General features: G+C 34.2%; 1 protein-coding gene across 1 annotated transcript; it reads right to left on the bottom strand.

The window, feature by feature from the left end:
• Nucleotides 1–8,114: 8,114 nt before the first annotated feature.
• Nucleotides 8,115–51,307, bottom strand: LOC137403813 (ovostatin-like). Its single transcript, XM_068089868.1, has 33 exons — nt 51,210–51,307; nt 49,249–49,445; nt 45,616–45,822; nt 44,750–44,802; nt 44,526–44,598; nt 44,325–44,438; nt 42,063–42,147; nt 40,399–40,510; nt 38,803–38,920; nt 38,376–38,485; nt 37,335–37,508; nt 36,390–36,584; nt 35,264–35,393; nt 34,911–34,958; nt 34,110–34,288; nt 33,470–33,660; nt 32,272–32,477; nt 30,964–31,080; nt 30,225–30,423; nt 29,513–29,744; nt 27,527–27,685; nt 26,143–26,308; nt 25,590–25,655; nt 23,544–23,738; nt 21,887–22,113; nt 20,334–20,474; nt 19,751–19,922; nt 18,521–18,747; nt 13,774–14,013; nt 12,720–12,847; nt 11,043–11,211; nt 8,595–8,697; nt 8,115–8,318 (listed from the first exon to the last, which is right to left on the bottom strand). The coding sequence occupies exons 1-33, from the start codon at nt 51,278–51,280 to the stop codon at nt 8,272–8,274; spliced, it is 4,851 nt and encodes a 1,616-aa protein (XP_067945969.1). The 5' UTR covers nt 51,281–51,307; the 3' UTR covers nt 8,115–8,271.
• Between the last annotated feature and the right edge of the window lie 6,250 nt (nt 51,308–57,557).

Genomic DNA, 57,557 nt, shown 5'->3' with positions numbered 1-57,557 from the left:
GCAGTATCCTAAATCAGAGGCAATGACATATATGTAATATAAACAACTTACCTTCAAGCGTTGAGACTATTGCTCCCATCAGAAAACCCTTAGCTTTATATATTAGCTATTGGATTAGATTTCTCAAACTCCGCCCACTTTGAGACTTAAGGAGAAAAAGCAACTCCAAATCTATCAACTGGAAATTCTCTTTTTCTTGAAAGAAAAAAGGGGAAAAAAGGAATAAATTAAAATTGAGGCTGCTGTTTTTAACTGCTGTCACTTGCTGTCACTTACTGTCACTTACTGTTAAATACTGGTATTGTTATGTACTGTTACTTACCGGTACTTACTGAAATACTTACTGTTCTTCACTGTTACTTGCTGCTTCTAGAGCACTATCAAAGCTAATCATACAGCGTACAGCTAGGTGGCACTCATACTAAACTTCACTTTTGTTGAAATTGGAGGTTTGATTGGCCAATTTTTATTGTAACAATGCATTCACTTGCATCGCTAAGTCAACATGAAACTTTTTCCAAAATGGTGTTCAGTCATTTCAATTAAACGTTATTGATCAAATTAAAATTATTAGAATTAAATTTCAATCAAACTTAACGTTTTAATTAACGCTAATTAGCGCTTTAGATTTCATATTGAATAGCAAGAAAAGCCAACCCTCCTAGAATAAGGATCCACTACTATTGTACTCACACTTTGTTAGCTTAAATGATGTTGAGCATTTGTTTAAAATAATTTACAGCACAGAAACCAAACTAACAGTTACTGACAGTTCAAACCAGTTTTATTTTTAGCAGATCCATTAAACTACTTTTCGATGACACTAAAATGCTAAAGTTAAGTAAGGACATAGGTACAAAGATATTTAGTATAAAAACTTTATGTGACAACTCGTCATAATTGTATCAACTTGATGATTTATAAAACTAGCTGTAAGCTAGTTTTATAAATCATAAATCATAATCCCCTGGCTTTAGCTAGCCAGCAAGCCTGGGGAAGCCTTATATTTCTTCCATCTTCAATCAAGTAGTCGGCTGGTCGGTGTTTAAAAAGCTGGTTCTCAGAAACCAGAAAAAATTGTGAAATCAAATACTTTGGCAACCTGCCAATGCTCTAAGCACATGCGTGTGGAGTTTGTGAGAAACCAAAAAAAATGTGGAAAAGTAAAGCCGTTACGCACACTAACAGAAAGACAAACAATGACAAAGTGGGATTTATTAATATAGATGTTTTTGCTGAAGTAAAAAAAACCTTTAATTAGAATGCATTGATTTTTAAAACAGTACAGCTATAAATGGGACACATTGACACCATGATATGAAATCAACTTATCAATAGCAGCAATAAATCAGCACTTGGTATGGCAAAATAATTCATGCAGTTATTTTAAACTAGAACAGAGTAATACCCTAGGACACTTATATTTTGCTAGTATTTAGTTTCGTGAGTAGCATACAGAGTAAAATTTTGCTGCAACTTAATTTGCTCTGATGAGTGCGAAAATATAGTGATGTGAAAATAAATGCAGTGGAACAAACATAATTAGATTCATCAGGTTCAGTTCACCGATAAGGAAAAAAATTCACTTTTGACAAGTTTGTAATTGTGAACCGCAGGTAGAATGGTGTGGGCGAGCTCGATAATGCAATTTGATCACTTGCTGCCAATTGTTTCTTGGACTATCAATGAACTATTTAATTTTGCATTTTTGCTCGTTCGCTATGATAGTTTAGTTTCGCACATGAAACTTTCGCGACAGGATGACTCCGCGAAAATGCGAAAGTTAGAAAATGCGAAAGTTAGATGAGGCGAATACATAAGTGTCCTAGGGTAATCCGTAGACAGTTTGTTCAAGCCAAGCGTCTCATGGAACTTCTGACAATGAAATGAGACGGAGCATGAACTGTAGACAAAGATCATATTTTCTATTCTTCTATTCAACTTACCTAATTACATGTATATGTACCGTCCAGAGTTTATTGTAAATTATATCTACTACTAATGTTACATAACCTTTGATTTTACCATAAAGCAGGCATGCAATAGTTCATTTCTTATCAGTGTACTTAAAAAGGAAATGATACTTTAGATGCAATTAACAAATGTCAAGTTGAATGTGTTATAACTAGTCGATAATTGAGTAATACTAATAGTGTTTATATATAAGTGTTTAAAAATACTAAAAAGAGATTAAAAGCTTTGATTCTGCAACTTGCGATTTTCACAAAAAAGACTGATATTTGTCACATACTCAAAGTGTAACATTTTCCATTTTAGGTCAACAGTCAAAGTAGTTGCATTTTCCGTTTTAGGTCGATAGTCAAAATGGCAGAGTTCTCCACTCCAGGTCAATAGTCAAAGTAGCAGCATTCTCCATTCTGCATTCAGCATTCTGGGTCAATGTTCAAAGTAGCACCACTGTCTATTCTAGGTCAATAGTTAAAGTAACAGATTTCAATATTCTAGGTCACTTGTACAAGTAGGAACTATGTCACAAGTGCACACTATTTATATTATAACTAGATTTTTTTAAATACTCTGCATAGAAAATATTTTTCAGAGAAGTTTTTTATCTTTTGAAAACATGTACAGTATACGCATAGTTCAGGCAATAGAAATAATCGTACAGTAGGTAAACTAAATCAAATAATTGCTGTACACAGGCCTGCACAGCCTGCACACAGGCTAAGCAATTGTAGAAAATGTGCTATACTGCTAATCTAGCAGTTAATTGCTCTAGATTAACAGCAACTAGTTTTTCAAGTTATTTCTATATAACTATTAGGTAAATGCCGGACTTCATCTAGGGCATTGCTGCACGGGTAATAAAAAAGTTTTAGCATAAAAAATTTATTTTTAATAAATATATACAACGTTTACTATTCTAACTTTGAACTGAAGGTACTGTTTTATTTTTGTGTGAGACCGACCTTTTATATTTTAAAAATTTTAAAGCTAGAAACAAAAAAATTTGAACAAATTTTTTAAAACTGAAATGGAATTTGCCCTGGTTAGGGGCAGACAATTCACACTTCGGTAATTGGGGTCTTTTTCCCAGTGATTATTTAATCTTATTGTCTTACAAGCCTACATTAATGATTCAGTAGCAATAACCAAAGAATAACACAACAATTAAGATCAAGACAAGTTAAATTATTATTAAGCAGCATATAGATATAAAGGTTAGCTTAGCATGGTATCGTTATAACAAAATATCTTTAAGAAAAGTCGTTAATACAAATAAATTACCAAACCACAGTATATAGTAAAAGAGTAAATCAATGCACGTCCTGTCAAAAACAAACTCATTTCCTAGCTCTGCCAATTCAAAAGTGTATCTAAATCCTAAACACAACAAATTGGTCCTAGCTTTTGCGAGACTTTCTTAAGAAAGCTAGCCTTAGTGCAAAAGCAGACTACTGCGGGGACAGGGCAACTAACCAGTAGTTGTGGGTTCACGGCCAGCAAGCCACAAAATCGAATCTTACTGATTCGCTAAATCCAAAAATCCATAACACTTCTTATGCTCCACATTTGTTCAAGATTTAAAACAGTTTAAACACTGCAACTGGTAATGGAGTTGCCATTGAGTAAGTTTCTTCTACTAATGAATTCGGGTAACCTATAAAACCTAGTCGAAATCTTTCTTAAAATAAGAACTGTGTTTGTCCATCTGAAGCCAGCTTGTGCTTTTTACCTTGCTTATAATTATTCTGGTAAAATTATATATATATATATATATATAAATTATATATATATATATTTATATACTGTATATTTATATTTATTTTAAAGTTTACAGTTCTTAATACATTATATATATATAGTGCCATTAATACATAACATACATGAAACTAATCAAGAACGTTCGACAAAAAGATGTAAAAACATTTTGCAACATTTAAAAAGCATTATAAAAAGCAAAACAATCAAATATGAAACTACTTTAAAAACAAATGTAAATATAATTACAAACTAAATATTTACATGTTTTTATCATTTTAGATAAGTAACTAAATTGCAAGTTTTTCTTTTGTCTGGTTCAAAAGCAGTGTATCTTGATTGATCAAATTTTAATTCCTTCTGAATGAAAACATGGTTAATGATATTTTTTGCTTATTATAATGTCTTTTTAAATTTATTTCATTCTGATAGAAATTTTAAACTCACCATTGATAAAAGAATTTACAAAAAATACAAGCAGATGTTCTTAAAAATTAAACCTCAACGGTAAAGTATTTAAAATGAGCCATGCACAACCACAAAGTTGATTTACTCTTGTAAGCATTAAAAACTAACAGAGCAAGTTTTAAACCCTCGACAACCATATTACGAAATATGGTTGTTAAGGGTTTAATATATTACACATCTCAGATGGTAAGATATAAAGAGTGAATGATAGTTTATATATATATGCGCAATAATTCCAGACAATGACATGCTCTAAATATGACCACATCACGATGTTCAGGCCAATAATAAGTTGATAAGTCAATAGTTAGGGTATAGTCAATAAATTATGACTGCGCAAATTACAATATAAAAAACCTTTTTATAATATCATCATCATCTGAAAATGCATTTACAGCAAAAACTGATTGGTGAAGCAGCTAATCTATAAAAAATAAAACTCAAAAATCCTAGAGTGACTTTTGAATGCCTCCGTAAAAAAGTATTCTTTAACCCTTTAGGGTGCCCTAAACCTTTTGTGCCACTGACTCTGCGAGTTAAAGTCAACATATGCAGATGATAATATTCTGATGGATATCATTTTGCTTCAGAAAATGAATTTTTGACAAACAAACCTGATAGTTCTATAAGTTTATGAACTAGAAGAGACTTTGTGTGTCACAAAAAAAAATATCTGTTCACCTTTATGTTGGACTATTGAACACAATAGTTTGAAATATTCAAGGCATATATTGTATTAACAGCAAATATTTATGTAGAATTGAATGAACAGGACTGAAAAGGTTCTAGTTTATTCACGGAGAGAACTATTAGATTTATTTGTCAAAAAATCATCGTCTGAAGTTTTAATGATCATCCTATTATCCTGATAAATATCAGGATAATAAGTTGATCATCATATTATCCTGATAAATATCAGGATAATAAGTTGATCATCATATTATCCTGATATATCCTTACTTTAAACAACAGAGTGAAAGTGATGAACAAAACAATAGCCTTATTAGCCTGGACCTTAAAGTGTTAATCAATTCTTTCCAACAGGGCAACGCAAGAGTCACCCCAACCAAACTACACAGACGAAACACCAAGTAATCCAAAAGACAAATGGCTCAAAGTTGCCATCATTGTAACTGCCTCAACTAATGATTTTAACTACGTTAATTCCTTGTTTCGAGTAAAAATACCAGTGCCACTGCCAAGAAGTGGTGCAATGTCATGAAGCCCTGCATCCTAGCGTAACATGATTCATCAGAGAGAAACCACAATGACTTCTGTCAGTATCTGTAATAATAAATCTCCTTTGTCATTATGTCTGTCTGTCAGGCTGCGTAAATGCTTTGTCTTTCTACATTTTTTTGCCATTTCAATAACCATATGCATATGGCATGTAATGACACACATGTATTACATGCCTTCTGCTGGGTCACTGAAATATTTAGTTTTCAAAGCCCCATCTGGTTTCCGAGAATCAACCTCTCAAACACTTACCTACAAGCTGACTGATTGTGAATGAAAGGAATCTCAGACATTGCTGGACTTACTGTTAGTCAGTACTAGATCATCATATTTACATATCTCTAGATCCTACGGTCTGTAAAAAGAGGATTTGTTTATAAATGCATTATTGTTTGATATAATGGTTGAAGCAGCCATGGTTGTACTTTATAGCTGAGACAATGAACATTAGCGTTATCATTTCATAGCCAAATAATCTTCCTTCAACCAGCACAAGCTAGTTTTATTGGCTCCTAATTATTTTTTTGTTTAAGATTAGCTAGTACTTACTTTTATGTTGAAAAGTGGAACCATGTGGAAATTACACCTGGGTAACCTTTCGTGATGCCTTGCACGATTGAGTGCTGATCGAACTGTTAGATAAAACACTATTGAGGAAAGTGATTTTTTCAAATTAAGTTTATAAACTCTTATTTTTAAACACTAGAAACATGATATATTCTAAAGTCTCTTAATTCAGCCTTTTTCGCTACGAATACAAATATTTTATCATCGCTAAAATAAAGCAACATTTGTTGCACATATTATATACTAGCTGCGCTACCCGGCGTTGCTGGGTAATAAAAAAGTACAAACTACTACTTCAAACTACATATCATGAGAGAAGTGTTTTGTGTAGTTGAAATAAATTAGGAGAAAAATGAAAACAACTGTAAAGGATTTAAAACTTTGTCAAACAACTGTAACTTTCAAGCTAGTAGCCTGGCATATTGCCAATGGAAAATTGCAGTAAGCTGCTAGGCTTCTAATGACTGTACTCCATGACATTGCGTCAGCATTGTTGTCCAGCTGCAGTTATTCTAATAATAGCTATAGCCAGAATGCGGACAGACATACGACATACACACGGACATACTTTGATAAATATATATAGATATATATATTAATATTATATTATCAAAGTAATAATATATTTAATATATATTATTAAAAGTAATAATGTATATATAATATATATTATTATTAATGATAATATATATATATATAGATCGGTAATACTCTGTTTGATTAGGTTTTTCTTGACAGCACCCACATCTGTCTCTAAAAATGTAACAACACATGGAATAAGAAAAATTTGAAGCTGATATCTTTCTGCCTTTATTGGAAGATTGTATCAACACACTCATGATGTTTTGATGTACATTTCTAAGTACTCGAATATATGAAAACATTACTAAATGTACATCGAAATAGTCCATATCCCAGCTTTAAATTAAACAAACCAAATTTTTTGTTTACAGCTGTCATAGCCACTTAATATGTTTTTCTGGTCAGCTGGTATTTGTTGCTTCTTACTAATGATCTGAAAGGCCAAAGTCGTTCAAATTTATTTTTGAATTATGAAAGTCAACTATAGCCTGAAAAGACCTTGGAAACTTTGGTTGCAGTGCATTGATCTAGAATAACTCTTAATAATTTTCAAGTATCTAAGGCTAGACTATGATAGAACTACAGACAATCTTAAGCTAAAGTGTGGTGAGCCTGATTGAAAAAAATGACTGTAATTTTAATGGTAACATACCACGACAACTTTCAACACGTCTGGTAGCAACATGTGGTAAGACTACTTCAGGTGGTAGAACATCACCTCCCCAGCCTCGTTAAAAGATATTATTTTGTACAATCGGCTTGCATTTTTACCCATCAATAACAAGCTTAACACAAGAGAGTAACAGACTATATTTAAATGTGATAAAAAGGAATTATATAAATATAATACAAAAAAGATATAAAGTTTTAGTCTAGTTTATAGACAAGTTATCATTGCAAAAAAACAATAATGCATGAAGAGTTGCAGCAGGTACTTGTTCATTAAAATACAACTTGTAGGCCCACTGACAACAAATAATAGATATATCCTGTCATCGATGCCACTTGTTAAATCTATTAAGTAGCTAGATATGAGTTAATTATACTGAAAAGACAACACATCACTAGCAAGTGCTGTCACTAGTAAGTGCTGTCACTAGTAAGTGCTGTCACTAGCAAGTACTGTCATTATGGGCTTGTTGACATTTGACACACATACTGTTACTGACACTTGATACACATACTGTTACTGGCATATAACATATGTATCATTGACACATGCATTTTTGTCGACAGATGACATGTGCATTATGGACAGGTGAATACTGTGTCAATGACCGATGAAACTTGCGTTATCGACAGATGACAACTGTATCAATGACAGATGACAACTGTATCAATGACAGATGACAACTGTATCAATGACAGATGACAACTGTATCAATGACATACGACAACTGTATCAATGACATATGACAACTGTATCAATGACATATGACAACTGTATCAATGACAGATGACAACTGTATCAATGACATATGAGAGCTGCATTATTCCAGCTGATCCATGAATTATTGACATCAGATATAGTATTAATGACACCCAAAAACTACATTGCTGATATATTATGGCACTTGTATAATCAACATGTGACACCTGCTTTGAATGCTATTCTTTCTTGTGGATATCATCGGTAGAATGCATCTAGCTGAAGGAATACATGAGAAATCCAGAATTGAAAAGAAGTTGTTTTTAGGAAGATGAGCAAGTGATCTGGTACGTGGTTTCTTGACGTGAATCTAAAAAAGAATTTTGTGTGTAAAAATAGAATTATCAGCTATAAAAAATAGTACGGTAAGGAATTTTGAAAAACTAAATAAAAGTTCTCGAACGATGTTCTGTAAACATTTAAAACAAATCTCCGCTGGTGACTCGTATGATCCGAGTTAGCGAAGGGTTAAAGACAACTGAAACGCAACCTAAAATTGTTTTATAATTGAAATGATTATTTTAAATGAGTCACAATAAAATTAATTATTAGAAATAATAACAAAACTATACATAACTGTACATACCTCGTCTGTAGTAGTCATAAGTAGTGACCACAGCAGGCTGCCCACTTCTAACAGATGCTGTTCTCTTTAGGTATAAAAAGAAGCAGATCCTTCGGGACTGAAGCTAAAAGAGACGGATAACAAATCAACAATATGGCTACATTGTACAGCTAAATAAAGTTTGACTATTTACAATTCTTAGGAGTTGTCCTCTATATCAGTTTGTTAAAGCCGAGACTGCGGCTACTAACAGATCCTTGGTCAGCCACTAATTATGAATTTTTTACAAAGTGTAAGCCTCAAATAAAGTTTTAGGCAGCTATGTGAAGGACATAGCGCTATTCTGATTTTGAATACTAGTATTATAGAGGCAGTCCCACCTGACTAAAAAAATCATCATGTAATAGCTATTCGCACAATTATTCTTAGTTTTGGAAAAGTGGTTGAGTGATGAAGTTGACAGGGTGTGTGGTTGGGAATCAGAGTGTATGGGTGAGAATTCTGGGTGGTGTAATCTTTTATTTCTGATGCTTGCAGCCTGGCTTCGGACAAACGAACACGGCTCTTATTATAGTAAAGATTTGGCATCATGGGTAGATAACCATTACCTTGTTCTCTATGGTAATAATTTTACTATATTTTTTACCAAAAATTCGCTTTTTCAATGATAATTACAAATGGGAGTGGCGGAAAAAACTGCCTTACAAGCTAAAGAGCAGTAGCCCGCTCTATTGTTTTTTTCTCACACAAAGTGTTCTGCTATTGGTTGGCTTGAGATCTTTTTTTAACAACGGCATGGTTAAGTTGGTTAAGCTGATCTATTTTTTCAGGCCCAATCAGGTCTTGTAATAATGGGTTGGATTAGGAGATTCAAATCAAAAAATTAGATCGAAAATATTTCTTTAATAAGAGATTATAATATAATAAAAATACAATATAACATATTAGATGAATATAGTATATTAGATTATAGTGTATATAGCAGAAAATATAGTACAATAGCAAATATTTCTATAATAATATTTCTATAAACTAGAAATTCCCTCTGTCATACAGCCCTCGACCAAAGTGATATTGGAAAAAAGAAAGGGTACTGATGGTTGAGAAATGCAATATTAGCAGTCAAATGGCATTGAAGTGCAATAGGATAACTGCAATGGTAGCTGTAATGGACTGGGTGTTATTATATACAACAAATAGAAATAATGAAAGGAAAAGATTATACGTTTTTATCTCTCCCCCTGCAATAGGAGAAATGCAATATTGGCCAATATTAGAAGTAAAATCCACTGTTATTATTAGAATAACCAATATTATTAATATAGTAATAATATAAAACCAATGCACAATTTTGTTTACATTTCAAAACGTCATAGCTAACAATATCAAGAAGTGATATTTATGTAGATTTTTAGAAAATATATTTAAAAAAGTGTTTGGTCATGACAAACAGCAATAATGAAAGGAAAAGATTATATGTTTATATCTCTCCCCCTGCAGTAGGAGAAATGCAATATTAGAAGTAAAATGCACTGATATTATTAGAATAACCAATATTATTAATATAGTAATACAGTAATATTAGAAAACCAATGCACAATTTTGTTTGCATTTCAAAACGTCATAGCTAACAATATCAAGAAGTATCAAGAAGAATATCCAAACTTGTGATTAAATATCATAACAATCTCATAAGAATCGTTAGAAAAAAATATCATCATCATTTTCTTTACTTACACTACACTGTGTTGGACATTAGTTAGAATACCAAAGTACTCAAAAGTGTCTAAAATTTCAGTTACTTTGAAAACTTTAATTATCGAAATCTTCGGCAATTCGACAATGCTATAGACTGGTGAAATGTGCACGTTATTTTTTCGTGAAATGCGCACGACTTAATCGTTCTATTCTCTGTCGCTCGGCGTTTCAATTTTTGGTCTTCACTTTGATAAAAGTGAGGCTTAATGAATTCCATTGATAGACAACCAGATGAGTAGATTAATTATTCCATTTTGACATAACTTATAAATAAGTTTACTTAGAAGGAAACTTTGGGCCTATTTTAAAGATTTGTAGCCAATTTGTTACTTCAAAATGACAATAAAAACAATACCTGTATCTGATTTGAAATTTAATTACATGAGACAGCAATTTTTATTAAAGAAACCCAACAATTGTTTTAAAAAACGCCTTTGTTTCTTTACGACTTGCTTCCACAAATATATAGAAAACAGAAGACTTTTAAGAAGATATCAGATCACAAAAAATATTGGTTTATGACTTTCACTCAGCACTTAAACGCTCCGCATAAACAGATGTAGGAATATGTGCAAATAATGACTTGCACAATAATAATTTGCACATGCAAACACAAAAATCTAGAAGATTCTATTTCAAAGGCAATGGCTAAAAATGGCTTTCAATGGCTGAAGATATGTGGACAAACAGACAGAAAACTAAAATACATACTGAAGAGAAATAGAGAGTAAGGCTATTATCGTAGGGCGAGACATCGTATCTCTTCACCCGTAGACTTTGGTACTCCAAGAGCTGCTCAACCAAGGACTCCTCCACTGCCCAGCCAGACTGCATCTTTACTTCCATTACGACCAAGCTGCTCTCGCCTTCTCCGACATAGCTACAATCACAATAGCTTACTAGTTAGCTGAGTGCCATGTTAGACAACTAACACGAGCTGGCCAGTTTTATTGCATTCGTAATAAGACCACACGCCAGACCTGTATGCTGATAAAAATACAAGAATGCTTGATACACTAACACAAAGTTAGCTGCCAGTAATCCATTTTTAACTGCATGCGCTTTGCTGTTTAACTGTAGCATGTATTTGAATGTGTGAAATAACTAATATTATTAATTTTCAAACCCTTATGTTAACATGAGAAATTGTCTCCTTTTTACCTGGGTAAACACTTATAATCTACTAGTTTTTACTACAAAATGTTAATCGTTGTAGCAGGTAGGAATGGGCGTACATTTTTAAAGGAAGACAAATCCGAATATGAATGTAAACGTTCAAGTATTCAAACAATTGGTTTATGATAAATGATTGGTAATGCTAAGCTGGCCAAAAAAATCAGGAACTTTGTTGGAAATGCAAGCAGTTTTTATAAATAGAGCACCTGATCTCTGAACGCCAAGTTGAGCTCAATTCCCAGAAAAAGCCACCAGTGGTGACAGGAAGGGTACCTAGCCTTAAATATATTTCCCTGCCAAATCGACTAACACAAAATATTTTGCAATCTGAAAGACAATTGCTTAGTCAGAGTTTAGTGAGAAATTCATTTGATCTATGACACCAGAATAAATTAAAGTGACTATTGAAGTATACTCAATAGAGTGAAATGTCATGTTGAGTGACCTCTACCCATGTTTGATAACAATGACACAAAACTAAGAGATTCTGTTATACTCTGTCTAGTACTAAATAGCCATGTAAAAAATCTTCTATGTTGTAGTTCACAACAGAGAAATATGGCTGACTTGTGAACTCTGACTCCTAATATGGCTGACTTGTGAACTCGAACTCCTAATATGGCGGACTTGTGAACTCTGACTCCTAATATGGCTGACTTGTGAACTCTGACTCCTAATATGGCTGACTTGTGAGCTGACAAATGATTGTGAGTTTACAAGTCAGCCATATTGGAAACCAACTGACTAACCATAATAATTCCATGCATTTATCATAAGGGTAATGAATTTTATATTTTTATCTCATGATTGTTGCCTCTCATGCTTTGCCATACCACATTTTTCATCAGCCAATCAAACAATTGCAGCCATGGTGCAGTGGTAGGGAGTCTAAATTGCCAAACAGAAGGTTAGTGATTCAAACCCTGCTACAGAATAGTAGAAAATTGCTCCTGCGCTAAGGGAAACAATCCCAAAAAAACCAAAGCAGAGAGCAAGGCAAAAGCCACCTCAGTGCACTCTCATAGAAAAACTGATGAAATGTTAAATCCAAGAAATTGTAGAAGACCATGAGAAACTTCACTACGGTAGAATATAGTAAAAGAACCTACAGTATCTACATACTGAACACCAAAACCTTATTCCATCATCAATGCCAACAACGTCTTGGAAAATTTGGAAAAATGAATCAAACCCGGTAGTGGATGTCCTCACCTGGTGCAAATAAGGAGAGGCTTTCGTTTGCAGAGCTGAGATAGTCTTGTGTTGTTCCTGACGGTTACATCAGTAGTAAAAGGCTGGCCAGAGCGATCTGGTCGTACTATGTTATAATTTAGACTAGTCTAAAAACAGAGTCAGAAGCAGCGTCTTTGAATAGTTCATAAATTCCAAGTATGATAAACTAGAAATACTAAAGCCGCGATAGTATTCTGAACAGTCTACAACAATCTTTCTGTATCCTGGTTATCCTCTCCTACATTTGGTAAATCTTTACCTCAAGGGAATAACAGTTGTAGATGGTGCCAACATAAAAAACTAAGTGCCAACATAAAAAATGAAATTTTTTTCCACACATCCTGGCTTGCTTTGGTTGGCTTCGGCCGGTAAAGTACAGTTAACGTCAAATCAGTTATATATGGTCCTAAATTCTGTCTTGAGTTTTAACTTAACACAATTAATTGACAAATAGAATATTTGTTAAAATACCTATGATCTGACGACTTCAATGATATACAGAAATATATATGACCATCTACATATGTGACAGGTCGTATCATTTTCAATACAAATGAGGCATTTCATACAGTGTACGATGGGCTCCCAAAGTAAAAATGGTCAATATGGCTTAGACCTCTGTGAAGCCAAATCATTCCTAACACTAATGAAAATGTAGTGAAGCATGAAAATGTTTGTAGCATGCGGTTGCTATGACCTTCCTAAACGTCAACAAACAATAACGTTTAAAATCCAATTCATCATCTTTGAAGACAAATTTTTCAGTTAGTGTTGACCATATAATTGATCAACGCCACCTTCGATGAAAAGCTGTGTCTCAGGTTCAATTGTTTCGATTTCAATTCCGAAAAAAGTTTTAAAAAGCTGAGACATTTCTCTATTACAAAGAGCTAAAAAGCAATTTTGTGATCTGACATAATTAGTATTGAAAATGGGATGACCTGTCACATATTTATACCTAAATTGAAAGTGGCAAACTAATATTAGATGGAGTGGTCTCGAGCTGAACGTGTTAAGACTGAGTTCCACCAACCTGGAAACGAACGCAGCCAGTACCCGTGGCTGTTACAACCAAACTTCTGATTCGAGGTAGCTCCACCTTCGACACATCTAAGCTCGTTGATGTGGTCACCGCAAAGGATGCCACTTGTTCTGTCAAAACCCTTGTTCCATTCACAGTGTCTGAGAAATGAGCTGTGATATTAACGTTTGTTTGTCTCGGCGCAAATTTGGTGGCATACTCTGACAGAGCTTGAAGGGCAATCACTGTATCCTGCAATATTCATAGCGATAGCTGATGGTCTATTTTAAAACTAGCTCTACATAAGAAAGGCACTATTAAGATTTGAAACAGAGAAATTAGAGTAATTATGGAACAACAAAGTAATTTGGATTTAGAAATGATTTGTGACTACAGCTGTATTGCAGACCTGAATACTACTAATATGACAAAAAAAAATTAAAGACAGCAATCAGGAATTATTGAGTGAGGTTAACTGCTGTATTTTAAAATTTGGTAATCTAATAGTATTGCGGAGGAGTCAGGATGGTGTATTGTAGGTTTTGTGTACCAGAGAGTTCATAAACTAAAACATACAATGATGGATGTAGTGTGTTTGTGTCACAAAATAAAAAATGATGTTTTTCATATGCGTGGAAGGATAAATATAAGTATTTTGAACATTTGGAGATTGAATTTTAAAATCAGTAACTCTGTAAATTAGTAGAATTTATTTGAATCGTTCGAAAAATGGTACGTGTACGTGTACGTACACGTACATACGTGTACGTATGATGTGGTACGTGTACGTGTACAATGTACGTGTGTACATACGTGTGTACATACGTGTGTATGTATGTGTGTATGTATGTTTGTATGGTGTGTATGTGCGTGTGGTGCGTGTGTGTGTTGGCAAAAATTGGCAAGTGTGTGTGGCAAGAATATGTTACAAGAATTTCTTATCTGCATATCTTGCCACAAACATGAAATATATCAATTTTACTACGCTTGGATGCCAAAAGCTCCAACGTTCAATGAGAGGTGATATTATGAGAGATTCAAAATATAATTTTTATGTAGCTTTCATTTACAATCAGCTGAACATAATAGAACATCAAAACAGTTAATTCCTTCATGATACTTTAATTGTCACGTACTTGCATCACTATAACTGTTGGTAAAAAGTAGAAATGGTGATGTCAAACACCGGGTCAAAAACTAGTACTTCGATGTACTCGACTTTTTTTTTGAAGCTGGTTGGTCAATATTGTGTCACAAAAAATTGTTACTCTGAATTTTTAGTAAACTCACCGTCCAGAGAGAGAACAATTCCAAAATTTTACATCAAATTCTCTCTAGCGGAATAAACCAACTCTTTGATGTTATTCTGCCGATGATTGATTACGTTAAAAAAAAGAACTTGCACAAAATGTAAACGATTTTAACAGAAAGTATCGTTACTTTTCTATCGTTTGTGATTTTTTTGGTGTTTGAGGGGATTTGATCACCAGGATGTTTCAGGATTAAAATCGATAAAACTTGATTGTGGTTAAAATGCTCGAATCAATAAAAAGTGTGATTATGACATCTATAGTTGCAAAGACACCGAACAAAATAAAGACGCGTAACGCTGCGACTTGAACGCAATAGTCGATATCAACTATAAGAACGACAAGGACTACTAACTTCATTTCGCACCTACTTTTCTCCTTAGCATTTTAATCGGGATATAGTTTTGCCGATTTCAACCTTGCAAACATCATGGCGGTCAGATCGCTTCTAACATAAAATAAATTACAAATGATAAAAAGTATTTTTACTTTCCGATAAAATCTACTAAAATCTTTTGCAAGTTCACCTTTAAGCAGTTTAAGAATTAAAGTTTGGCCATACAGATTGTGAACAACTAAATCCTTGAAGTATCACACTCAATATAATTATATAGAGCATGCTCAGAAAAACATAGAACATGGCACCTTCTGAAACCACTACTTATACTCTGCACCGTACATTTGAAGGTCACTCACTGGCCATGAAGAGTAGAATGGTAAGGATTTTGAAGTAGACATTACGCAAAGCGTTAGCCAAAACCTAGCGTCAACGTTTTCCATTATTATGAAATGTTGAAATCAGCTTGGAAGTTTGCCAATAAAGCAGCGCGCAAACAAGAATTCCAAAGCAGCTGATGAAAAGATAATGAAAGCGTATGCAACTAGGAAGAACTAGTCAAAGCCTAGCGTTGCGCAAGTATCAGTGCCAGGCTATAGCAGGTATCCAATTGAGACCACACACACAGTAACAGAACTTTTCCCCATGATAAGGAAGTACAGTCGACCAATTTTTTTCTGGACTTCAAACCCTTGGGCTTTCAGTTGCGCAGAGAATGTTCATCGTCTGGACGATTGTCTGATGCATTTGTGCCAGTCCAAAGGTGGCTCCCGCGACAACCAGCCTAAGCCACGCGTGCGTGTGAGTTTCCTGCCAGTTTTCCATTCTCCTTGTACGCATTTGTTTCTGTTTGTTATTATTACTGTTATTAATATCATACGGTACCCTATTGCAGGTATAACCATATTTTACTCTCTCATGTATACTGTATATGCATATTGTACCATATTGTAGCCTAGGGGTATATACGCAAGGCAATATAGCACAGTAGTATGTTATATTGTACAATATAGGCAATGCAGTACAGCAATTGAATGTGCCATACGATACTGCACGGTACCCAATTTCCAGTGTTCGGTCTTTGTCAATGTCTGGATCTTGAAAAAGTCTCGTCATAGCGCAGTCTGTATTAGTCGTTGCAAATAAGGGTCGACTGTACAACAGTAAACTTTTGCTTTCAAGACAACAAGGGTTATTTTTTTATTACAAATGGTAATGAGAAGAATTTCACCAGAGACAATGGCCTAATTGACAAAAATAAAACAGGTTGCATGTTCCAAAAAGCAGAACCATTATTTTTTCATTGTGAAATAACGAAATAATAAAGACTAAAAACGTCATTTGCAACGTCCTCCAAGTTTTGCAAACTTTGAGTTCAAATGTCGTTTGAAGCATCACTTGATTATGCTGACTCTTCTGGTAAAAAATAATAAAAATATTCAAGCCTTCCTACGTCTAAAAATATATATTTGTAAATAAATTTAAACTTTTACTTTCAAGTGTTTAAAACAGAAACAGGTCATGTGACATAAGATTATCTATGACTCATCAGAAAAAACAATCTGATGTTATGTGTACCTTGCATTACCTTAAAGAAGGCGTCGCATAATGTAACTATTAGGCTCCATTAGTTAATGTTCTCAGTTAGCCGTAACCACGGTAACAAAACACAACGGTGCTGAATGTCATGTGTATTGCAACACTAGATAAGAGTTTCATAGTCTACTGGGTGTGGTCGCCCTTTTGAAACCAAAACTTTCCCACGACTTAATTTTTATAACATGTCGCCAAGAAGACACTTGAAAAACGATGCATCTATTCTGGCAAAAGATGAATTTGATGAAACATTAAACTGTAATTCGATTTAAACAAATATTATTATAAGCTGCCACCTTCTGATGTTTAAAAAACCTATTACATTTAGGATATATTAAAATTGTCTATATTTATGGGGTATATATGTAAGGGGTATATGTAAGGGGTTATATACACAGTGTTTTAATTTAGTGTGTTAGATTGAATACGCTTCATAATTCTAGGTGTTGGAGAGCTGTTGTGATTATTAGAGTGCGAGACAGTATGTGATGGCAGAGTCATAGAGGCGTCGTTGACAGAGCCTTAGCAACTGTAGTCTGAGATCTTTAAAAATAATTTATGTTTGTAGGTTGCGATAACTGACCGCTCCTCTTATAGCTAAAATGTTGAGCAGCTACCAAAATGTTTTTATCAGATTCATTTAATCCATAGAGTAATCGAGAATTGTTAAAGAAAGCTTGGAGAGGATAACTCAAGGTTAATAATATATAATATCCTAAGTGAAATATATAAACTTTGTAAAACTCTCCTTAAATCTGTCTCTTAAAATAAATGCACAAAGAAAAGTTTTCTCACACAACTGCATCTATTGTAACAGTGGATTAGATGACCATGATAGTAATAATAGTGATGATAGTAATAATAGTGATGATAGTAATAATAGTGATGATAGTAATAATAGTGATGATAGTAATAATAGTGATGATAGTAATAATAATGATGATAGTAATAATAATGATGATAGTAATAATAATGATGATAGTAATAATAACAGTGGACCATAATTCAAGTGAGAAGTGCTCAAACTGAAAGCACTTTTAAGCACTTTGATACTCAAAACCAAACATATTATTTTAATTCACTTTGTTCAGAAAGGAAGTTAGTAATCTCTTCTAACCAGCTGTAGGAAATATTTTATAGCTGAAACCACTATTAAATTTGAAGTGAGGCACATAATTAACATCAAGCTGTTCTTACTGTGAAGGCTAAGCATTGCAAATCAAAGCATTTTATGTTAGTTTCCAAGAAATATTTTTGCGTACGATATGGTCAATGTAGCAATGGTATCCAAACATCTTTCTGGCTTACTCCAGCAGCGTTTTTGCTAGATTATGAAACCTTGCTGTGTTTACATATTTTATATAATCTGAAATTAGGTTATTTCCATTGTCTCAGTGTAATTGTTACTATTTTACCTATTTGCTATACAAAGATGCAAACCTACATATGTATTAGCAAGTTTTCCAGACTAGGCCTACATCTACCTACTACATAGTATCTAAGGCTATGAACTGACCTGTGATGTGCTAAAACCGCCCCGAGCTCGTCTCTCATCACTCAACCACTGAACAATGGCAAAGCCGTTGTCAAGAACAGCTGTTCGGTTGGCCATAAGCATTGTAGTCAGGAGTCCATAAGAAGTTGTCTCCACATCGACAGCCAACGGCCTGTTGAACCAATGATTGCCTGTCTTTATTCTGGAGCCTTCTCTAAGAGCTCTCCAGCTCTTGTGTCCATCACTTGCTGTGCAAAAAGAAATTTTGTATAAAATCTTAAAATTGACTAGATATAACTCGATGAGCTAGTTATAGTGATGCCAAGGATCCTAGAGTTTCTTTCCTTTCATGGGTACCAGAGAGTGAAGAACTATCAATTTTGCTATTCCAACCAAATTTGTCACATTTTAAAGTTCAGTCTAGAGAATTTAACTGCACAAAACTTTTAAAAAGTTTAGGGAGTAAAAAGGGTGGGTGCTTTTTAAAACTGTTTGCATTTCATACGCAGAAAGTGTATTCAGATGATATATATCCGAATAGAACATATCAAAGCTGGATACATCCAGATAAGACATCCAGATAGCGCATATCTAGATAATATATATTCAGATACGACATCCAGATAATATATATATCTAGATAATACATATCCAGATGATATACATGTATATCCAGATAATACATATGCAGATTACATATATCCAGATAATATAAAATTAGGTAATATATACTTAAACTGTCAAAGAAACTAACTACTGTACTGTGCAATCTAAACAACATGTAACTCAAAAGATAATACTCAAAGTATTGTAGAGCTCAATCTATTTCATTACTTAAACTACTAGTTATACAAACTATGCTAGTGATGGAGAGTATACAATGTATAATGCAAGTAGTCAGGGCCGATGATTGATACATCAGCCACATAAACAAATGACCCTTGCGATCTCCTCGTCGAAGCCTCGGCAAATAGCATCAATTATTTTCATCATACAACAAAAATCTGTGACCAAATCGCAAAGATGATTGGTAATTCTTCCAATATTTACTAGGACAATTATTTTTATTTATAAATAAATGATGAGATTGAGGAGGAAAGCTAATGTGAAGGACTAATTGCAAAATGTAGCAATTGAATCTCATCACTTCATAATCTGTGAAGGCACTTCTCAGTGTCTTTTCATGCAGCCTGAAGTATCTTTTTGCAAAGCCGCAACTTGAAGAAAAGCTAAGATATGTAGACTGAGTACCTGTGCTTTGCATACGACGCATGTAGGCGAAGGCCCTCTTTGATCTAGTATCTGTAGTGTTATGAAGTGCGAAGGCATAGGCTACAAGAGTCATAGTGTAACCATCCCTTATAGCCCTGAATCGTCTGCTCCTCACAAACATGCACTCGAGGGCTTTATGAACCACCCCTTCCTACAAAATAACCAAACCAAATTTGCTTCTAGGAACAGGCACTCACAGACTTCCTAAGTTCAACAAAAGACAAATAAGGAGTAGGAACAAAAAGCAGAAATATAAGAATAAATGTTTGCTTACTTTTCTTCTGTGACTAATTTTCTTTCATAAAAAAAAACATTTTTCTTTGAAAAAAGTGTTTTTCATAAAAACACTTTTTATGAAAAAAGTGTTTTTCATAAACAAAACACTTTGCCTCTTTGCTTCTATTCATTGCATAAATTTGCAACAACTTCTGAAACGCAAATTTTTGAAAAATAGCATTGCTTTTCAAGACGTACATGTATGTTTTCAATAAAAAAACAAGAGATGATAACTCGGATTTTGATAACAAAAACCTAATGCATAATACTAGGGTAGATAACTTACAGGTTCTGGAAGAGACTCGGTAGCCACGTCCCCGTATCCAGCCTCTATCAAGGCCACTGTAACATAAGCTGTAAGTGCAAAGTTGTCTCCTAGGGCAGGATCAACTGCTAGTTGCATAGCCCTGTTGTGGAGTCGTCCAACCTGCCAAAAGGGAATAACCATATAGGCGTTTTTCACATATGAAATGTATTTTCGACTTATTAGTGAGTGCTACATGTTTACAAAGTCATACTTTTTCAAGTTGTCTTTCCGGTAAAGCTCCATGGCACTTGACCGAACTTCTCAATTAGATTATTAAACTTGTACGACAATGTAAACCAAATTGGTAATTTAGAGAATTTAACAGTTTTATTAAATTTGACCATTTAATTTGACAACTTGATGAAACTTTACATTAGTGGAGATTTAGTAAGAGACTTCCTATACAGGGATGTATATTTTATGAGCCAACATACCTGCTGTAACTCACAATGTAGCAAAAACAGAAATCTTTTTGGAAAAACCTGCGCAATTAGTTTGTGGCAGCTTTTTGCACGATTCTTACAACTTTTATTACTTTCAATTAATTCAATGGCTCATTTATTTAGTAAATATAAATATATTATCAATAGATTACTATTTATTTTTAAATACTTATTACTATTACTGTTCACAGTTCCTGAACCCGGATCTCTTTTCGGTTTTTTGGCTAATCAACATGATGTGAGAGAAATAAAGAGTTGTTAAACTTTTTTCAAGTATGATCATATTTTTAGCTAAAGCTATAAGGCGCAAACACACTGAGCAATTTTTAATATGATTTCGCGATGCGCTGTGTAAATTGATGCTGAGCAATAACACCAGATTTGTTAAATCAGAACTTTTTCACACATAAGTTGCATTTTGATTGGCTGTTTTTCCCAGAATGCGCTGCTCTGGCTGTTTTTTGTGGCAATGGTTAGCAACGTAAAACAGCAACATTTTTCAGTTTTGTTACAATTTAAACATCATCAAAATGAACACTGCACTATTCATAGGTTTGATAAGAGCCCAGCCAGTCCTGTATGACACACAAGAGTTACAAAGATGCCCAATAGAATACCAACATTTGGGAGCCAGTTGTTACGCAGGTTGACCACCTCGAGAATGGCGAGTTGTAATTAATTATTAAATTAAAAAGCATACAATAAAGTAAATTATTTATGAGAACTGCGCGATTTTTGAAAGTTAAAAAGCCTAACAAAAGCAAAAGTTGTTCATGTCATTGTCTAGAAGGTGACATATTTCTTTACCTATATTTATTTATTAACAACATTGAAGTAACTGGTAATACAAAATGTTATTGGCTGTTTGAGAGTTTGCTTCCGTTACCGCTTGCTGGTGAATTGTCCAAGTGTGTTTGGGCACACTCCAAAGAGTGCAGCGAGATCTCCTACTCCTCAAGATGCTCGCAATAAAATCCCTTAGTGTGTTTGCGCCTTAAAGGTTAACAGCTATACAACGCATGACTTCATGTTAACTTAAAACTGTGCGGCAGATCCTTTTAAACTTTGGCGGATTGACTATGGACCTACCTGAGGGAAACAACCCCATGGATCCTGTTTAGACAAAATATATTGTAGACTAGTCTGTAGCTGAGGCTCATCAATGTGTACAAGAGGCTTGGCCTGGGCCAGACTCTTCAGTACGTATGATGTCAGCCAAAGGCTAGGTACATCTTCTGGCAGCTCATAGCTCTGATTGGGCCCAAACCAACTGTAGGACCCGTCAGGATGTACAAATGAGAGCTGGCGTTGATAACCTACAAAATCCGTAAACCTTAATTAGTCCAGAATAACACCTTTGGTTTATTTACATTATAATCTATATAATCTAGAATGTTCTAGAACATTCTAGATAGATATCTAGAATATTCTATTAAACCAACAGGTTCAAATAGCTTATTCAAGCCAAGCATGCATGCAGGTTCTCAAACAAAGATGGTCAATTTTTGGATATTTGTTTAATGATAGCCAAGGTTCATACCAGAAATTTGATGAACAAAAGATTGGTACATATCTATGGACTGATATTTGCCAACAAATACCAATAGAGACTGAGTTGATATACATTGCACCCCACTATACGACGTTAATTTGTTCCGGTGTTGGCATCATAAGGTGAACATGTCGTATAGAGGGTATAGAAACCCTATAGCAATTATCTAATGCAAACAATCTCTGGTAAAAAAACATCAAGATTTTATGTACTTACTGTACATGTATTAGTAATCAGTAACAAAATAGTATGCTAACCTTAGTAACTATAGGTAACTTGTAGTTAACCTAATTTAACTTAAGTTAACTTGTAGCTAACCTAATTTAACTTAAGGTAACTTGTAGTTAACCTAACTTAACTTAAGGTAACTTGTAGTTAACCTATTAATTCTAACTTCGTTACAATGGTAATCATTTTCATAGTTCCTCCTTTAACGTCGTTATCAAGCTTATGAACCGTGACTAACAAACTAAAGTTATATATTCGTGTATATAGCTATATGCGTATAATAAATTAAGGTTCCTAATATTTATTATATAATACGCTAAAATGCACAATAAAGTCTCAATTTTGCTTATTTTTAACTAATTTTTGTTACAATATCAAGCATTCACGAAACATGAAGAATGCTGAACGGCGGAGGGAGAGCAAACATCGTATCTCTTTCATGCGTTGTAGGAGGGATTTCGGCCGAAGGCATATTTGTATTTTCATTATTCCGATGTATTCAGCACATCGACTGCCAAATTTGGTGGATATCATCTGGTGAAAAAGATGTCGTATGGCGAGGGTGAAAAAACACCGTGGTCACCATCGTAAGACAAAAAAACCGTACAGTGACTGTAACAGGGACACCATAACCTAGCGGTGCATTGTACAGTTAATAACCTAGCGGTGCATTGTACAGTTAATAATCGATCGTGTTAAAAAACTAGTTAATGCTTGTGTAAGAAATTTAACCTAAAAAAATGTTTGCTAAAATATGGCCGCAGCATCGCAAACTAATAAATATTGTGTGGAAGGTTTCCAAAACATGAGAAGAGGCGTTCAGCAAGCCTAATATATGATTTTGATTTATATGTGACACATTTTTTCTACGCGTCGCTTTGGTCAGAAAAACACGGCTCTTATTATAGTAAAGATTAATTTATGGTACCTAAATTTTTCATTTTTATTGTAAAAAGTATCTCTTGCCTGATTTAATGTTCTGCAGTGCCTCCTCTCTGGCAGCAGCAGGCAATCGCTGACCAGTAGCATCCAAGTATTTGAGCAAATGGACACTTGGAGCAAACCTAGCAACATTAGCCTCTCCTCCCACAGCAGGACTGATCAGCATGTCGGGCTGCTCTATTGCCGGCCCCATCAAGTCTCCTACTACTGTTAGCATACCTAAAAGAGATGAGATTATTTGATGTTTTTCTGCAGTACATGTTATTGGAACAGCAAACTGAAAAGATGATCGATGAACATCTATATATGTATATATAAATCTCAATATTTGGCAATAAAACCCTGTTATTCCCCGTGCAATGCCGGGCATTCAGCTAGTACGCATATATGTAAGTATTATGTCCTTAAGTGACAGCGCTAATTGCATTCATAAATCACTGTACCGGTTATATTCATGAATTAATAAACTCAGCCGCGCTGATTGTACTCATCAGTGACAGCATAATTTGACAAAATGCACACTATATCTTTTTTTACGCATTTACTAATTACGACTGTGTTACTACTTGTAACACACAGAAGTAACTCTGCTTGAATATTTTTTTTAACATGGCCAAAACGGAAGACTGGAGATGAGATCCCTTGTGTAAGGAGCATTCTTAGTTTGTTCGAGACTGAAAAATGAACTTTGACCCCTTTCTATAAGGAACATTCTTACTAAGACCTTGACTAAAGACTATAATAGTTGTAAGTTGTAATGCATTGTGTATGGAAAATTCCTGCTGTATCATAGACTGAGGAAGCAATATGAGACCCCTCTCGTAACGAACATGCCTAATATGGCCCTGACGAAAAATGGGAGTTGTGCCACCTTGTGTAAGAAGAGTTCCTACTGGGGACTCTACCGAGGACTAGAGTTTTGATCCCTTATGTAAAAATCTTACCTGCTTCAGTCCTGAATGAAAATTGAAGTTGTGTAAGGAGTATTCCGACTAGGGACCTTACTTAGGGCAGGGGTTGTGACACCTCAAAAGAAACATACTAAATCACACAACCAAAGGTTGTCTAATTTATTTACCCAGAGGCTTTGATTTGCGAGGCTAAAGAGATCACATTTCTCTGCTTGAAGAATGAGCTAAGTTTTGATATAAAGGCAAAAAGAATGCATAATAGTAAATATACCACCAGCCCACGACAGTGTAGGCCGACTCATGTGAGAATGCAAAAGAATGCTGTCTATCATCATACGATGATTTAAATTTCATAATGTAAAGCTTTTAGAACAGCTAACTTTGGTAATTTTGCAAAAAAATTAATTACAGATCACAAATTTAACACACCAGCACCAATTTTCGCCCGATAAATTTAGCCTATTTGGTTATCATTTTGTGACAACAAAACCATTAGTTACCTTTTTGTTCAGAATTCACAGCATAATAGCGCGGTTGACAAATTTCATAAAGGAACACTTTGGCAGCATAGTGCTTGTTTATGAATCTATGGTTTGTGCTTTTACAGTGCCACCTTCTTTGCAAGTGTGTTTTACGATATTTGGTTAGAGAATGGGGGCCTGTCGCTTGGTCACACTGCAAAAATGATGGCATTTCCTTTTGCAGCAGGTTTTATATAAAACTAAAAAAGCTAACCTTAGTTTTTACACACTACATTTAATGTACAGAATTTTCTACTGATTTCAAGGAACTTAAGCTAGAAGCTCTGAGACAAAAAACTCTAGCTTTTGCAGCAAAGATGTTTAGTGTACGTCAGTCAAAGATTTTTGGCAAAGAATAATTCCTACAAAGCAAGCAAAGAAATTCATGGGTAAACGAGCTAATTAGATTTAACAGATTAAGAATTAATTAATAATAGATTAATTAATATTAATATTAATTAGAATTAATTAATTAATAGATTAAGAATCAATCTAGTTTATGATAGTTATGTTATGATAATATGAATCTAATCCAATATTAACTAAAGAAAGATCAATTATCAAGGGATAAACCAAGCCAGAAATATTACCTGATTAAATTTTATTATTTGGTTTGTATTTGATCTAAGGCTACTTACCAGTAGTCGAATGACTGACACGACTTCTTGAGTTAGGCCTAGGTAGCCGATACTCCTTCTCGAAAGCTACAGCAGGTAAAACAACAAATTCAATTTTGGATGATAAGCTAAGGCCTACCGGCTGCCCGATTATCCATGGTGACAACAGAAATAATATACATACCTGGCTTCCCAATGATTGCACATTATTGTTTTTGAAATTAAAAGCAACCTTTAACTGGCAGGTGCCAAGGCATAAGTAATTTAAACATGTGATAGTAAAATTAAAAGTTTTAAAAAATTGCAAATTTTGAGAAATTGAAAAAATTTTAAATTTCATATTTTCATTTTTTAAATGAAAATTTTAAAAACTAAATTTAAATTAAAAAGCCTAAAGTATTAATATTAAAAAATCATATCAATGATTTTGTCAAGTGTACAGTTCTATGGCACCTCAAAAATACATTGTTAAGAAATGCAGCAGACTACCATAAGCCAACAGCAAGTAACAGACAAGTAGAGTATGGACAAAACAATAACAAAGGACAGACAACTACCAAGATGGAACACTCACTGATATTAGATGCAGAGTTGACACAGATGTAGTCACCATAGGTGTAGGCCCTCGGGATTCCTTGAGGCAGAACATGCAGGTGTTTCACGACGCTCTCACTCAGCCCTATCCTGTTGCTCATGATGCTTCCTATTGGACAGGCTAGTCTGTTTCCAACCGTATTAGCCTACAATTAGCATTTAATCTTAAAGGTTGACTTGCAACAAAATTCACATTACAGTTATTTGATATGAAAAGATTCACCATGTCTTACTCTGTTGTGTTGTAGGTGCAAAATATGTGAAAATGTGATTACAAGCTCTTAAAAGCTCAAAAACGAACAATTAATCGCAGCCACACGAGACCGCCGTAGTTTGGATTCTCTTTCCAAAACGGCTCAAATGTTTTGTACATATTTTGTACAAAAATATTTTGTACAAAATTTTTTGTACACATATTTTGTACAAATATTTTGTACCTACACCACAACAGAGTAAGACATGGTAAACCTTTTAATATCAAATAACTGTAATGTGAATTTTGTTGCAAGTCAACCTTTAACGTTTAACCGTAATAAGAAGGGCTATCCAAACCACCTCTCGACAAATTGATTAGTACTCTAAGCTAACCTGTGCAAAGCCAGATCTTTAATCTGGATGGCCAGGTCTTGACATTCCAAAATTCTTTAAAACATGGTTACAGGAAACAACCAAAATATTATTATCTAGAGCATCAAATTGATTTAAAAGCTAAACTTAAATTAATAAAATTTAGTAACCAAATATAATTTATGTTAGAACTAATAGAAGTGTCTAATACTGTTGTGTTTTTTGGTATATTTAAAGCCCAAAGATTCTTCAGATATACCAAATAAGTTAGAAAATCTTTAAACACTCTACAGGTATGTAATATGATGTTCAAGGTGTAAGACAAAATAAAGCAAAAGACAGTTTTTGTCAAAACAACTCATCAAATATTTTGAGAATGTTACAGTGAGCTAGATTAAACCGCACTATTAAGGCCAAATTATACGAATAAGCAATGCTCTTCTGCAAAGAAGATTGTTCTTAGCTGTAGGAGTCTGACAGGTATGCCAAGAAATTGACATTTTAGAGATGACAAGACATTGTCATTTCAAAGATATAATAAGCAATTGAAATTTTAAAGATATAACAACCATTTGGCATTTTTAGAATAAAATAAGCAAATCACATTTTGCAGTTTACCTTTACTTTTGGAACCAATAATATTGATTCTAACCATGGCTGTTGAAGCTCTGTTAGTGTGTGACTACTTTCACCACAAACTGACTTCCTCAAAATTGCGAGAAAATTTGGCAATAGCAAGCTTTACATTTACTCGTCTGATAAAACTAAATAAATACCTTGACGCAAACACCACTTACAGTGACGGTGATAGGAATTTTTTCTCCGATTTCCTGTAAAAATATGTTGTAAGTGCGGGTGGCTGAACCTCCCGCGCAGATGCACAGACTAGGCTCTGTCGCTAACATCAGCTCACCAATGATCATATAACTCGTTGAAGGCTGGAGAGCGACATTGACCTGAAAAAATAAACTGTAGCCTGTGATTCAGACAATATAGCCTTTGAGTCACAAAAAAGTTTTAATGCAAGCACTTCAATCAATCTGGCTAACTGATATTTGTTGAACTTTTGATTTAGATTTGTGCAGAACATAAGGGTTTACGATGCTTTTCTTGTAGTCAAAAGTAACCCTCAGTGGTCTACAACCTCAAACTGTTCATATCAACACCTCAGACCACAAGCTACGATACCGCTGGTTCTGCTAGTAAGTAATAAACACACTACTAGCAATATTAATGATAACTATTATACTAACATAGCAGCATTTATAACCGGATGCTTTCACTAACAAAAAACTGTAATGTATGCGTTTTGAACCTACGTCTGTTAGTGTTAGGCTTTGCAACTAAACCTCTGACTCACAGCCACTTAGTTTTAATAACTTGGTGTAACTAGTTGCTAATACAGAAGGAATAGAAGGAATAGAAGTTAGAAGGAATAGAATACATATACACATAGGTATACATGTTTTTAGTAACAACATAAAACAGCACATACCAGAGGAAATAATGATGTACAGCAGTAATATGTGATTGGGTAGACGTGCGGCGCTAGAACTCTCACAATTGTAGGGGTATCTAACTAGAATATTAGGTACATGTAGGGGGGTACTTATATATATTCATACCATCAATTAATCCAAATTCTAGTTCAATTGCCAAATCAAATGCTTATTTTTTCCATCTCATGTATAGACAGTGTTTAATCTATTCTATTCCCTTCCTTACTAGTCGCTTTACATACCCAACCCTCCACTACTTTAAATTCTTCTTTTTTCTATTATTAGTGAGGTTGAGAGAACTCCTATATTCATATACTCATGCTACATGCAAACAAACATACACACCATCAATTGCAGGAGAATTGCAGTAGTTGCAGCTTGATTGGGGTTCAGATAGGGGCTGTTGACAATGAACAAGCCCATGCCTGGCAACCATTAGAAACACCAGGATAGATCAAGACCTGAGCCATGACCTGAGGTTTTCCTAATTGGTAAAATGTTCTAAGGCTAAGGTAACTAAAAACTTGCTACATGACAAACACTTTCCTTGTCTTTTTAAATATTTTATTGGGTACCTTCGAAAGTCTTTGAAGGCCTAATTAAGGCGTCAGTCATATATTGCTGAAACTAAAAGGTGAACGATAACTCCAAGTTAGTTTTGAACTCGAATATGACCAATGCTTATTGCCCTGCTTTATTATAGATATTTTCATAACAGTTTGTCACGCATTAGAGTACGCAGTATCCAAAAGAGCCTTCAGCGGTTAGCCAGCTTTTTAATTGTTTTTTCAAATATATTTCAATGTTTTTTAAAAACTCCGATAAAAAGTTATTTAGGTTTAGCTAGATGAAATGAAACTTTGCATTTGTGTTTGAAAACAGTAATCATTGTTTAAAAAAATTTTACTTTTAACAAATTAATCACCATTCCAAGTTGGTACTAACCTGGAAAACATTAGGCCACTTTTGACACTTGTCACTTTTGACACTCAAAAAGTGTTAAAAGCTTTGCGGTAAGTCTAGCAATGCCCAAAATTTTTTTACTTGTCAATCAGATGATTATTTAAGCAGGTGGTTGTTAGAAATTTTTTGAAACGAAATATATTGGTATACCTGATAGCATAGAGCATCTCCAAGCAAAGATTGGATGCAATCGACAACAAATATGTAGATAGACACGTGTACACATATTTATTAGTACATATATGAGAGACACAACCCTCCCAACCACTATTTTCTACTACCTATGGAGTAGACAACACTGAATCAAAAGCTCATACTTACAGCAAGACAAGCACCCAGGTAGTTGGTAATAGTAACTTCAACAGGAATTATCTCCCCTCTCAATGCTGTCATAGATGGCAATGAAACAGAAACTACATATGGATGGAAAGCAGTCAAAGTGATGGGAGTGGAGATACCCAACCCATCCTCATTATCAGAGCAAACAGCGCTGCCGATCCACTGGGTCGTGCTGTCAGGTACTGTTACCTGTACACTTGCGTTGCCTGCAGGGCTGTCAGAAAAAGTAGACACTGTTGAAAGGCAAACTTGATCAGCACTAGGTAAAGATTGTATCCGATACAAATTTAAAAGCAAAAATGAAAAACAACAGTAAAAATCACTACATGTACTAATATTTAAATTAGCCAAGTTGGTCTGACCAGATAATTTACTTAGAGTACACAGTCAACTAAGAGTTGTCTTCTCTCAGAGCTACTTAGTCATGATAACACTTGATTCATAATTTGAAAAACATTGCTATACATTAAATGACATTTTTTACAAAAAAACAAGCTTTTGACTTTCAATTTCCAGATTTAACATAAAAGAGCTACTTGCCGTTATACAACTGTCAACCAATGTCCATAGAATATGTGAAATGTCAAATCTAACTTCAATAACTAAAGCAAAATTTTCTACTACTATAAACTTGAAAGCTTCTAATTGGTTTTCGAGTTATTTTATTATGGTGAGACAACTCCACAGTACTTACTTTATATCCACTATATCAAAGAGCATGGTTTCTGGAAAGTAGGATGTCACATCCTTAACAAATTGGAGCATCTGTGGGCGGGGCCCTGCTTTCAGCGTCTGCTCTAACTCTGTTCTGGTACTGTCTCTGTTGGGCACTGATGGGGGGACAACTACAGCTACTTCTGGCGTCAGCGTTTGCTCACTGGTAGCACCTATGGCTAAATACAAAGTACACGGTTTTGTTGAAAAACAGAAGGAAACTTTTCCACCATATGCTGTAACACCATAGTGGTAAGTATAACATTAACCACTATAGAGGTAACATTTAAAACCATAGAAGTAACATTTAACACCATTGAGGTAACATTTAATACTATAAAGTTAACATGTAATACCATAGAGTCAACCTTTAATATTATAGTTAACATTTGATACCATGGAGTTGATATTTAATACCATAGAGGTAACAGTTGATAACATAGAAATAATTTTAATGCATTAGAGGTAAAATTTAACATGCTAAAAGAAACATTTAACATTTTAGAGGTAACATTCAGCGCCATATAAGTAAAATTTGAAATCATAGAGGTAAGATTTAACACCATAGAGTCAACATTTAGTACCATAGAGGTAAGATTTAACACCATAGAATCAACATTTAGTACCATAGAGGTAAGATTTAACACCATCGAGTCAACATTTAATACCATAAAAATATTGTTTAACAACATAGAGGTAATATTTGAGGAAAGAGCTACCTGGGATGGCCGAGGACTGGGTAGGCTGAGACAGCTGACCTGAGAGAGCTGCAAACGCTGGTGGTGAGACTCCAGCCGCTGCTGCCACTGGTTGCACAGCTGGATTCATGGCATCATCTGCAAAACATCAATTTTCAAAATACTAAAAAATAATTTCAATAAAAATCTACCACAGGTTTTATTGAATACAAACCACTTAATGCATAGCAGAGTTGCGTCTTAATACCAAAAATGATTCATTGACTGTAACTTAATGGTGGAACGGAACTCTCAAAAAACTCTCGGAACTCATAAACTGAAGTTTGAAAGAGAAGCCGAACTGTACTTGAAAATTTATGTATACGAACTATTTCCTATCAAAGGATTGTTCACTTTTAGATGTAGTTCTCTGAATTGGTAACGAACTATCCATTTGTAAAAAAGAGTAAATGTTGTAACCACTAATAACATAATGTCCAATAAAAAATAAGTTCAGGTAAGATCTAATCCAATCATATTGAGCATGACAAAAAAAATTAGGTTGCAGTCTTTTACATTTCAGCTGCTTTCTTTAAACACTTTAGATATTTCTCCTAAGCTACAATTTAGTTGCTGTGAGATGGTTTCAGATAAAAGACGAAATGAAATTAAAATGTGCTTGTATCCATGGCAACTTATCATTGACTGCCTGATCTTTGGCCCTCAATTTAATTTCATTATCTTGAAAAACACAAAGCAAACAACTTTAGTTGCTGAACTTTGACCTCTCAATTTAATTTCAGTACCTTAAAAAACACAAATCAAACAACTTTAGTTGCTAGTCATTGCTATAATGAGAGTTCAAAAAGCCACGCTTATAAATTAAAGAAATGCATCCGACAAGATTTGAATACGGTTATTCGGCTTTCTATCAAGCACGCTACCAGCTGTATCTCTTTGCCATCTTGATGTCGCGTAGAATAATTGTACACATAGTTATTACACCTGATAATTTTTCACAGTGGACTAGACTGCTAGAGTACTAGTACAAACATAATAAATGCCAAAAAACTTCCTATAGACATTTTCTTACTTGAACTTTTCAGCTCTCTTATCTTTTTTCTACTACTTAAAGCCTTTCATAGACCAGCAATAAATCTCCATGTTTGCAGCTTAAAAGAATAGCACTTTTTATCATAAAATACATCTCATTTGCATGGTTGCCAGCAGACACCTGCAAAAAGTGTCACTATTTCGCCGCTTTCCTTAGAGATAAACATACTCTTCCTGGTAAGCAAATGTCAGATGTGCCTTTCATCTTTTACTATTAAAAAACTAAGGATCACTTACGCGTTCTGTAGTAGATACGCTTACAAGGAGCGGAGCGCATATGTAGTGTAGAGGAAACCACCAGCCCACTTCTGACAAATCCTTGGTGAGCATCCCTGTGACGGTACAGGCTTGGTTTCTCCCAATATGACGCAAACCCTGGATATTCAGCTGGGACACCATGAAGATTTCCACAGTAAAAGTTAAGAGGAAGGTAAGTTGGTAAGCTGAAAGTGCAGAGAAAATAGTAAACAACAATAAAAAACATTTTAACAAGTTAGTATAACCTAGTTGTTATATATAATAAGTTAGTATAACCTAGTTGTTAGTATAACCTAGTTGTTAGTATAACCTAGTTGTTATATATAACAAGTTAGTATAACCTAGTTGTTAGTATGCATGCAACTAAATCCTCTGGCCAGAGCTGAGTGAACTTGCTGGCCCACCAACATGGAATATAGACATGAAAGGTCTGATCTACAAATAAATGATTGTCTCTTTAAATTCATCCTTCATGACTAGAATGTTAAAATTTTGGTGAGCAGTCATAATTTTTACGATGACGCTACGCTTGGTACTGGCCTTACATTGAAAAAAATCTTGGCAAGCAGGTATAACCAAGTCCCAATCGATATTACTTCTGTAGTCTATCGACCAAAAGCTCATGATTAGTTGAGCGAGAAGGTGAATGAGACCTTTGCATGAGAAGTAGACAAGTAGACCGTCTCTCGTTCCTTCATTGTAGAATTAAAACATGATGCTTACACATGGCCTGCTTTTTAGCCTGCCGATAGTAGAAACACTGAATCCGTAATAAAAAATGACATTGAAATGATTAGTAATATAATAACTTATAATAGTTATTTAATTTATTTTAGTTATTTTTTATTTAACTTATAATACTTATAACAGTTATATAATAAGTTATATAACTGATAAGCGATTGACAATAGTAATAAATATTTCATGTAGGAAACAATATTTGTCAACTAAGATCGGATCAATAAAACACAGGAAGTCACATGATTGCAGGCCCTGGCGAGTGGTTAGCTGAGCTAATTATTCTAATTTAAGTTAATCTTCTGTTCCTTGTGACTTGCTGATTGTTACTTACCAATGAGTAAAGCTGATGTACAGTGATGTCATTGTTTTATAACAGTTTTAATCCAATATCATGCAACAGCAAGTAATACAAACATGAACAGTGGTAGATGCTTACGATGTAGAAGGCAGAAGATATCGTTCCATACGTTTAATAACAGATGCCAAGGTGGGGTAACTCTCGGTAGAGTGAGTGAACGTATTTCTGTCCATCATATTGTAGCCACACGTAGAGCCTGGACTAGCTGTTAGTAATAACTGAACGGACTGTCCTGGGCTCACTATGTCCCTGCTTAGTGATAGGCCAACCTGCGCAACACATGGATACCATTGGACAGATGGAGACCGAGATAAAGTTCAAGGAAAATTATAGCATACGTTTTCTATTTACCCAAAAAACTTGAGAGACTAGAAACAGTTCTCAGTCTAATGTGAATTGAAATATAATAGTGCCTATGAGAGAATGCTCTTTTCTCCTGTATACCTTACTATTACTAGATAACACTGGAAGGCTTACCTATCAGGTAGAACATTTTAGAACGAGCATCTACAGAAATGGCACTTTACTCAAATTTTTCAGTTATAACCCAAAGCCAAAAAATATAATTTATACAAAATATAGGTTAATATATTACTTGCATTCCAACATCACATTGCTATTGGTAAAGTTATCATTTTTAGCACAAGTGTGCTATTTTATAGGTTATATTGGTGACATACACAGTCAAGCAGGAAGTCAAGGGACAGATAATACTCACCTTATTGGCTGAACACTCTGGCACATCGAAAGCTATACTGTCAGCAACTACCTCTCCATCAGCCCTTGCATAGTAGACGAGGAGGTGGCTGCGTGGAGAAAGGTCAGAGGTCACACGAAAGTTCACAGTAAATGAGCCTTTGTGTGTGGCAGTCTTTATTGACACTCCTGGATTGAACACTGCATAAAAAACAATGCTTTGATAAATTCCTACATCTGTGAAGTTAAATCCGGCAACTGAGCCTATCTAACATTAATAAAGTTTTGCAGCAGAACAACTTGGCAAATAAAATTATATGTTCCGATGATTGTGTGGAAGAATAAGTCCTTGACATTACGTCCGCATGCTAGTTCTCCCATTTATTTCTTTAAAATTAATTAAATGTTATATATATGGTAAGCATAACATCAATCAACCAGACAGCTGTGAGAATCAGGGAAAGTTATAGCTGATCGCCATGCATTGTTTGGGTGCCAACAGGTGCTTGCATTGGTAGCTTTCACTTGTCTAAATAAAAACATACATGCAACTGTCTTATGTATGAGTCTATTTTAACAGATAGCTTTTTGTGCTCCTTCAGTTTGCTCTATATTTTTGCTAGGTCTGGACTATTTCTGTAAGCCTATGATATTAATCCTGATCTATTTCATTTAGTCATCAAATACTAATAGTGAATCAAGTTTTTACATTATTGAGCATTTGCTTCAGCTGTACCGTTGATTCAATGAAAATACTAACCCAGAAAACGTAATATGAAATACTTTTTGGGACAGCAAAGACTAATAAATGTAGAGATCTTACCTGGCTGAGCTGGGTCAACAGGTTTGCTCCTGACAGCAAGGTTTGCTTCTAAAAAGAAAAGCAAAAGCGGTGCCTGAGTATTTTTAAAATTGCTAATATTGTTGAAGAGGGGCCGCATGGAGACTGCCCCAACCTCAGCGGTGAAGATTATAGTAGCCTTGACAACGCATGACCAAATCCCTATGTAGAATTTTGTTTCAAATATTACTCGATGGCTCTGCCAAGCCTTACTTTCAGCTAATAACTCCTACGCAGATACAACAATAGATAATGTTAGTTTATCTATGTGTTGTGCAATATGCAAGAGTATTTGCATACTGCAAAACCCATAGATGTAGAGGATATCTACTCACGTATAGGAGTTGTCTGCCAACTGCTTGTGGAATCCCATGAAACAAGTGGATCCTTAGCACTGAGTAAAGTAAGTGTTGTGAGTGTCACTGACTGTTTGAAGGAGGCAGCGATGTCTCCAGAGCCAACCAACTACAAGGCAAAAAAATGCATTGACACAGTAAAAATCAACAGCCATAAATAAAGAAGAAATAAAAAGAATTGTAATTAATAAATTAACACTCATTCAATTAATATATTAAATACTTATACAAATAAAAAAGGACAACTAAAACAATATTTGAGCTGAAATAATTTTTTCCTAAGAGATGCGTTCATTCACCAGTTTGCCCGAAAAGTTAGCAGATAGCAAAAAGATTGTAACATACAAGGTTCAAACTAAGAGCATCCACCATGATACACCGACACTCTTAACCCGCAAATCTTGATCACACTAGGTGTGTCAGAAACCCGAATGGCTGAAATACCAGCTCCCACATGGCTCTGTTTACAAATGCTTTTTCCAAGTAGCAGCGTAAACCAATCAAATTAATTCTTGCACAGGGCATTAGACTGAACATTTTACTTCCATTTTAATTGTTTTCAAATATCTTAATCTACTTCTTTCGTTATAATAACAATTTTACTGGGATTATATCGCGCGAAAAAATTGATACGACTTGTTTGTTGGTATTTCAAGAATGATTGTGAGGCAGATGAAGTATCATATAATACTAAACATATTTTTTAGGATTGTTCTCAGCCATAAAACAATGCTGAAATATGCTCGACAAACATGATGTAAAGATTTTTAAAAACTTTTAAAATCATACAAATTTTTATGGTTTTAGCCAGAAGAACTGTGAAATACATTTTTTTGCTATTTTTTTCTGCTGTTGAAAAACAATGGCCCGAGATACTGACACGCATTGACAAGGGTGGGCAGGGTTAAAAAACATCAACAAGTGCACTGATCGACTGCCCCCTGGCATTGCAGAATAATTGTATGCGTAGTTATAACATCCGCCGATCTCTACCAGCACATTGGACAGTCATGACACTAGTGATAATAAAAGCTGTCCTAAGTTTGATTTCTACATTAGTGATCAAATACAATATACTCCAATGTTGTAGAGAGTTATGAGAGACCTTGTAGTATACAGTAACAGGTCCTGAAGTGCTTGTACTGTACTGCACTCTGTACTTGAGTGAGCTGCCACAGATAATAGAATTGCTGTCTTTCAAAGGCACGATCTGTAGGTGAGAACCACTTGATGAGTACCATGCTGTAGGGGCTAGGCTGGCAGTTAACGTCGGGTATCCGAAAGTGCCTTCTAAGGAAGCCTACAAAAACAAATAAGTCAGTTGTCAATTATTTATACACTGTATTGAGCATATCTGACACAAATATTGTGAGCAATCCCTCTGAAACAAAGTAGCCTCACCAGCTGTCAATGAATTACACACTTAATGTGATTAAAACGCAGCCTAGTTTGTATAAAATAATCCTCGCATACAGCACAAATATAATTTCTGACACTGCACAAAGTCTCTGACGCAGGTCACAGTGCCTCTGACACAAGGTGACATGTCTCTTACACGTGACACTATGTTGCCGAAGCAAAGTGCACAGTGTCTTTGATACCTGGTTTACAGTACCTTTGACACATGACACTGTATATTTGACACACAGCGCACAGTGTCTCTGACACACAGCGCACAGTGTCTCTGACACACAGCGCACAGTGTCTCTGACACACAGTGCACAGTGTCTCTGACGCTCAGCGTGAGATACCTCTGACACACCGACCAAAGTGTATCTAATATAAGATTATTTCGCTAACATATTGTTAGCGAAATGTTTTATACATAAAATTATAGAGCTAGCTTGACACTTGGCGCAGAGTTTTCAACTTTACCAAAAAGTACCTAACGATCCAAATGAATCTCGTATAGATTTAAAAATTTGTGTGTGCTCAGATAGACCAGTTACAGAGAGACCACCTAAAATGTACTTATGTACATGCCACTAAAACACTCTGATACATGTTAGTGCTACAAAAACCATTTTGATTGATTACTGTAGAAACTTACTTGAATGTCAAGGAAGTGACCAATGAATGGTGGAATGGTCACATAGGCCACACCATTTGAATCTGTCGTGTATCCCTTTCTGTAGTCAGCAGTTTGACCTGTGCTGTTTTTGCTGACGGTTATCGTTACAAGTTGGGCGTGCCCTGGCTCTCCATCTGTCCTACTTACCATAACCTGCAGCAAACTAGTCATGGACAACATGAGGAATATAAGAGGTTACTTTGGTCAAATTTTAAAAGATTCTTTTAAAAAGTATATACAGTTTTCGATCATTTGAGATTTTGTTTGTTGTTTTAGGTGATCTGACTGTCTGGTTGTTTCAAGATAAGAATTGGCAAAACTTCATCACAGTTAAAACGCTTAGAAGAAAAAGACTCAACAAATAGCTGTCAATGGCTGCACTTCCTGTTGGTTCCTTTTGTTATGACATTGGCTATTGCATCCAAGTTGATGTGTTACACGCCTCTAATGACATGTAGTTGATTTTGTATTTGTTCATGACTGTTGGAAGTAAACTTAAAATATAGCCTCAGATACATTGCCATAGATGTTCCAAATGATGTGGGATAGGTTGGTTAGAATTTCTACCATTCTTTTTATCTAAATTGTAAAAATATGAGTACCCAATGCTAATGCGATTGTACATTTATCACTTCAACAATTAAATGATTCAACAATATATTGTTTGTGAAAGCCAGGGTACATCTTTTTCTTGAGAGTGTTTTAATCGCGATCAGGTTTTGCCAATTTTAATCTTGAAACATCCAGACAGTCAGATCATCTCAAACATCAAACTAAATCTCAAATGTTAAAAAAAAATATATACTTTTTATTAAAATATTTTAAAACTTGATGTAAATAACACTTTAATATTGCTGTTTCACAAAGCTTATAAATTTGGCCAAGATACGGACACCCCCTTGGAGCAATTACGTTCTCAGGATAACTTTAGGTTTCCAGCTAAGTGGTCTCAACTGAAAAGCCTCATCACAAAAAAGTGGCTATTTCCAGAAACCACAATAACTATTAATTAGTTATCACCTTAAAATGGTAGGGTAGACCAGGTCTGAAGTTGTCTGCTCCTTGCAGATTGAGGATATATGGACTGTTAGTGAATGGTACTGATGCTTGTGGAGCTGAGACTGTTTCACCTGTTATGAAAATGAGAGTTCTAATAGACAAACTAAAACAAGTATGACTAGTATCCTAGACAAGAAACCTATAATGTATTTGGGGCATGTACACATTTAAACAATAAACATTCAACACTCTGTTTACATGTAGTTTAGACTCATTTAGCCTTAAATGTAAACGGTTCAGAGGCGGGAAGTTTGGGTAGTGTCTAGTCAGTTTCAGTAAATTATACATTTAGAATTGCTACTTAGCCAAATTATAAGATGAAGCTAAAAAATATGCTAAAAACAGAACAACAAGCGCATAATTGCTCATTGGCAGTAAAAACACAAACCGGCATCATCGTCTGTCACGGAGACTTGAAACACCAACTCAGAATTAGCCCAATCATTGTACCGGTAGTCCCAACCTGTGCTCACTCTGTCAGCAGTTATGTTCAAGCACCCATTGATCTACAATAATACGGTATTGGTTAAATAATAAAATCATTATCATCATGCTGATTTGATAAACTTTTAAGAAATAATAAAAATTTCATCGTAAAAATTGCAAAAGTCATTTCACTTCAAGTCCCAACTTAGTTTAGAGCAGTGCTAAGCGAGTACAGTACAAAATATATTCTTATTTTAAATGATAAGATTGGCTCAAAGATCAACTGTTCAACACTTCTGTTACCTGACAGAAATAGTAAAAATATCTCTCTACTGAAAAAATATTTTTAGCCTTTAAAACACATGAAACGGCACAGAGATTTTGAGGAGGCACTCCGTGCCCTCGTATTACAAACCAATATACCTGCTGTAACTTACAATGTATCATAACCAGCATTAGTTTTGAAAAATCTTTAGTGAAATTAGTTTGTGACAGCTTTTTGCATTATTCCAACACCGGTTGTTACTTACAATCAATTCAATGACTCATATATTTAGTAAATATATAACTTTTATCAATAAACTACTATTTAATGTATTTTAAATCATTTTTTATTATTTCTGCTCACAGCTTTTGAATTCAAAAGATTAAAAAGCACCAATGATGGAGTGCATCCATTTTTGATCCAAAATGATGGATTCATTTTTGATTTTTTGGCCAGCATGACACGAGAGTGAGATGTTTAGTAAAATAATAAAAGAAAATACCTAACTACAAGTCACTACAAATTTGTTTCATGCAACCAAGCCCTTTACTTGTCACCTTTTTTATCCATATATACGTTTATATACATATATTTATAAATATATATATAGCCTATATATATAATATGGTTATATTATATATTTATATTCATTTTATACATATTAGGCCTAAAGACATTTATATATATAATACGTATTATTATATATAAATATATACATAATTTATGATTTGTAATAATTTATATTCAAGCTATTATACAAATATATAATAGTTTATATATAAATAAATCTACTATTTATGTATGTTATATATTGAATATATCCATGTACATAATATATATAAATATATATATATTATTTATACATATAGGCATACATAAATATATATATATATATTTATACATGCCTATATATATGGGTGTATATATTATATATACTGCCTTATAAATAAAGACTCGATATATTAATTTAAGAGTTGGTAAAGGTTAATAAGGTTGAGAGAAACAGTAACGAGTTATATTTGCTAAAAAGTTCATAGCCTGAGAAAGTTATTGATATTAATAAACAAAATACTATGTTCCTCAAAACTTAACCTAAACTATTGTGAACAGCTAATCAAACTTCAGCAAAAATTGTTTGGAACTACTGCTGACAGGCTCATGTGACGGATACACCAAACCAGCTCCTATTTCATTTACAACTCACTTTTACTGAGCTGCACTTTATAGCACAATATTCCTAAGCAGCTCAAGTCGGTAGTGAGCAAATGATTAGATTGCAAGTACAAAACCCACCTTCAGTTCAGTGATGTTGTGACAGAAAGCACCTTCACTCACTCTCATGAATGGCTGAACCAAACAGATGCTGCCACTGAGCACCCCGCTAACAAACTGACCATAAGTGTACCTACAAGCAGCGTGTGACAGATGACAATGCGTGACACTGCCAGCGTCTCTAATCAAACATTTGGGAGTTACAATCACCAAGACTTTAAGTTAATGCAGTATTAGTTTTAAGTGACTAGCAAGCTCAATTACTTAGCCTTAAATCCACAACCAAAAAAGTGACAGCTGTTGAAAGTGATATGTGACTTAGGAAAATGTACATATTAAAGCTATATGAATTAGAAATGATAATAAATTTTATCTAATAGCCTAAGAATCTACAAGGAAAAATCCACAGCTGAATAAAGTGATATGTTACTCAAAAAAAGATATTAAAGTTAAATGAAATTCAAATAACAATATTAATGATGAGTATTATTTGAAATGAATATTTATAAGTCTAAATTATTATATTTATTTATTCATATTAATTTATTTTACTCAAAATTATTTATAAGTATCTATTTGAAATGAAATTATTGTCAATAAACCAATATATATATTATTTAATTGACTATGCTTCTATTACATACACATGTAACTTCTATGGACTGCAAATATCTTTAGCTCAAGTTCCAACTAGTTGCAGTTTATTGCTTTTCGCTACAACGAACTATAATCTCTTTACTACAACAGACTGTGGTCTTGTGTAGCCATTGATGCACAAATTGAAACATACATACACATATTTCTAGCTTGGATGCCAAACATACAATATTAGGTACAATTAGGAGTGGTAAGTTGGTTAAGAAATAAACTTCCACAAATTGTTGTTGATTTTGTCAAAAATTATTATTATTTTTTTATGATTTGTGATAGTGTTTGATGTTTGAGGTGATCTGGCAATCAGGATGTTTCAAGATTAAACTCGATAAAACTTGATTGTGATTAAAATACTCGGAATAAAAATATGTGCAAAATTAGGTCATTAGTTTTTATTATTGCTATAGTTGATATTGGCTATTGCGTTCAAGTTTCAGCATTATGCGTCTCTATTCTGTCAGTCTCTTTGTAATTATAAATATCATAATCGCACTTTTGCTTCATCTCAGCGTTTTAACCGTAATCAAACTATCAATATTAATCTAGAAACATCCTGGCAGTCAGATCACATCAAACATTAAAAAAAACTGCAAATGTTAGAAAATACCGATACTTCCTAATAAAATCTACCGACTTTTATTTAAGTGCAGCTTTTATAAAATTTGCGTTACGTATAAATATATTTAAGAGATGTTATTAAAATCTTTATTAAAATTCTATTTAATTTCTGGTCAAAGCTGTAGCGAAAGGGGCAAACAACTTCAATGTCTAAAGAGGAGGTTTTACATAGTATTAGCATGGTAAGAGAACTCATAATAATACAGCAAACTTAGTCTACTAAAGTGCTAAATCTTTTTGCTGCACAGAACCATTTAGAACTAAAGATATAGTTTTGCGTGCTCTCGATCAACTACAAGGATGCTGGTCTACTAGTGGTAATGCTGCAAGCGAATAAAAATTACTTTTCTAGCCAACGACATCATAAGAATAACATAGGTAGCCCAATATAGAGGTCAAAGAAGCAAACTCACGTTGCGCAGACGACAGCTGTGACAGACTCATCCCTGAGCATAGCAGAAGCAGGCGGAGTTATTGTGACATCAAATCCTGGCAGCTCTGTAATGACAGAACTAACTGGTTTGAAGATGTGTGGAACAGTCCTATTACTGGAACAACTGACTCATTCCTTATTTAGCACTGTATTAAGTGAAGATGGATAAGTTGATAATGAGACAGTTAAACTATACACCAGTGCATGAAATCACAACGCTGGTCCACTGTGTATTTTTTGTATGTTTGAGTAAAACTAAGATGGTAAACAGACATGATGTACAAAAGTGTACCGAGGCGAGTGGGAAATGTAGACCTATCCAAATATGTGTGGTGTGTGTGTGTGAGTGCGTGTGCGTGCATGAGTGTGTGTGTCTGTGGGTGTATGTGTGTTATCGCTCAAAGTGCTTAGCTCAATGCAAGCAGAGGCTGTGCATGTTTTCAAAAGAAATGTTTCACAAATAGTGGCTTTGCGATCTTCGCTAGACCTATCAGAGCCCAGTGACTAGAGACATGCTCAGTTGCAGAGAACAATATAAAGTTCGATGTCATTTTTGATGACACTAATGTCTTTTTTTGGGAGTAAAGCCCGAACCAGCCGGTCAGTCATTCTAGAGAACTAGGCGCAAGTTACTCTGGCTTATAAAAGTATAACTAGTGCAATCTCTACTAGTAAAGCTTGTATACTAGGTGATATTATGCAGTGCCACATTTTCGGAAAAGTCTAATTATCAATGCAGATTTATACAAGGTGATTGGTTGCGACATGCTACTTTTAGAGTCAAGTTTCCTGACAAAACAGTATGGCTCACATATTTAATTTGAAATGAGGGAGACAAAATGATTTATCCTTAGAACAACTAATTGTAATAGAATTGTGCTCGACATATCTGTCTCAAGTTGAGCAAAATTTATTAACAAGCTGTAATAAATAAATATGTACCCTCTGAGAAACACTCGCTGTCTGGTATCGGGTTAATTGCTTCAAGAAATCTCTTTAAGCAATGTAAGTGATCATTGCTGGTGCAGTAGGTATGCCATTGTTATCAATTCAGCCAAAATGGCTGAATTGATAACAAACTCATATATAAATCTTTACTATAATAAGAGCCGTGTTCGTGTGTATGTCCTAAACGCTAAGCCCCGCTTAGCGGTTAGAAAGAAAATATGTTCAAATTTTTACTATCGACTTCTATGGGATTCAAACTCTCAACTTTTGGCTTAGAAGATCGACACTACCACCTGTTCCCTTCAACCAACTTATCACAGTTCAGAATTGTTATGCACATACTTATTATCTGTGCTTTATTAACACACCAGACTGTTTCACACAGCACATGAGACTGCCGGAGTCCTAAAAAATTTTAATTTAGCAAATCCCTTCTTTTCATTTTTCCTGTTTTGAATTAAAAAGTTTGTTTACGTGACCAACAACGCAAGTTATGCATGATGCAGAGATTGTTCAGAGCGTTAGATTTGTGCGACTATAAATAACAAATATACACTCACGAAGTTACACTTTCAAACAACCAGGCAATGCACAACTCACTTAAAGAATTAAATACACCAAAGGTTTGTGATAACCATATAAAATATATATTATCTATATATATTAATATAGAAATATATAAATATACAATATATAGATATATATATATAGAAATAGAAATATACATTATCCTGATATAGCTGATATAGAAATATACATTATACATACGAGTTTAAATCTCCTGCCGTAATTTCGGCAGACGGACAGATATGGATCTTATTACAGTAACAATGAGTTCGAATCCCATGTGATGTAATCTTTTTTCTCAACCTTTGCTTTAGACAGATAAACATAGACCTTATTATAATAAATATTGATATACTAATAATATATAATATAATTATATATAACACATTTTACATTCTAATAAAATTCATAGTATCTGATAAAACATGATATAGCAATGTATCTGGAATAACCATCCACACTTTAGCTATGGTATGTTTCTTTAGCTATGGTGTGTTTGCACCCATATCAGAATCTCATACATCTAATTGTACATTCCTTTGACTTATACAGCTAAAGGTTCTACTTGAACAGCCTTGCTTAACAAAGTTGTGATTTTATATTCATAGAGTTGTGCTGAATTTTATACAGAGTTATATACCCTCAAATAATTGAGCAATCACCACACTTAAGTGAAATATTGTACAAACAAAAAATCAAGATAAAAAATAATGAGGGGACAACTCACCATACTGTTTAACACTGAAGGTTTTGACTTTTTCTTTGCCATGCTCAGTAACAACAATTGACCAATCACCTTTTTCCAACTCATCAGCTAGTTCAAACTTGAGTGCTGCCATGCCTACAAGCCCCACAGCAGAATTACTTAAATATAACCTGCTAACCTAAACCAAACACGGGAAAGGATAAACAACAGGGTGTTACATACCAGATTTGACAGGAACATTTAGCCATTGTTCTACAGTCACTCCACTGGGGGTGCGTATAGCGACATTACTCATCTGAAACACAGTGTGTCATTATTAATAGAAGGTTCCAGAAGCTAATTCAGCTGAACAGATGATAGCTATAAACAATAGAACCTAAGCCAGGTGATAGCCAAGTGGTACGATGGAAGATGGGGATAGAATGATGAGAAGGAAAACTACTTACAGGCTGATTGATGGGCCTGAGTCTAGTATCCAGCCTCAGTACACTGATTTGCACTGAAATACAAAGTACAAAAGAAAACTAAATCTGACCTTGACGCAATAGTTTTTATATTTTCTTTGTTTATCAAGGAAATATAACATAAACCAATGAAAAGCTTTTTCCGTCCATTGCCAACCATTTTAATTATTATTGCCCTTACAATAATTATCTTTATAATTACTCTGTGCCTTTGGCATCCTTGCCAGCAATGATATACAGCCCAAAGGGGTTGTATATCGGGCTGTATATTGGGGCTGTATATCATTGTTGCCAGTAATGACAATTAAAATATATAGCCAATGGTTACCAAAAGGCCTAGCAACTTTTGTAAACTACAAAACTTTTTAAACAAAAATTGTGCTGCATATAATTTGTTATACTAGATGTTAGTTCATAATCAAAATCCATGTATATTAACTGAAGATACAGCAAAACCTTTATTTGAAAGCCACTCTACTATATTTGACTGTCACTAAATAGGAAGGGTGAGAAAATGAGCGCCCTGGCATTCAATTAAGGGTATATAAAAATATCTGTCAATCTGATTGGTTGATGCTTTGTAATTGATTTCAATTGATAATCTGAAATTTTCCAGCTAAAAACAATACAACTCCATTTTGTCTTTTTGTCCAAAACCTATTCTTCTTGAACTTTTCTTCAAACTATCTTCTCAGATCAACAATATAAAAATGTATATCTGCAAAACAGAGTCAGGGAGATATTTTGAGAAGACAACAATATCAACTATTGCAGCGGTCAACACTTCGTTTATCTTTGTAAAAACATCTCAAATTAACGGGAAAAGCCACTAATTAAAAGCCTTTTACCTGTCTGTGATGGCTTATATTCTGGTTTGTCCGTCTGTATTATGCAAATCTCAGTTGGGGTGTACTGATCTAGTACCCGCACCAGGTTCTGTCCGTAAAAGCTCCAACCAAATGGCTGAAGTGGCAGCTGGTCACCTCTGACAGTCAGTACAAGGTACTTGGTTTTAACATTTTCTGGCAGTGTGAGGACCACACACTTTGAGCTCTCTACAAAATAGCACCAAATAGCAGTTTGAGCAGGTGCCCTGACATACTTTTAAGAAGCACTACCAGCACAGGATGACAGGGAGAGAAAGTAGAAGAGCAAAAGGGTAATAGGACGAGATGGTGAGAGGTTGAAATAGGACGAGATGGTGAGAGGTTGAAATGGTATGAAGTTGATTAATTATAAAAAACTGGCAGCAACGCTTTATACACAAAATAATTAGCTTTCATATTTAGATTAACTAATTTAAGCTGAAATCAATTTTTAAGAATGAAGTTTTTTGCTAAAAATCTTGATGCAAGCTTAGATTAAAAGTGAAAAACCAATAACATCATCACTTCTCAGACCAAAGGGTTAGGACTAATGCATTGGTGAGAAAGGAAGACAACACCCAGCATTGCCAGGCTGAAGGAACAAAACATTTTTATTAATCCAATCAATATTCATTAAGCTTGTCTCCTTCCTCAATAATGGCTCAGGAATGCATTTAGACACTTATGACTACCAGAAGTTCGGAAACCATTCAGTGCAAGACTAATTACAGAGGAAGGGAAAGTCAATTACTGCCCTTCCCTAAGTCTCACCACTGATGAACAGGCGTAGGAATAAGAGGGCTATTTTTAAACAATACCTGGCATCTTCTGGCTTGGTTGAAGCAGAAATTTCAAACCAAAGAATTGATTACTTATTGCCGATACAACCGCTAATCGCGATGCTTATAAACTATATTCAGGTAAAAAAGAGACAACGCATAAGCTTACGCATTTTTTTGAAATTTGTTACTGAACGGGCAGCTCGGGTTTTCTCAGAAGTAATTTTTTTAAAATGGTTTAAAGATTTTATCGGAAGTAATTCTTTTCAAAGTAGTTTAACATTTTCCCGGCGCGCTTGCACACAAGCACAGGAACAGACCAATGAAAGATTTGGATGGTTGTCAATAGAGTTCCGTAGCCCCGACTATATATACTTGGCTAACTGAACATTTGTGTCATGTTTATTGCATTATTTGTATGTTCATAAATTTTGTAAAACTTAAAATTTTAAAATTTAGGTTATTTTAAAAATTTAAAATAACCTATACTTGTTGGGTCACTCTTACCAATGTTACTACTAGTATAGTTATGACTGTGCTGTTTTTAAATTTAGTTTCCCAGATATTTCATTCTACTATGTGTTTCTGCCACAAATTACAAGCAAAATTATACTATTATTGCAACACTTTAAAAGCCAAATAATCATATTAATAGCGGCATCCTAATTTGGTTGTATTGTGGTATCAAGGCTGAGATACGCCGATATAGTGTGAACCAGCCTTTAGCAAAACCAATACATTGATATTATATAATATTTATATAGTTATTATATAATATATAATAATATTATATAATATATTATATAATATAATACACATTTTTAACAAGTCTACTTATTGGTTACACAAAAAACTTGGTATTTGTAAGTGGTTTCAACTTCAGCTTACTAGTACACTGTGACCTACAAAAACATTGAGTTAATGTGACCTACTTTATAATTCATACACTATGATATTTTAAACCAATAGGTTAGGATAACCTATCAACGGAATTAATGCTTATGACATGGTTTCCAACCACAAATAAAAATAAATTCTCTGTTTTCATAAATCTTTGCTCACAACCAAACTTTCATTAAAATGGGAGTTGTCTGTCCAAACTAGACAAGAACCTTGTGTCACTACAAGGTCAACTACATCGAATGGCGTTGCTGAATATTTATGAATTTGGCGTGCTATAAATAAACTAGCGATAAAAATCAGCTGTCAAAATGACAATAGAGTTGGTTTCGAGGGTGAACCATACAATAGAGGTTCCATGAGAATTGAATACACCCAACAATAAATATACAGATAGAAAGTACCAGCTGATACACCCTTTCACGTGACGCAACAAAAATGCAAATAGGAATGCTACGAAATTCCTTAAACAAACCACACACAGCCTGACAAAGGCTGTGAATCTCATATCAATATACTTTTACTGGTTACGATTTGCTTTGTGTTAGCACCAATCATATAAAAGTTTTCTTTACCCATCAAAGAAAAGATCAAATCTAATGAGAAGTTTTTTTTTAAAGTAAATAACTCATGTGTAAAATCACAAAAATGAAATCAAATAAAATTTATATTTTCACTTTAGCAAATACTTGAGTGTATGTGGCCAAGATATACATACAAACCATTAGCCGATATAGTGTGAACATTCAACGATTCAATGACATGTCATAGAAATCATTTTAAAAAAATACTAAAAAATATCTACATTTGAAAGGAGAAATTAAGTTCCAAGAATATGTCTAAGTAAATTAGGCTGCATCATTAGTCAATGAAAAGATTTACTTCAACGAAAAACTTTAAAAACACATCAATGATATTCATTTAACTCGGTCTTGGCAGCATAATAGGTACATTTTACACATAAATATCACTGTAGACTCGCAGTAAAGCAATGCTACTTCTTGTTGCTATTCATATGAAAAATGAGCTTTAGGAAGTACCTGAGCTGCATTGTCAAATTATGACACTAATGCAATAAACCTTTGAACATTTTTTTCCTTGTTATTCCACAGATGAAAGGGCTGTGGCAAGAACCTCAGCAGTTTTGTCAAATTATGACACTTCAATGCAATAAACCTTTGAATATTATTATGCTTATTATTCTAATAATAAATGGGCTGGAGCAAGTACCTGAGCGGTACTGTCAATAGATTCATCACTAGGTAAAGGAAGACTCAATTCTACATTTAGACAAAATGTTTAAGAGGTTCTGTAGCTGCAATACTGTAATAGATACAGTCATACCTCTACGTACAAAAAGAGCTTCCAAGCAGTTGGATTACAAGAGTGCACAACTCCAAGCTTTGTTCCAAAACTGTCTACATACGGTATGTGAAAGTCATTGTATGTTGAAACGGATATACTTTTACGAATACACAGTAATTCGTTCAACTGCCCAAAAAATTAAAATAACCTTTTTTAAATGCTGCAAATAACTATTGATAGCAATAGATCAAATACATGTAAGACATATGGAGCGAAAGTTTAAATAAATGAAATAAAAGTCAGTAAATGAGGCAGTTAGAAGCATTGAAAGAACAGATACAGTGATAAAGATACGAGATATAATTTACTTTTAAGTAAATTTTAAACTTACTTCTAATGCACATTTTATTATTTTTATATTTTACATTGCTTTAGATTATTTTAAATATTGTACTTTATCTTTTTTGCCTACGAAACAGTGATGTCTTTTAATAAAACATCCAAGATTGTATACAATGAAAAAAATTCCTTAGATTGTACATATTAGTTCCATTTTTTTTCATTGTATGTTGTATGATTCAAACATTAAGGCAGTCGTAAGTAGCTGTTTGACTCCACACAAATTAGTTACCTGCGGGGCTCATAGTGAAGGTCATCCTGTCGACTATGTTTGCTTGAGAAGTAGAAATAGATTGAGACGAGCTGATACGAGCACTCTTAAATATACTCAGTTCCACTGATGTGTTGGTCGTCACTTCAACTAAGTCTATGCATACTGTTTCGGGCCGATTTGGTATGAACTGAGATGGAGCAGTCATGACATAGCCTCTGAAACAGATATGAACAATCTATACTATAATAAGAGCCATGTCCAACTGTCTGAAGCCATGCTTGAAGGTTGAAAAAAGATTGCTTCCAACAGGATTGGAACTCTCAACTTTTAGCATTGCCGACCACAACTTTTCCACCTGCACCAATCTATCACCTTGCTGTTTTGGGAATAATTGTACAGCTAGTTATTACATATGGCAATCTCTCATGATGAACCAGACTTTTAGTGCGCTAGTAGCAATAGAACCAAATTGAAAGTGAACAAAGAGAAGACAATTCAAATTATAAGAAAAATATTTTGTTATCAGCATGTGTAATCATAATGATAGCAAAATATTATAGAACTCTAAACTTGCCTAGAATGCTGTACATTATTTGCCATTGTCATCAATGAAACACACGATTCTATGATCCTCTTTTGACTAATAGTAAACACATAGACCATAAAACCTATCCATAGGCCTTTCGCATTTTTTGCTCATACAGTTCTGTTGCACCTCCGTTTAGTTACATTTACAAACCGCTGCTAGATGGCTCATGTTGGCTCTACTCAGAAGATAGCCTTAGTTCATAGTATGCACACACAGCCAGAAAAAAACTGTCAGGCTATTGCTTTGCTGGCAGACTTGCTGTCACAATAATTTTTCTCAAAAAGATTTGCACAAGGTATCAAAATTGGAACAATAAGCAGTAAACATAACCACAGCCTAACACATGGCCTGACACAGAATTTGGCTGCATTATTATTCTATATTATTATACTACCCGCAAGAAGCGGGATCAACACCAATTTCTTGTAAACTGAACAGGTAGTGAAAATGTAACATAAGAATCTTGGAAGTGTTGAGAAGTAATAACTTTTTTATCGTATGACTAATGTTGAAGCTAAATGTAAATTTGTGCCCCAAATCAGTCTAAGCAAATACTGCTGACTGTCTAATTACCGCTTCCTCTGCGGTTTTCATATACACATATTTAGCAGAACAATTGTATTATCTTTTATCTCCAGCATAGTTAAAATGTGAGGTTCTGCATGAGTTGTTTATAAAACATATATAGGCCTATATAAATACTGTATTTTTTATTTTAATTTTAAAGTGTATCTATATTTTGTTTTGTGAGCCATATTATCTCACCATTGTAATAATCTGAAAGTCAGCAAATTTCGTTACTACTAAATATCTTATTGTTTTATATCCGTATTCATATATTCAGGAGTAACAAAGTTTACTGATTTAGAGAATTTTTTAACGGTAATATGGCTAGTAAAATAGACAGCAGAATAGAGCAGGTTTAAATTCTTTAGTCGTACTAATCTAATAAATTAGGACCACGGAATTTCACTCGTATGACTAGTACATAATCTAATAATAGTTTATATAAAATGAAGCTCTAAACTAGGATCCTCAGTCAGTCCTGTTTTATACCCATCAAATACCAGTAAGTATATTCATAAAACTAAACTTTAAAATTTTGCTATAATACACACTCGCTGTCAGTCAATATATTTTAAAAGTGATATATTATGGCTTTTAATAAGATTATAATATTTAAAAGCTTTTATGGTGTTCAAAATGGTTTTTTCATAAAATCTAAAGCAAACACTTGCTGGCTGTCACTATCTTGATAATGATATAATGTTTCAGAATATTAAAATCATTCCACAAATGAAACATAATCAAAATTTATATGACAATAATCTCATCATAATAGAATAACAAATATTACTGCTATAACAAATAAGCCAAATAAATGTCATACCTTTTGGCCAGAGCCATAGAAGAGAGTATAGAAAGTATCATCAACGCCATATATCCTTTGCAGGCTTCCATCTTGTTGCAAGCACCTGCTAGCACCAGTAGCAGTCACAAGGTGAATGAAGCAAGAAGGGTGAGTGGACCACATAAGTATTGCCTGCATCCCTCTATACACTTCCACCTGAATACCAGAGAGGATCAGGCTTACCCACCCTAAAACTCTCCCTCATTTATGTTAATGATTTTCCAGAAAATTAATCAGCTACAGCCTGAGGTACCACCACTCAGACTTGATCATTTTTTAATAGCCTATAGTTCCCAAAAGGTGTACAGCTGGGGGTTGATTGTAAGTGGCTGATGCATAAAAGCAGTTTTTTAGGATTCTAAGACTACGCATTGATTTTATGTAACAAACTTGTGAATGAGTAATTATTTTAATGCGTAAAAAATTACAATAAGAAAAAGCTCGCGATTATACAATTGAAAGTTGTTCTGAAATAGTTAACTCTGGATGTGTAGATGAAGGCAATCTATACTAAAATCTATTTTATTTATATATATAACAAAAAAGCTTTTTAAACCGTCAAGTGACTACTTACTAAACAAAACTTACAAAAAAATTATCTTCTTCATTTAAATAAAGTTATTTTTGTAATATTATTAGATTTTTCTTACTATTACTGTGACAGGCATGTCTAGCATATAAAAATTCTATCATTCTAAAAATAGCACTAGAATAACTTGAACCATCAGTACAATTAGTTGGTGTGCAAGGACTAAACAAACTAACCACTTACAAACTTTTAACCAATAATATAATTATATATCTTATCATATAATACTGTATAACAACATTATTATATGGGTCATGAATAAGCTGCTTCTTATTATAGTATTTGATAATTCTTATTATCCTGGCTGACATATCTTATATTGTATATAACAACAAAGAAGGATTTGAAATGGTTCGAGTGTTGCACTCAGCTTGGTGGTAAACTACGAATCCTTTGTTGGGTACATGTTCAGATGTGTTAATCAATCAATCAATCAATCCAATCAAAAGGCATCTAGATTGATTTAAAACTTTTGCTTGACAATGAATGATGTCATAGCATAAAGTTATTCATAAACCTTTTGATACCCAGTCAGCCTTGACTTTTAGCTGTTCTTGTCAAATAAATATAAGTCCTCCGTAGATCTCGAAAAAGCAAATAAAAGTTCTCAAACCACATTTATTATTTCACCTTAGTATTTCAGCTCCACACTGATTAGCTGGTTCAGGCCACATCATCGTATCTCGGCGTTGATGCCAAAATACTTCGATGAATGTCGGTGGTAACAACGTTCATAAATATGATAAACACACGTCATTGTTTGTTTCCGTTTTAAATTTTTTTAAAATTTTTTAAAACGTAACTTTTTTTGCCATGGGCTCAAGGCAAATACTAGTCCCGCAGCAGCTAACACAATTGAAAATATATAAATAAAGTTATTTGAAGTAGGAAATTATTATCGTCGCCGAAGTTGTTGGCATTGTAAAGGCTGTCGTCGAGGCTCGTCAAACAGTCGCGAAAGTTTGACAGCTGCAAACCTTCGCGACACGTTTCTTCGTTGATGTCATCGGTTCACTGTGCACACAGTCGACAATCAACTACATAAGGTGTAAACGAGCTTATCTGGAAACGACATTTATCTGGAAATTGAAGACATGCTGAGAGCATTATTGATTATTACCATTGATATTGAAAAAAATCCTGGTGATGCCCAGGGTTTTCTTCATTACCAATCATATAGCTTGTAGATGGGTGTTTAAGAAGAACCAGATGAGTTCTAACGTGGAGCTTATGAGTTTGAAATTTGGAAAAAAAATTGGCCTAAAATGTGGAAATGCATAGCATTTACATGAACAAACAGGCAGTCTCACACAAAGACAAAGTGAGATTTATAAAGATAAATGGTTACAGTTTGAAACTTGATGGATATATTGAAAGTCCCCTAAACCAGACAATCATAAAAAAGTAAACTTTCCTTTTTCAAATTCTTTTCCGATTTCATTTTAGCATTTTTGCTGATGGCTTTTATAAGCACCCAAATTATAATTTCAAGGCGCTAAAATGTAACCTTTAAAACCAAATTATGGCCTAACAGCAGTACAGACTATAATGTCATACCTTTTCATTTTGTCATTTCATCATACTGCATCGTGCATTCAGCACTTCAAGTGACGTAATCGTGTGTGCAAAGTACTAATGTTTGAGCTGAGCATTGACTGCGATCCTGACATCTGCATCGACCGGTCTGTTTCTGTGCTTTTCATGGTAATCCATACAGTCATACCTCAATTTTCCATCATCTGTACATACAAATTTACAGACATGGGATGAGCAACTCGAGTAAATACTTGATCTGACTTACTAAGCATAATACTTCCTGAAGTATTATGGCTTTGTAAGTAAAAGTTATTAAAAATAATAAAATTATATTAATCCAGTTAATTTAAATTACATTTAGTTTATGTTAGTATATGGTACACCATGTATTCCTAACACTAAATTTACTTCTCAACCTGTGCACTAGCACTCGTACGCTCCCAATTGTGTCTGATGTGATTTTTGAATATTTTTGTATGACAAACAACAAACATGCTTTCCGATTGAAAATTATATATTTTTAGGTGAGTGTCGACCAACGAGATGTGGTGGAACTTTGGTCTATGTGCGCAGTAGCTGGGCTGTATCAGAACATCATTCTGTTAAGTTAAGTGGATCTGAACCCATTTCTGTGAGTCTGTTTGGTGCCACTGACAGGCCTCTTACTATTACTGCAATTTATCGTTCCCCTTCACTGGACACTGGTGGGTTTCTTGATGATTTTGCATCTTATCTTCATTCCCTCTCTAAACTTGACCCCATCATTGTGGGAGACAAACATAAATATCCTTAACAATGAAATTCTAGTTACATTGATATTTTTCATCAGTACAATTTTAGAAATTAAATATATATTCCAACTGGAGTTACCTCCACTTCTAAGACATTATTATTATTATTATTATTATTATTGATCACATTCTCGTGTAAAGTAACAGAAAATACCTTGTTTTACTGTTACTAGTTTAATAATTTAGTTGAATTAGCTAGCAGTTAAATGTTTTTATTTAAATTTTTATCCCATACATTTGTGTTAATCTTATATGTAAATATTTAGTCACCGTTGTTTGTAGGTTTTAAATTAATTAAATATCGCACAATGTATTTTTATGAGAACAAATGATTCAACATACAATGGTTTCAAATACAAAACAAATATTAGTATGGATTTTATCAAATTTTGTTTGTCAGAGTTTACAGATAATAGTTGGTAAGGAAAAAAAACTGAGCTTTGTGTGAATTTTACAAGATCCAAATGTTTGCAACTTCCAAGTTTCAACAAACTTCCCAGGCTATAGTGACACATCTCCCTTGTTTGTGGTCTTCACTAGTTAGCTGTAGAAGCAGGTTTTCTCAAACTAGTAGTAGAGTGGGGGGTACATAAGCCCCCCCTCTTTTATGGTTTAGCCCTGCCATTTGTTTAAATATTCAAAAATAGTTTGCGGAAGAAGGTTTGACAAATTTAGTCAAGTGTCACTGATTCATGAAGGGCTAATGGCAGCCATTATACAGCCAAGGTGAGTACTTACACACATGGGTCTGCCGAGGCATGGCATATCACAAATACATTAATCACAAAGCCATGGGTGTGTTTGCGCTTTTGTGTCATTCGAGAAGAATACGTAATTATTATTCTGCTAATTTCATATTAGCATATATTAATTCACTATTAATAGCAAAGCCTCGCCCTTCTTGCTTCAACGGAGCCGGGAAACCAGCACGCAATAACAATGCTTCTTTGAACAAGTAAAACTATTAAGAAATATGGAGAAGTTGATGCAGTAATTGGTCAACCTGCTTCACCCCTCCCACTGCACTTGTCCGCACTACTGTTTGATCATATCTGGTATTGTACTGCCAAACAAACTCTGAAGATACTCCAAAGATAAATTCTGAGAATTAAAATGAGGGTGGCACCAAGAAAACTACCTTTTAGAAAACTCCTTGAAAAAGAACTTATAGATATTCACACAAAAAGATATTCTACTAAGCTTTCCTCTAGCACCAATTGCCTTTTTCAGGTTCATTGGTGTTAAAGAAGAGAGGTGTTATTGGCACTACTACCCAGGCTCGTATTCCCTGGGGCGGCTGGTCGGTTGAGCCGCCCCAACTTTTTAGGAACTTTCCGCGGCTAAGTACAGTCAAACTCGGATAACTCACCCTCGGATAAAATGTAACATTTCATCTCAAACACAAGGTTAACTCGAACGGAATCGTTTGGGCCAATCAACTTTTAGTAGTTCTTACGCGTCATTATTATCATCATCAGTGGCAAAATATTCTTGTTAACGACCTTTATAAAGGTTTGCAAAATATCAAGTTTTACCAAACATCTGCTTGGCCATGTCCCATCAAAAGCGTGGAAACCTACGTGTGAACTTAAAATACATGTAAAATCGGCAAAATTAATCTTTGTTAAAACGCTCAAAAGAAAAATATGTCTTTTTTCTGAGCATTTTAATGCGGTCAATTTTTGCCTATTTTAATTTAAAAACGTCTCGTCAGTCACATCACCTAAAACAAAACAAATCTCAAAAAATATAAAAATGTTGATACTTTCCGATAAAAATTTTTAAAACTTCACATGAGAGGCCCGGCTGAGGCCCTGCGTGAGAGAAACCTGTTGGGGGCTCACACCGGCTCCCTCTCCACACCCCCAGGTGTTCATAACTAGTCGCCTAATATTAGCCGCTCAAACTTGCATCCGGTAAATACAGGCCTGCAACTACCTCCAAAAAGTTTGTTTGTATCTGTTTATTAAAATTAAACACAAACATCTGCATGTCACAATTAGTTCGTAACTGTCGTTGTTGCATTCAATGCACTATTGTGCAAATAAAACTATTGGTAATGATTTGAAACTTGCAAAAACCGATCTTTGCATCACAACCTTTATTTGATATACTGTTTTAGGGTGTTCATTACTCAAACACTATATGATTCTAAAGGTTAAAACTTCTCGCATGGTGCTAACAATAATAGCATGACTGTATATATTGCCACATGTGCTCAGTTTTTCAATCGTCAAAACAGACTTTTATAGATTTGCCAGGCTAATGGCAACTGGCAGGCAACTCATTACCTGTCACTGTTTATAAGCTGATTTTTAAAACCCCTGCAGCGCTGGACATTTCGCTAGTAAATATATATTTTTTTATCAATGTATAATATATATAATACATTTATATATATTATAATATGTATAATCAATATCCATATAAATAAACATATATATTGATAATATTGTAATATATATATATAAGTTTCATTATAATATATATAAATATCTGTGTATATATATTTATATATTATGCTAGCACCTATTATTATATAAATTTTGTGTATACCTATATGTATATAAGTTAGTGGATAATTACATAGAGTACATATCTTGGTTAGCTGCTGACAGTTTCGTGCTAGTTTAGTTATCAGTCTGTAGATCCTATAGATGTATATATATATACAAGTAGAGGAATAGATGTAGATGCATATATATAGATCAGCTGTAGATATATAGATAAGTAAATTTTTTAAGCTTTTTGTACATTACGTATTATATATATATATATAAATTGTTTCCTCACCCCGGATACCCCGTATGGGTGGTAAATTCTGCTCTAACTCGAGTCTCCTACCAGAGACCTGGGAGTTTTAGCACTCGCCTCAAGATCTTAGCTGTTCCCAATAGCGCACTTTTCTGCAACTCACCTGAGTTGATTGCTGTTGGTATTTGGGCAAGCCACATTTTATGCGCCGGTGTTATTGCGCCGAGTGCCCCAATAACTACTGGGATTACAGTTGTTCTTACATTCCATTTATCAGCACAGTATGATTGAAACTGCAGAGAAAGTTCATTGACTCCGCGTAGGAAATAGAGAACACGAAACTATCACTGCTGTTTTATCACAAACAGCAGTTTACGCTGCTGCTTGAAATCACATGACCTCTCAGTGTATGACTCAGATTCCAGTGATCTAAATTGAAGCTTGAAAAATTCTGGATTCACATCTCTAATAGACTAACCAGTGATTTTTAAAGCCAAACAATAAATTCACTATTAACATTCTGTAACAAAACCTCTCAGCAACAACCAGTTTTCTTGCAGTAGTTTCATTTTATTTACAAGTAGGTTACATAAGAAAGGTAAGTAAAGATTCAGAGTTTTGACTTTTCACTTTTTCCGTACTATGCTCAATATGCTA

This window comes from Watersipora subatra, chromosome 9 (genome assembly GCF_963576615.1).
Source record: "Watersipora subatra chromosome 9, tzWatSuba1.1, whole genome shotgun sequence".
Classification (NCBI taxonomy): Eukaryota; Metazoa; Bryozoa; class Gymnolaemata; order Cheilostomatida; family Watersiporidae; genus Watersipora; species Watersipora subatra.
The sequence above is the reverse complement of the archived record's forward strand: the minus strand, read 5'-3'. Positions and strand labels throughout refer to the sequence as shown.

Coding starts and splice junctions, on each gene's coding strand:
- LOC137403813 (XM_068089868.1), bottom strand. CDS start 51,280: ATGGAAGCCTGCAAAGGATATATGGCGTTGATGATACTTTCTATACTC. Junction 35,394..36,389: donor CTGTTACTGTATACTACAAG/GTCTCTCATAAC, acceptor TTTGCCTTGTAG/TTGGTTGGCTCTGGAGACAT. Junction 11,212..12,719: donor CCTCTCCTTATTTGCACCAG/GTGAGGACATCC, acceptor TTGTGATTGTAG/CTATGTCGGAGAAGGCGAGA.